The sequence below is a fragment of the Eptatretus burgeri genome, chromosome 13 (assembly GCF_056783735.1).
Source record: "Eptatretus burgeri isolate ZD-2024b chromosome 13, Ebu_testis_v1, whole genome shotgun sequence".
Lineage (NCBI taxonomy): Eukaryota > Metazoa > Chordata > Myxini > Myxiniformes > Myxinidae > Eptatretus > Eptatretus burgeri.
This window is the reverse complement of record NC_140973.1, coordinates 39,123,175-39,195,263: the sequence shown is the minus strand read 5'-3', so window position 1 is coordinate 39,195,263 and position 72,089 is coordinate 39,123,175. Positions and strand designations below refer to the sequence as shown.

Genomic DNA, 72,089 nt, shown 5'->3' with positions numbered 1-72,089 from the left:
CATAACAATAATAATAATAATAATAATAATAATAATAATAATAATAATAATAATAATGTTAAATTGAAGTCACTGTACATCATTATTTACGATGGATTTAAAATTTGAATTCTCCTTGAAGGTATAACCAGTCCTGAGAGCCACGACAGCCTTGATAAATTCTCCCATTGCAGCTTCGCCAGATTGAACATTCAAATATTGCATTCCCACCTCCCTCCACTCCCCGAACGCTCCCCATTCCTTAAGCCCTCTCCCCCATTCCCGGTGTGTCGTATTAGGCTCCTGGAGATGCTGAATCTGAAGATGGCACCATGTGGACGAATTGTCACATTGTAAGGAACGCACAAAATGTTCCATAAAGAGATCTGTCATGGCGTGAGACTTTCAAACGAGCCTCGAGGGACTCCTTTGAGCTCTCATACTCGTGTAAGATAATCCGCAACATATGCAGCAAGAGTTGCCGCACACACTTGGGAATATATGAAAGCAATAATTGTATCAACAACACATATGATGGTTGCGCCAATGACAAATTATACTTTACCTTAAGGATCTGCACCTCACTGGTGAGAGATGGACAGTCGGAAATTCAGGATTTTTCATACCAAGCCCGAATATGAACAAAATGTAAACTTTTTTTTACCAGCAGTACATACATCAGGCGTTCGTGCAATTTTCGGAACAGGATGCTTAAATTAGTGCAAGAAATATCAATGTTTGTTTGCATCTTTCAATATGGTCTATTGTGCATATGTAATGTGGACCCTCCACCTTCAGTGTACAATATAGACGTAAGTATATATATATATAATTACTGTCGTAAGAAAAAGCAAACAATTCTCACTAATTTAATATACTTGTATATTGAAAAGTACAACAAAGTTTGTGCTTCTTGGACTATTGTGAGCATCTATTTCCGAGAACTTTTTGAACGGCTCTCGTATACATGCATCCGAATATTGACGTGCCGACTCAATGATTCATAAAATACCTGTGTACAATAAATTATACACGAGTCGTATATGGATTACACGAATGGTGTACGAAAGGAGCGCACTCCGATTAATGTGTTTGTGACAAAGAAAGGTGGGTTAAGTTTGAGACTGCAGTGATACACAGAAGCGCAATTTCATGCACACGTACATGCACGGATCCTCGTGCACCGCTTGGGGCACGCACGTTTCTGCATCAGCACCAGGGCAACATTGAGCATTTGGACCCGCTGTGTAATATTTTTCTGTGCTTCCAGATTAACCAAATTGCATTCCCACTGTGTTTACAAGTGCACGTATTTGAGTAGTTCATACATGGTGCATTGAAACATGCAGCATGCACACACTGTAGTTTTTCATTGGTATTGGGCTCAAAGAGGAGCTTGCATGTACATCACATTCAGGATAAAGACTTAAGTCGACGTCAGTGTACTTTCACTTGAACTACAAGGACGTTCAGAGACAATGGACAAATGCCTAGGGTGAAAGAAATGGATTTGAGCCTGAGTGCCTGGCTCATGATGCAGGGAATTCAGATGGGATTGCCAAATGCCAAACAAGCCAACCCAGTGACGAAAAGTCAATGTTTATTTATTTATAAGGGGACGTTTTTTCGAGTCTAGTTGTGCGATGCCCTGGTGCTTATGGAACGTTTTGAGTACTCGCCCCGCCGATGGCGAGTGCTCGGGACGTCCTTACCTTTATCTTGGACAGGTCGATGACGGCGGCTTTGGGTGGAGGTGGTGCAGCTGCTGGCTCTGGCGCTTTGGCTGGTTCAGCCTTCTTTGGCTCAGCTTCCTTGGGTGCAGCCTTCTTAGCCACCGGCTTCACGTCTTTCTTGGGGGACATAGTGTGTCGCTTACGAGGCGAGAGAGATGAAAGTGAAAGAAGCGAGCTCTCGGTATACAGCAGTTGCACAGGGGTTTGTGGGGATCAGGATGCGTACTCTGGGGGCTCTCTCTCGCTCTCACAGGCTTGGCACCTATATTGATATATATACCGGTTGCTCCGTGGCCCAGCGCAGACCCCCGGGTGCTGCGTCTGCCGTTCCTTATATGGCAAAGATGAGAGACATGAGCGAGTGGGGGGTCCTAGTGGAAAGACCGTAAGCTTTCATTTTGGGATTGTGGCTTGGAGTGCTTCTCAGCATGTTATGTGAGATTGTTGGGCGCGATTGTCATGAATGATGAAAAACTTTCCAGTACTTTCATGTTGAGCTCCAATATTCAAGGTGGAGAGACTGGAGATGAGGTTGGGAGGTGGATGATGGAAGTTTTGAAAAGAATCGAAAAGTCAATCGCCAATTTGTAGTCTATAGCTGCTGGGATGGCCCCATGATAGAAGCCAATTCAGCAGGCTGTAGCATGTCGAGCTATTCGTATGTCCTGCAGGCACTTGAGCCTGGGATTTGAAGTCCCGGACGCGGCGAGGGAGATGTGAGATCTGTCGGTCCAGGCTCAACTGGAGCTAACTTTCATTTCCTAATCGCTGTCTCTCGGCATCCTCACCTTACTTGCACTGTTGGGGTGAGAGGATGTGAGGGTTGCTTCACCTCCATGTACATGTCCCACCCCCTACCCCACCTCCCTCTCTTTGCTTCCCTTGAGACCCAGAATTGCCGAAGCTTCTTCGATTTCAGATGACGTGGGCTATAATTACACAAACTATTGCTTCCTTAGTCATATTTTATAAAAGGCAAAGATAAAAATAATTCAATTCCACTAAAAGAAGTCCAAATTTAAAATGAAAATGATACATATTCCACAAAAACAATACACAAGTAGAACAGCACTTGGTATAGAGCATACCTCTACCAGGCTGCACAGTTTATGTTTTATCTCCCACTGGTAGGCCAGATCTGGATTCGGACCTGAACCAATCTCTAATTGACTTGTTGTCACCGAACCAACTCTTTCACCTAGTTTTGTCATAACTCGTCCACAATGTTTTGAAATATCATGCCATACATATATAGTTTTTGGCCCTATCTCATGGTGAAGAATCTGTGACCCTAAGCCCCCACCCCCTGGGACATGAACTGGGGGTCGAATCCAAAGAACAGGTTACATTTCATGCATTCCCCAATGTTGATTGCACATTCAACGTTTCATTTTAAAATGTTTAAAAATTACCCAGAAATTGCATTTTTTGCAATTGTAACTTTTGATCCTCCCTCAGAGTCCCAGGGGGATGGGTCCAAAAGTGAGACTGCTCTCGCACCTTCTTGACATGTGATCATAACGATCAAGTTTGATGAATTTCTGCACAACGGTCAAGGAAGAGAAAGCATGACGGAGAGGCAGATAGAGCCGACAACAATATCCCCCCCCCCACCCCCGTGTGTTTTTTAAAGCATGGGGATAAATATTGATACTTCAAAGAGAGTAGGCAGCTATAGAATGAAGAATAAATAAACATGAGGTGTTAACATCAAATCACATTTGAGCAGTCCAGTGAGGGTTAAAGGGAAAAAAAGCAACAACATTAAATGGTCTTGTGATTCTATTTTCGTCCATCTGGAAAGCGAATTAATGAAACGAGGTGCAAGGAGGAAAGATGTTCAAAGATGAGTAGTTCTGGAAAGTGCAGCCTTTCTGACTTTGTTTTACAGCATATTAAAATGAACAGAAGTTTTCATGAAAATGGGGATAGGCAAGACCATGCTGCTACCCATAGCGCTGTGCAGAGCCAAGTGCTGGGCCATGATAAAGACATGAAGTAAAAAATTAGACAGCTTTGATGGGTGATCAGTCAGGTATGTCCCAGGGGTAAAATGGTCAAGTAATCAAGTTATGAGACCAGACAGAAAGACAAAATGATGAACTTCAAGAGTAATGAGATGGGTTGGTCATGCCTGGACACCTGCACAACTGTAATGGACAAAGAAAATGGAATTCTGGAGAAATGATGGAAGATCATTGGGGGGACCAAGGAGAAGGTGGAGGGTCTACATTACAATAGAAGTAAGAACAAGATGAGCCAGAGGCAGAAACCTTGAAAATCTGATGCAAGATGTAGAGCAAGTGATGATAAGTTGTCAGTGGAGTGGACTACAGTGCTGTTCCAGCTGACACATTTGAATGAGACAGATTTTATGATTACTTGCACACATACTCGTGTTCTGGTCAGGCCATTTAATCATTCCACATGACATGGTGAAAATATTATATTCATGCAAAATGGTGATCAACAAGAGCGAGAATTGCTTTGCGATACATGTCCCCACCGATGTGATACTATCCAAGTCCAAAAAGGGTCGAACAATGAAAAATTGAAGAAACACCCTGAAACTCGAACTTGTTCTGTAACTTATCATAATAAAGCCATGTACCAAGTTTCAGTTGAATACGTTAAAGGGTATTGGGAAATGTCTTAAAACCCACAGGTGGGACGGACAGATGGACAGCAAACCGATAGTCCCTTCCGGTGAAACCGGTAGGGACGAATAAAAAGCAGGATACATTTACTCACGTATTTAGTTAGTGTAACGTGCAGTAAGCCAGTCACCTGGTGGGCAGGCAGAATAGCCGAGGCTCTCGACTTGAGGTGCGCACACTAATCTCCAAGCTGTATAGCCTGGGTTTGAATCTCAGCCCAGCTATAAATCATCATCCTGGTATTTCAGGTTCAGGGTGATGCATCAATGTGCGTGCCATCCCTCAAATGGACATTAAACTGGTGTCCCGTCTGCCAGCATCAGTTGGTGGGTGTTAAAAATCCCACGGTGTTCTTTGCAAAGAGTAGGCAACCTATCGCCGGCACCCTGAACAAATTACTGCCCAAACCTACAGAGGGCACTGCAGCAGCGGCACAGCTGCATCCCCAGAAAATGATGCTACACAGCCATCTGCTGCATATGCAAGAGGAGAAGAAAAACAAAAATAAATGTTTTGAAAAGATTAGAACTTAATTACAATTTCAGGAAAAGTTTTAAACATTCCTGAAATGAAGTGTTGGAACAAATATATTTTGGTAGATGTTGGACACGTTTTTCCACATTCTAATTTTCTAAATCGTGATAAGAATTAACTTTTAAATTTTTTGTTCTTTCAATCAAGAAGTTTGTCCTTGCTCGTGTTTATTCTTGTTTCTAGAATGGGGACACGCGAGAGTATACCCCGTGCTGGCCCCAATGCGCTCGCAGCTGTTCCTTACTCTCTGACCCCAACAGCCCCTGATCCCTGCCAGCCACACATATAGCCAGCTGATGGAATCACGATGCGAGAGCTGATGTTCCCAGATGTTTGTTTCACCAGAATTTCGAGTCATTCTCTTTCGTCATCATTCTTTTAATTGCAGAAGTCAATTTTCTTGGAGTTCATTGGATCTTCATAACCAAGAGATTGATGTTTTTTTTAATCACACTTCGTGTTTTGGAAATTAATGATGACCAGTTAGAGTTCAACAAAGATGACCTCACGCTATAAATGAACCAATTAACTCACGATGTTACAAACTTTCACTGGAACAGCACTCGGTAGAGTGCATACCTCCGTCAGATTGAACAGTTTACGTTTTGTATCCACTGATAGGTTGGATCTGCATCTGTACCTGAACCAAAATTTAATCAGCTTATTCCTATCACCTAACCAACTAATTCACCAAGTATTGTCATAATTCATCCACAACTTTTTGAAATATCGTGCAATACAGTTTATCGTGTGTGGCCCTTTCTCTCAATGGTGAATAATTATCACTTAAAAATTCTAGCATCTCAATCAGGATCTTCACCAAAATCGAATCAATTGGTCCTTGTCACACACCCAACCTGTCCACCAAATTTCGTCCGAATCCGTTCACACCTTTTTTTAAAATATCCTACTCTCAAACAGACATGGGTGAAAACATAACCTCCATCCACCGTAGGTGGTGGAGGTAATAATAAACCGAGTTATATAGGTGATGTGTGGAAAATGAAACTGAAAATGGAAAATGTAAAACTACTTGGAAGTTTAACTTAAAAAAAAAAACAAATTCTTGAAAATTTAGAAAACACACGAGGAGGCCATTTGGCCATCAGACACACTGTATGTCGTATCCTATTAATTTCTAGACAGGATACTGGGACACGGCCTATCTTTAACGTCTACAACCGAAGTGAAGGTGGGACATCCTGCTTTTGGTCTCCATCTGAAGGATTGTATACTCTTGAGACACACAGAATTGCATTTGGATGCTGCATTTGGAGGGCATGAGTTTGTGGTCTCAAAAGAACAAGCAAAATAATTCAAAGTCAGACAGACGGTTCAGAGACTAGCACGCTGCAAACTGAAAGTCTCGTCTCCTGCAGGACTACCAGGCACAACACGCTGCCTATAGCTTCTGACATCTGACTCCATCAGGTGCATTCAAGCTGATAAATTGACATGATTTCACTTCACCTTAACTTCTTAACTGTCCTTTCTTTAACTTTAATTTTAAAACAATGCCAAGTGGTAAATTTTGCTCATTTTATATCTCCAACTTATATTTGTATACAATATTATCATGCATGGATGTGTCTCCATGGTGATGTCACTTCATTTACCCCCTCATCAAAGTCGCATCATCGGTGTCTTTCCCTTATTAAAAAAAATATGTTGAGGTTGTTTATCCAGGAATTATGGCGAGATAACTATTTATCAAGATGTACGCGAAGAGTGCTGGTTGTCCGACAGAATTGTGCAGAGATTACCTTACTTACCTTTTCGCTGTGATTGTAGTCTGGGTTGGATTCCCAACTCGACCCTGAATTGTTGGATTGATGTTTCGAAGGCAGGGCGTTGAATCACATAGTGTGTCGTCTTTCAGTCAGCATGCTTCAGCTGAGGTCCAGTCTGTGAGAATTTATTGCTGGTAAACATTGAACATCCCATAGGAGTATTTTGACAAGGAACATGCGAATTACCACCAGCACCCTGGTGACGTTGTCATTCCAAATTTCTACTCTGACTCACTCTACAAAGTCCAAGCACCGATTCGGCCCTCTGCATGCAATCCCAAATCCCATCACAAGCGTAGACCAATGGTCCAGGTTAGAGCCTGAAACATGGTTGGGAGAGGTAACAACAACAACAACACCACACGAGAGCTGATGCAGCATTGGATCCATATTATATCTCCAGAAGGATATACATACAGCAACGATAACAAGTGCAAAGAAGGGCAGTTAGCTTAGTCTCTGGTAACTATGGTGATAGGACACCGGGATGTGGGGAGACAGGCCTGGATTAACAATGCTTCTTGAGGAGCACAGGCTGGGGGGGCCCTTCATCTTGGAGAGGCCCTGCAACTTTACCTTTATTTGTCTTTACCTTGATTCATCACGAGCGAGATAAATGTGTTATGCACGGGAGGGACTGAATAGCTGCTGGACAGCTAGTTCGTGAAGGACTTGGGCAACAAATGGCAAAACTACAAATGCCGAACCCATGACCGTGAATGTCACGGGTGGAACCTGCCACATCATTTCCTCATTCTGCTTTAAACTCAATCTCTCTATAGTTTCATTCCAATCACAAATTAATACTACACCATTAATATAACAAAATACAATGTTATAAACACCCTTGAGGTAAATGAAGAGAAATGCCATTCTGATGTTACATTCAGATCAAGAGCAGCTTCGTACGGATCGAAACTCAAAATCATAATTGTATTGGGGTATTTATGAAATCTCCTCCCCATCGTAGGACACAAGCTGGGGCCCCAAAATGTTCCACAGAAGGTTTGGTGGGGATCGCCCCAAAACTGAAGGAGCAGTTCAGTGTTAGACAGAGACAGACAGACAGACAGACAGACACTCCTGCTTTATAATATAAATGTATCAGCTCACTGCCGTGCTCGAAGTACATCATAGCAACTCTAGAGATATTTCCTGGAAATACCTTTGCGTTGTTTCAGAATTATATGAAAAAGTACTAATTTAAAATTTAATTCTGCACATCTGCAGGTGACGTTGTAGTTTTGTACGAAGGGGTGGGGTGGTGGGATGAGGTGGCATACAGATCTGCCAATCAATAAATTTGGGTTTATTTAAGATTAGGAATTTTTTTTGGTCATTACCAGGGGTGGGCTGTGTGCCTGGTGTTGGCTTAATGGCTAGAGTGGGGGGCTTGGGATCCTAGAGTCCTGAGTTCATATCCTGCCTGGCTGTTGAATTAATACCAGGTGGGGTTGACTCTGCCTGTCATCCTTCTGAGGTCGGCAAAATGAGTGCCAGCTTGCTGGTATCCTGTGTCGGAGTGGCGACCCGTCCAGGATTGTGCGCAATAGCCAAGGAGACTGCTTCGGCAGCACCAATGCTTTGCATAGAGTATGGTCCCAATGGATGGATGGATGGATGGAGGCCCTGTACAGATTCAGTGCCCAGAGTCCTAGGCTGTCTTAATTTGAATCTCAGCCAAACTGAGACTTGCCCTGTGTGGAGACAATTCTGAGTGACCTCAGATGGAGAAGCCTGGAGGACAGAAGGAAGACCAACAGGCTTAATATGCTGAACAAGATCAACAATGGCTTTGTGGAGATCAATAAGTCCAAGTACTGTGTATACACAACACAGTGACACAATAACTCGAGGATCTCAGCGCTTTTTCCAGGATGAGATCGATCACTCGGCACTCCTTATTTCCCTGGAGCCAGGTACCATTGAAACACGACAAAATCACATCAAATTCCCATACATTCACATAACTACCATATACACATGAACCTACAGCTACAGGTCATAACGAGAGCCTGGTTAATTGTTGGTAAGAAGATAATGAAGATGAAGACAGTGCTGGCCACGTATGCTCGACAGGTTTACGTCACTTGCCACCACCTCCCCAAACCCTTACTCCACCCTTTTTATTCCAAACTGTAGATCCACCTCCATGATGTCATCGTGGAAAGATAATTATAGCAAACAGCCACAAACTCAGGAATGACAATAACATTATCATATGACAATATGGAAACAATTTTTTATTCAAAACATCATGGAGTTCATTTTTTTTAAATAATAATAATAATAATCATAATAATGTCTAATCCAGAGAGGTGACATGTGAAGTTGCGAAAGTGTCATGGATTTTGGACTTTTGGATCACAACATGCCAATGGTTTCAAATAGGTTTGACGAGAGTCTGTTCAGGCAAGTTATATCCGTTTAAGACTAAGACTACAGAATCTGTGCCATTCTATGTACCAAAGGTGAAGCTTGTTATTTCAGCCTTAACTGTTAATGTAGGACTCCAACTTGACCCTAAAATTTGAATCTCCACACTTACAACATGGATTGAACTTTGTAACATTTTTCCTTCCTTGGTTAAACAACAACCCACACCTCCAAAGTGGATTTAGCTTTGCATTTGAAAAGTGATCCAATTAGGGGGGGTGTTCAGTTACAAAGCAGCTAGCTATCGCTTGCTCAGCCAGCCATTCCTTATCAACGGTTTCAAATCGAGTGTTTAAGCCACTTAGCGAGTGCTCTCTAAGAAACTACATTTAAGGCAACTGAACATACCCCTGGTGATCAAATTGTTTTATATGTTTGTTGTTACAAACTTATTGATCACCCTATTATATATATTGTTTTGTATAACTCACGGTGTGCAGGTGTCCAGAAAAAAATATGATCACACAATTGGTTTTTGTTTCGGCCAACACTCAGTTGCCCGTTATATGTTTTTTCCACGCCATGATGGATGTGTATTGCACATACTTTGAGGTGCACCGTGGGTTGGAGGAATGACACGGTGTGTAGTTAAGGCTGCGGTGTAAGGGCCCCGTGTGGCTATTAAAATCTCACAGAAAGGCCGCGGGGAGTTTCTATGTCTGGACCCAGAATAACTCAACACAGCACCCTACCTTAGAAGATCGCGTTCGCTCGTTGGACATTTCATACCTTTCCTGGTTTCAGGAATGAAACTTCCAGAGGAGGTCCACGATTCAGCTTCTGTCCTGTGAGCTACGGGGCTAAGTTTAACAGTTCTGTTTAACACAAAGCACATGAAAGGTGATCTGATGCACAGTTTACAAATACAGTACTCATAAAATCTTGTGTTTTTCTTCTTACCCCTAACCTTACGTATCTTATGATACTCATTTTGCCAACCTCAGAAGGATGACAAGCTGGGTCAACTCACCTGATGTTAGTTAAGAGCACACATGGGCTCTAACACAGGAACCGAAGATCTTAAGCCAGCCACCTTAATTGTTAGGTCAACACCAAGCCTAAATGGTGTGCTTATCTCCAGAAATCAATCTTTCTCAGGGTTACAGTCCCTGTGTAAGACATTCTTTCATGTGCAGTGCAATTTTGTGGGGTAGCATCATTGGCTGGGCTGCCCTCTGTAGGTTAGTGCTGGAACTTGGAAGTTGGCCAGGGTTAGGGTTAGTTCGCCTACTCTTCGCAGAGCACGCCGTGGGATCTTTAACGTCCACCAACTGATGCCAGCAGGTGTGGCAACCGGTTTTCTGTCCATCCTAGGGACGGTGACACACACAGTGATAAATCACCCTGCCTGTGAAACACCAGGATGACAGTTTATAGCTGAACCGAGATTCAAATCCAGACAAGACAGCTCGAGGCCATCATGCCAGCCTTGTGCAGGACTGAGGTCCATTCAATCTGATCTTAGATTTTGTTTTGCAATAATGTTTCTTGGGAGTTTGCCAAAAATTCCATCTTCGGAAAATCCTTAACGACCCACCAAATATTTGCTACAGACAGCCCATTAACCTATTGGAAGGTTCCCAAGCATATGCAACAGCGGGGAGGGGGGCAAGGGGCAGACTGCCCCCCCACCCCCCAACAGCATCTTCGCCGAAAAATTATGAGAATTTTTTTTGTATGTACATAGTCGAGGCTTGAGGAAGAGCAAGTACACTGAACAAATCAGAAAGCAACAGGACAAAAGGAACAGCAGAGAGGGGTGGGGGGGGGCACCAACAGCAGAGCTGAAGGCCAAGACAGAGGGAGACCTGGACAAATATTGAGCATGAGGTGGCAGGAGAGGACGCACGGAGTGGACAAGATGGATACAGAAGGAAACTTTCAGGAAGGAAGACTGGAAAATTGGAAGGAGGGAATGGGGTGGCGTTAATGAGGTTATAAAACATTATGGTTTCCGATTGGGGTCAATCTGAGATCGTGGTGAAAAGCTATATTGAAGATCTGAAAGGAAGAATGAGATTGAAGAGAATGTGGAAGTTGGTCCCACAGGTAGGAAAAAAAGAGGAACGAAAAAGTGCATGGGGAGCAGTGATCCTGGATTTTGATATTTTCACTGGAAGGGTATTGATGGTGGACCGTGTGTGCCTTGCAGAAACATTGCGGGATGGGGGGAGGGGTAGAGGGGGGAGGGGGCAATGCATGGAAAGAGCAGAGGGTGCGAGAACAAAAAGGAGGAGGTATAAGACAGAGAAACCACCAACCTGTCTGCAATGACGAAGTGATATACCCATAGACTCAGCTTTATCATGGGAGATTCCAATACTCTTAAAGGCTTTGGTTTCCACATCATCAAGCTGAGCAAGATGCAAGGCAGGCAAGCCAGGCCAGAGGAGACAGCAATGCTCCATCAAGCTGTGGACGAAGGGCTTGTAGATGGATAAGAGTTCAAGTGTGTCAAGGAAGGACTTTGTATGACGGAGGATACCTGGTTGGTGACTGGCTTTGGAGGCCACCTTTAAAATGTGGTTTGCCAAAGGAAGATCATGGCTGATCGTGAGAACCGGAAGATTTAATGACTGAACATCCTTAAGAGGATTGTTAACAGAGTAGCTGGGGTGGGGGTGGGGGAGGTGGTTGCCAGACGGTCCTTTCAGAGAGAGATAGTGAGTGTGAGATTTGTCCAGATTTATGGATATATTTCAAGTGAATAAGGAAGAAATGTTCTTAAACGTTGAAGTTTTAATGAATGTTCTCAAAGATAAGTTTTACGATCATTTTTGTCGCGGTCTTTCTGTCATTTTGTTGTGTGTGTTTACTGTGTGTTCCTAGTTCAGTCTTGTGTTAAAAGTTGTGCTAATTGTGGAGTTTTTGTCATCTTTTCATATCTGGTTTCCTTGAGGCCTACCCTTCTTCCTGTTTGTATGTGCGATCGTGTTTATTGTATTTTCTCCTTAGAAGATGGGGTAGAGTGTGCTCTACTCCCTCTTTCTCTTCTCTTCCTGTAACTTTCACCGACCTACCATTTTAGCAGATCCAAATTCGCCATTCATCTTCATGGTTTTTTTCTTCAAACTTTCCTTTACCTCTCTCTCTCTTCTTCTTTCGGCTGCTCCCGTGAGGGGTCGCCACAGCGGATCATCCGTATGATCCGCATAGTGATTTGGCACATGTTTTACGCCGGATGCCCTTCCTGACGCAACCCTGGTCGCCTCTTACGACACAGGGATACAAACTTTCCTTTACCTATCTTACCTAATCTTTATCAAAATAAAAAACAGTCTCTTAAAATGTTTCAATTTCCTTTTTCACACGTTTGGTTCCCTATCTTGTATTATAATGCACTTCTATTTTTCTTCTTCAAAAGACTGTTTTCAATTCGACCTTTCCTCCATCCCATGTCTAAAAAAGTCCCACTGTTACGTTTCTTTTCTCCATTCTCCTTTATTGCATCCCTCAAGTTATGTCTTTAATCGCACCTCTTACTTAAAAAAAAATTTAATCACAGTTTGCAATGCATGTTCGTGTTCCATCAATCATCCTTTTCTTTTTTCCAACTTCAGTGCCAATTCACCCCACCTCCTTAAATCTACCTCCTCCTAACTCCTAACCTGTAATACCGTCGCCTTACCACTCATATATTGCCCTTCATCCTACCTCCGCTCTTGGTGCCTCTTCACTGTCTTCTGCTTCAATATCTGCTCATCCTCTGTTGTCCCAAACTGTGTGGTGTTCTGACATCTGTGGACTCCATTCTAACCTAACAGATATCTCACTCTCTCAATCAGTACACTCATCATTTCAAACATGCTCTGTCTTTCCTCTGACATAGGTCCTCTTCCCAACCCCTCAAATATTGTACCTCCCCCTGCCTGCTCCCTTCTTCACCAAACTACTACCAAGTCTCATCCTTCCCCTTTCCCCACCTCTCCCATCGCCCTCCTGACCCTAGGCCGTACCTGCTTTCATCGTCTCCCTTCCCTCTCAAAGCAACCTTCACACTTTTCCCCCTCCAAGCTTCCTTCGCACCTTTATCAAAAGCTCCCGCCTCACCATTCTCCCCCAACTCTCCCCTCTCAATTTTTATTTTTTTTGTATACACTGTCGAGTCTCGTATGAGAGCTAACACACAGAATGTACAACAAGGGGAGTAGGAGACGAGGGGCGGGAGAGGGAAGGACAAAAACAGTGTGGAACAGAGACATGAGGAGATCTGTGGAAGGGAGAGGAATGGGGTGGGGTACACAGGGTAAACAAGATGGACACGACAGGGACTTTCAGGTCCTTACACGATGGGGATTTTCAGGAAGGAAAGCAGGGAATTTGAAGGAGGTGGGTTTGGGGTGGATTAGCGGGGGTTGAAAAGATCATGGTTTTGGATGGGGGAAGATAAGAGATGGTGGTGAACAGCTGTTTTGAATACCTGGAGGGAAGAGTCGGATTGAAGAGAGTGTGGAAGTTTGTTTCAAAGGTGGAGATAAAGAGGAATGAAAAAATGAAGATGAACAGTGATTCTTTATTTTGGTAGTTTTACCAGAAGGGGGTTGTTGATGGACCTTGGGAGCTCTGCGGAAATATGGGGGGGGGGGAAGTGCATATCTCAGACAGAGCGGGGGTGGAGGGCGAGGCCAGAGAGGAGACGGTAGAAGACAGAAAGACCGGAATACTGCACTGGAAATGGTGGAGGCTTGTAATACTCTCCCACACCTGGAGGTGGCGCTACACAATGCACATTTACATGGAGAATTTGCCTTCACTCCCGACCCGCCCCACCCCCCTCAAGACCACCACAAAGATAAAAACATCCTCACACATTAATTGTAGTTATGTTAATCCTCTGTAGCAAGTCTGGATGTAATTGGCCCAGAACTGTAGGAGTAGTGCGACAAACAAAGAAGTAAAAGACGTCATGCAGAGCACGATACTTGCAAAATCCACCCCCCTCTCCAAAGGTTGCCATGGATTCATCAAATTGCCCATTTCATTAAGATTAAAATTGACAATCTTAATCAAAGCTCAAGTCAATCAGATGAAAATTGATTATTTTTCAGATTGAAATTGATGATTTAGAAGTTTTGACCTTGAGTTGACCTTTGACCTCAAAAATACAGTAGTTGCTTTCCCAATTCAGTGATGGACTCTGCAAATCCTGTTTAACTATGAAGTTAATAGGAAGTAACTTTACGATTTTTCAGTTGAATATTGATGATTTTAGACGTTTGCCCTTGAGTTGATATTTGACCTTTTGATGTCAAAAATAGTTGTTTTTCCAATTCAGTAATACACTATGCAATTGATGTTTAATTTTCCAAGTCATTCGGATGAAAATTGACGATTTTTCAGATAAAAATTTATTATTTTATAAGTTTGACTTTGAGTTGACCTTTGTAGTGACCTTTGACCTTTTGATCTCGAATAGTTGTTTCCCAATTCGGTGATGCAAATCCTGTTCAAATTTCAAGTCAATCCTATGAAAAATGACGATTTTCGAAATTTGACCTCAAGATGACCTTTCAGCTCAAAACCAATCGGCTTCTCAGTTGAGGTTACCTATACAACTTGGTAAGGTTTCATAATGATTGGTTTAAAATTGTTACATGTCGGCAAATGACAAAAACAGACAGAATAACAAAATCGACTGACCAATATACATGAAAAATCTTCGATTTTGCAAGTAACAAGAAAAAGACGTCGTGCAGAACACGATACTTGCAAAATTCATAAAACAAATTTGACCACAAAAATAATTGGTGGTTGAATTCAATGACCAAATATGCAAATCCTCTTCAAATTTCAAGTCAATTGGATTAAAATTGACAATTTTAGAATTCTAGCCTATGTTGACCTTTTGGCCTATGATGACCTCAAAAATAATTGGTGGTTGAATTCAGTGACCTTATATGCAAATCCTCTTCAAATTTCAAGTCAATGGGATGACTCGTCAAAATTGAGGATTCTAGAAATCTCACCTAAGTTGTTGACCTTTTGACCTCAAAAACAATAGGCTTCTTGCTGATGACAAACTCTCCCATGTGGTGAAGTTTCGTGAAGATCGGTTCAAAATTGTGACCTGTAGGTGATCGACAAACAGACAAACAAACAAACAGCCAAACATAGACAAAATAACAAAATTGACTGACCAATATATTTGAAAAAAAATCTTCGATTTTGCAAGTAACAAACCCACAAACAATAGTCCATAAATGATAGTAAGGATATAGAAAATTTAGATAGACAGCAAAATTAATGTACTCATTCAATAACATTATTTATACTCATTCAATAACGGTTATATTTTGCCTGAGCCTAGGTAATTCATGGTTGAGAACAATAAGTGTAACATCTGGCCAAATGAGCGTGCAATATATTGTTAAGGATTCAGCGGTGGCGGGATTCGCACCCGACTCTTGACCCCAGTGTTAAGGATTCGGACGAGTGATGTCAATCACACTCTACTCTTGACAGCCAAATGTTGAAGATTCGGCGTCACTGAACAGCACCGCCGTCTCCGGGGTTATAACGCCGGCTGGTTCGGCACAATTCTCGGGTTACGCGCCTCAGATCACGATGCCAAAATACACCTGTGCCTTGCCAGCTGGGGGAAGAGATCCTGTTACAGACTGGTTTTGTCAGAGACCGAGCGGAGTCTACCAGTCCGTAACCATTTTGGTTTTATATACAAATAGAGCGGATCGTTTCTCGGCGCGGCACAAAAAATTTCAAGGCGGCAAATCTCGTATAACTCAGCCAGATTTATTGGGGACACATCGGGGAACACAACACAAGCAAAGCATTCACGACAGTTATAATTAATCTATAACCCGTTCTTAACTAGGGAGCTACGGGTTTTGAAGGGAACCCTAGTTAGATAAACCATAGACAACATGCAGACAAGACACAGAGGACTTGGTGATGCCTCATGGACAAGGAAAAGTGTCAAAGGCATGAATGCGGCTCGTGACAAGCCGATGTCAATGGATTTGAGCAACAAGCTCGAACGCGCCGCGTGGCAAAATGGCGGCGGCATCCTCCTTTTGTCGCACCGCCCACGTACGCAGCCTCAGCGCGTTCAGCCCCCCTAAGGTCGACGGCACAAGACAAAAGATCTATGGTATGCTTCAGCTGGCTTTTCACAAGGTCCAGTATACAAGTCCGGGCCTGGCCTGTTCACCAGGTTAGGCCAAATCGGGGTGTTGGGCTCTGCAGGCGGATCAATGGGGCCACAAGATGTGTCGAGACATGTCGGGCCATGCCGTGAGCAGGGACAGTCAGATGCTCCGCCACCGAACCCTTGACGAACCCGTCGAGGACCTCCCCATAAAAGTCGATCGTCGACTACTCTCATGCAGTTCCTCCTGCCTCTTTCACGAAGCAGATCGCAGACTCGACTCTAGTAGTCCCTTCCTTGCCTTTCTTTCGGCTCGCCCTTCACGAAAAGCCGATCGCCCGACTCGACGCTCAGGCAGATCCTCTCCCAGCCGATGAGAGACAGACCTCATGCAGTCCCCTCCCTGCCTTTCTTTCGGCTTGCTCTTCACGAAAGCCGATCGCAAAAACAGACACAGCCATCCACTGTACAGCCGATCGCACCACCTCGGTGCTCTCGTCGCAGATCCACCCCTGCCTTTCCGGCGCTCCCTCTCTAGAAGCCACATCCTCTCAGAGCGCTGGGCGGGGACTCGTCCGGAGAGGGGAAGGAAGAAGAAGAACCTCTTGGTACACCACCACTGCACGAACAAATGAACAGCCTCCTACACCTCCCGACACACATGTAACATCCAATTACCGAACAACTTGGCTAAACATGCATTTAATGGGGGATCTAGGCTAATCCTATATTTAATAACACACTAAGGGCCATTTCCACAATAATATGCTTCCCTGCTGACATATATGACTTAGCAGTATTTGCCATTCTACACCCCACCCCCCACCCCCCCCCCCAATGCCAAGATCTGGGTATGCCACTGGGAAGGTGGTGGCTTCATGGTGAAGATATTGATTTTCTGGAGCTTGTGGGTTCAAATCCAGCTGAAGTGTGCAGGATGAAAGATTTTAATTATATCACAAGTCTGAAGACGACGATGGTTTACGAGTGGTATTTGACGATGTAGATTGTTTCAGAAGTCAAGGATGAGACAATGTGATAATGTTTGACCAAGTTATAAAAATGATCAACATGATGTGGTACGAGTGACCGGTTATTAGCTGCAAAATGTCGAAAAACCGGTTTCGTTCAACAACTTAAAAAAATTGACCTTTGCATAACCTTTAAAGGTCACAAAACAATGTTGTGGATATTAAAATAAGGAAACAGGATACGTGCTATAGCTTATTGGAGTTAGTTCGTCGAAGAAGGTCGAAAACCCGGTTCGATTCCCACAACTTTGAAAATTTGACCTTTGTGAACTTTACAGGTCAAAGGTCAAGGATTATGACCTTTGGTGCAAAACTTCCTCTGGAACATTGCAGGAACAATATAATGTCATATAGGCTCTATGGCATTTCTTACACCTCGGATTATCCATACTTTGATGAAATCAGCGTAAAAACAAAGTTGAAGGGGGCGCCACGGGCAAGGTGTTCGAGATAGAGCAAAATGGTTTCAAGACTTTAGGTGGGGAATGACCTCAAGATTATGCATAAAAAATATTGTCATTCGAGCTCTCAAAGTTTGGGCGGTCGTATGATTTTTATGTCAAAATTCGCAATTTTCTAAGTCCGTAACCTTGTGACCTTGACCTTGGGACGAAAATGAAAAATATCGAGCTCCGTGGGGCTATGCATGTGCCATTGGGCTAACCAAATACCGAAACCCCAGCCAGATTCGACAAACCCCTCGGAGAAGATAATTTTTTATGTCAAAATTCGCAATTTTCTAAGTCCATAACCTTGTGACCTTGACCTTGGGATGAAAATGAAAAAAAAAGAAAAATCGAGCTCCGTGGGGCTATGCAGGTGCCATTGGGCTAACCAAATACCGAAACCCCAGCCAGATTCGACAAACCCCTCGGAGAAGATGGATTTTTATGTCAAAATTCGCAATTTTCTAAGTCCATAACCTTGTGACCTTGACCTTGGGATGAAAATGAAAAAATCAAGCTCTGTGCGGCTGTGCAGGTGTCATTGGGCTAACCAAATACCGAAACCCCTGTCAGATTCGACAAACCCCCTAGGAGAAGATGCAAATTGAAATCGGCTACCCCTTAAAAACATAATTCGCAATTTTCTAAATTTGTGACCTTGTGACCTTGACCTGGGGATGAAAATGAAAAAATCAAGCTCTGTGCGGCTGTGCAGGTGTCATTGGGCTAACCAAATACCGAAACCCCTGTCAGATTCGACAAACCCCTCGGAGAAGATAATTTTTTATGTCAAAACTCGCAATTTTTTAAGTCCGTGACCTTGTGACCTTGACCTTGGGACGAAGATGAAAAATTGAGCTCTGTGGGACTATGCAGGTGCCATTGGGCTAACCAAATACCAAAACCCCTGCCAGATTCGACAAACCCCCTAGGAGAAGATGCAAATTGAAATCGGCTACCCCTTAAAAACATAATTCCCAATTTTCTAAATTTGTGACCTTGTGACCTTGACCTTGGGAGGAAAATGAAAAATCGAGCTCCCTGGGGCTATGCAGGTGCCATTGGGCTAACCAAATACTGAAACCCCTGTCAGATTCAACAAACCCCCAAGGAGAAGATTGATATTTGAAATTGATTGAACGCATATCTTTGAAATTTTTGAAAAATCATAAAAAATTAATTTTTTCGAAAATCAAAAATCAGGCCATGAGCGACTGTGGGCAGTACATTCAGCCATATTGTCAAAAATTTCCAGCCGGATCCTATGAAAACTGCCGGAGAAGATAGACTTTCAATGAACCCTGATCGAAAACAATAAAAAAACGAAGTTCGTTATATCTCAGAGACTATGAGTCAGATATATATATATATATATATATATATATATATATATATATATATATATATATATATATATATATATGAAACTGGTATGGTAGGTTCATGGTATGTCCTAGTTATGTATGAGAAAGAACCGTTGCTATGGACCCCTCCGTTGCCAAGCAACGGCCGAAAAACCTCTAAATGTGTTGGTATTTTAATGAAAAAACAATCTGCAGCATTAACCCTTGAAGCTAGAATCATGAATTTTCTTGTGCTTAATCCTCGGGTCATTCCCCATCGAACGGGCCCATCGCGTCAGGTTCTATTGGGTAGTCGACTACCTATGTCCGCCTGTTTGTATGCAGGATATCTCAAAAAGTTGTGGATGGATCAAGATGAAATTTGGTGGGCAGGTTGGGTGTGTGACAAGGATAAACTGATTCGATATGGGTGAAGATTCGGATCCAGATCTGGCTACCGGAATTTTTTAATTTATGAAGTGATTCTTCACCTTTGAGAGATAGGGCAAAAAACGATTTCATACTGTATCACATGCTATTTCAAAAATGTATTGGGCCCGATATGTTCTCGTTGATCTGGCATTACATGGCGGAGGTAGGCGCTCTACCGAGTGCCCTTCTCGTTTCTACTCTGCTGTTGGTGTTTCACTCTTTCTATTCTGCTCGAGCTCTTCCACGAGCCTCAATCATGTATACAAAGAAAAAATACCCCCCCCCGAGCGGGAGTGCCGGTCATCTCTGCCAGAGGTCGACAGAAGCAAAATCAAATTAGGGGCATCTATAATTGATTCCATGGCTCGTGGATCTGGTCGTAGAATGCAGATCGCCAGAACAGTCGGTCACTTCAAATAAATGATGAAAGAGACACTTTTCTGAATAAGTGATCCTGACAACGGCAGGCGCGCTTTAATGCTAATTTATGTGATACCTGTGGATCCACGAAATGGTCGGTAATATGGGAATTCTGGAACGTGATTATGATCGACCGTGTTGTAAACTCTCTCTAAAACGATCAGGCACACGGGTTGCCAGCAGCCGACTTTTGGTTGGGCAATTCCGCGATTATGACATAAACTACGGCAATACAAGTTCAAAAAGTAACTCTGTGCCAGACTGGAATAGGGGCAGTTAATAAAGTACGCACGCTCACAGTGCACATAAAGTACGCTGGGACCACCCACCCACCCCCAGATGCATCTCATATCACATCACAATACTTGAAGATTACAACGAACTGTAGATTTATCTCAAATGCATCAGTAATATGGAACAATTATTGACGTCCACGGATTCAACATCATGTCGAAAATGTTCCTGTGAACGGGGATATTTTTCCCCCTCGCGATGACGACAGGCTCACCTTCATCTTCTGAAACGCTTTCATGTAGTCAGACACCACTTTCATAAAGTATGTATGCAGCCGTCGTACCACCCACCCACCCCTGTACGCAGCCCGTACACGGGCTTTAAACCACCCACCCTCCTCATTTTTGTATGTACTTTATGAACGGCCCATACGGGGCAAAAATATGCAAAAATTTGCGCAGGACCCGGAGCATCTTCAGAGATTGGCGCCGGCCTCCGGATGACCTCTTCAAATTAGCACCGGACATGTAAGAATCAGAGCGAAGTTCGAAGGGCTATAAAATCGGAACGAGAGCAAATTTCAAAAAAATGGCTCGTATTGTTCTCGATAATCGTTCATAGTATCTGAATCACGAATAACATTTGATCTCTCGATAAATGAGGGAGGAGATACGATTTGAAATCGACAATTTCCACAACTTTGACAGCCTCGTGACCTTGACCTCGACCTTGGACGACCTTGAAAGTTATATCGTTGTGCATGTCTCATCGACCTCTATCCATTCCACTATTGGTTATTTATCTCCACTCGGTTTGATTGTGAACGGACGGACGGACGGACTTCGAGACTGGCTTTATTAGGTCATCTCTACTGAGATGATAGAGATGACCTAAAAAGGGAAAGTAAATGGTCAAAATTGAGAATAGTTTGTCGTTTGGGACGTTTCAGGATTGGTTCTGCAGTTTTTCACTTTCGAGACCTTCACTTGAAACGGAATTCAAACTGATCTTTTCCTGAGGAGAGTCAAGTGCACATTTACAGTGGGAAACTTGCGTTTATTATGTGGAAAAGCAGTAGCTCCTTCATCTTGTTGATTATTATTGTCGTGTTTGTTTTGGTGACAGCACCAAAGCTATTTGTAGCAGCTCTGTATAACCCACCTGCTGCACTAATTGGATCATGCAGTTGACATGCCTTTAAAAATGGCCATGTTTGTAAGTGGACATGACAACTTGTGACCCCATAAAATATCGGTTATATTGTAATAATAACCAATCATTTTACCTCAAAACTCATCTTGAGTTGCCCAAACTCTAGTGCTATCCCTTTACATGTCCTTGGCTTGTATGCCTCTTGCAATCCACAAGCCGACGGCCTGATGGAATAAATTCCATGTTTGTGATGAGTGCATACCCATGTGAAGCAATGTAGTGCAGAGTTGGCTTGTCGTTCTTCAAGGCTTGTGTTGGGGATAGTTGTTTGGGGCTTGGGGCGGATGGGGAGAGGTTGGGGATATCGCTGAAACTCATTATATCCACCACCGTAAGAGCCAAATAAACATGTCTCCAGAGTTGGAATTTAGTTATAAATAGAAACGATCTGCAGTCAACATCCAGCACCACCATGTGCGCCTGGCACTCATGTGCACCTTATAAGCTCCTGTCATGTGCACAAAGTTGATGGAATTTCAGCTTTGGTGTCTCTAATGTAGGAGGACTGTCCCAACAACTCAACAAGTACCTTTAAGATTTGCTTATTTGGCGTTCCCATCCGAGCACTTGGATCATGATGTAACACGAGTCCAAGTAAAGTACACATCTCATATACTGTGTTGAAGTTTGGGCAAAGCTGCATGGGAACTTCTAGTCAGTGGTTGCACAATACCATTTTGTAATACATGTCTATGCAGTGATGTATATAGTATAACTACATCCAGTAAACTTCAAACTTCTAAAGTTCAGTTAGAACCCTTTGAACATTTTCAAGGTACCTTAACTTGTTTGAACATGATGTTGACATCCTCTTATGTTCAACTGAATTATATTATTAATTATGTCCGTCGCTTTGCTGACGGATTTAGTGAAAAGACAAGTTGTACTTCGCAAACATTTTCTCTAGTCACCCTATAATTTACTTGGAGGTCATTTACCATAAGCTTGGAAGTCAGCTCACATCACCTTCATCAGCCGAGTTCTATTTCTTTTCATCCTTAACGGCCACGTTTATACCCACATTCTTGCGAAGTTTGCCGGGGGGATATTTGGCTCAAGCCTTTCATGAACCAGCTGGCTAAGCCTGACACTTGACTAAGGTTAGGGCAGGAATTTGTAATTTGGCCGGGGTGCCGGCGATAGCTCGCCTACTCTTAACGAAGGACATCATGGGATCTTTAACGTCCACCAAATAATGCTTGGAGACAGGACACCCATTTAATGGTGGCACACACTCTGCCAGTGAAAGCCTGGGATGACAATTTATAGCTGAGCCGAGATTCAAACCCAGGCTCAACAGCTTAGACGTGAGTGCATACCTTTTGGCCATCCTGCCATCCACCATCTTTATCAGCCAATCTTGCTGCTTATATATGGCACTACAAAAACAAAACAAAAAATCACTTCCACTTCACTGTAAAGGTCAGTGATGGATTCTTTGGTTCAAACCTCTGCTTAAAATGAGTAAAATGATACATTTTGAAAATGTTGAATTTTTGTCACGCAGATTTCAACATCACCGTAATGCATATTATCAAGTTGTTTAAATTTTCTTATGTAAAAAGAAGATGATTTGTAATACCGGATACCAACGGGTGATGCTACATGATACACGTTTACAGAGAAAGAATTTGGGTCTTCCTCCCCTCCACCCCACCTTAAACTCCTCCCCCAGATATGCCACCCCCGACAGAAACCATACTAGACATAACCTTTGGCAACATGGAAAATTGCATTTGGTTTGGTATTTTTTTTTAGTTTTTGAAGTACATATAAACAAATATACAAATCCACTTTTATAGCATAGATTTATTACTTTGTTACAATTAAGATACAAAACGTTATCTGTAATAATGACGTTATCTGTAATCTGTCTCCATTAAGTTCCAAGCAGACTCCTTTTAGGTTATCTGGCTAATTGTCTTCCAGATTCTGGACTGCCTTACAAAAAAAGTCATGATTACAAATATAAAATCCAGCTGCTGAGGCCACACTAACAGGACGACTTTTCGAACTCATCAAACAATAGAAAACATCTGCAATTTCATTGGATCAGTTTCATGATGTGCCTTTCAAGGATACGACCTTTTTGTTCTGGATTCATCAGCTTGAAATAGGCAAAGGATTGCGATTGAAAGAAAAATTCTGTGGAAACCATAGTGTGAATGCAAGACAGAGCATTCAGCAATGCAGACCCTTACTGGGGTGGATAACAACATCCTCAGGAATGGGCACAGATAACTTGGGCATGGTCCCTATTCAAGGTATTAAAATCAACTCATGTTTCAGCGGTAAACAGCACTCGGTAGACCACATACCTCTGCCAGACTGAACATTTTAAGTTTTGAATCCCACTGCTCGGCCGGATCTGCAACCAGACTTTAAGTAAATACAATCAGCTTGTCCTTGTCACCTACTCAACACATCCACCAAGTTTTGTCATAATCCGTCCACAACTTTTTGAGATATCGCGCGATATATTGTTTATGGCTTTGTACAAACGAATGGGCCCAATCTCTCCATGGTAAAGAATCATTTTAAAATTCTCAGATCTGGATCCAGATCCACATCTTCACCAAAATTGAATCAATTCGTCCTTGTCACACACCCAACCTGTCCAACAAGATTCGTCCAATTTAGTCCATACGTTTTTGAGATATCCTGCTCACAGACAGACAAATTCAAACAAACAACCAGACAGGGGTGAAAACATAACTTCCATCCTCCTGCGGTCAGGTCAGGTCAGGTATTGGAGCATGCACCGGAGCAGCGCATTGCTGTGTCCACTTTCCACCGATACTCCAAGGGCCTCCGTCTCGCCATCCCCCAAGCAGAAGCCTGGCCCATCCCCATCTCCTTGAGATCATATTCAACATGCTGCAACCACCAGGCACGTGGTCTGCCCATTGGCCTCTTCCACTCATGAGGCCCCCTCAGGATCAGCATCAAAAAAACGAGCTACATATCCATACAGCTGCAGCTGACACTCGCGGACTATACAGGAAACAAATCTCATCTGAGTTTCTCTCAGCAACGGATCGTTGGACACAAAGTCCGACCAGCGATCGCCAAGGATTCTCCAAAGAGACCACGCACCAAAGGAATTAAGTCTCCCTCTCAGATTCCTGGTCAGAGTCCAAGTCTCCCATCCAGAGAGCAAGACTGGAAGCACCAAGGACCTGAAAACTTGGACATTTGTCCTCCTGCAAGGGTACAGACAGCGCCACACCCCATGATCCAGTGAATCCGTGACTCCCCAGGCCCGACCCATACGGCTGTTGACCTCTGGCTCACAGCCAGCAGAGACATGAATATCACTGTCAAGGTACGTGAATCTCTCCGTGACCTCAACATTCTCACCACAAACAGGTAGACAGGACAGCAGCATTCAAGATGTCAATGAAAGCCTGAATCTTAGTTTTGACCCAGGAAACCCGAAATCCCAGCGGCTCCGACTCCTCATTCAGTACATCGAGGGCCCCCAAAAAGATGTCCAGAGTCTCTGCAAAGATGACTGCATCATCTGTGAAATCAAGGTCAGAGATATTGACATTCCCAAACGATGCACCCAGCTTGATCTCTCTGACATTCTCCCCAGAATCCAGTCCACACAAGTGCTGAAAAGTGTGGGGGCCAGTACACACCCTTGACGAACTCCAGTAATAACTGGAAATAAGTCAGAGATGGCACCACTACATCTCACAGCACTCCCGATACCAGAGTATAGTTCAGATATCAGATCGATCAGTTTTGGTGGCACCCCACGAAGACCAAAAATACTCCAGAGGGCATCCCGATTCAATGAATGAAACACTTTACGGAGATCAATGTAGGCTGCAAGCAGCCCCTGCCGAAAGTCTCATCTGCGTTTGGTGAGGACCTGAAGAGTAAGGATACGGTTAATCGTTGACCTCTTTTGTGTAAAGCCTGACTGCCTTGGATGCTGGTGTTCAAGCAGATGGTGGCGAACCCTAATAAGAATTATCCGAGCAAAGACCTTGCCCGGCACTGAGAGCAGCGTCACCCCTCGGTAGTTGTTGTAGTCTTCGCGATCACCCTTCCCTTTCCAGAGGGACAACAAGGCCCCTCTTCCAGCCAGTTGGGATGATGCCTGTGTTCCAGGCAGAGCACAGAACTGCATGCAACGACATGAGTGCAGCATTTCCACCAGCTTTGAGAAGTTCAGCATGGATGTCAGAAATCCCACGAGGTTTACCCCATTTCAACGGGTTCACCTCAGTCTGTGTTTCCACAAATGAAGGTGGATCACAGTTGATTGGAGGTTCAGCAATAGGGATACTAACTCCCCTGACATCCAACATGACAGCTAGTGGATTAGCCTGCTACAGCCGCTCAAAGTCACCGGCCCAGCGGGCCTTCTCTTCGGACTCCTCTGTCAAGAGCCTACCACCCTCTGCTCTAACTGCAGTACACCGAGGGAAGGGCTTGGAGGAACGCAATGCACGAATTCCCCTGTAATCAGGACGAGAATCACTTGACCGCAGGTAATGCGCTACCCCTCACACATAGGCCTCCTTGTCCACCCTCAGTGCACGTACAGTTTTATGCCTCAGCTCCCTTAACAGCTCAGCTCTGCCATTCAGCCTGGCCCTGCGACTCTGGTCAATGGTATCCAGTGCCCCTTTAGACAAAATTCGTCTTCGCCTTATGGTGAGTTCCAAGACATCCACTGGCAACATCAAGGACAGTGGTCTTGAAGGCACTCCACAACTCTTCAGGATCCCACAAAGCACCCAGACCCACAAATCTCCACTCATCCTGTTTGCAAACTCCTCAGTTACCCTCTCATCCTGGAGCTTGCCAGCATCCAGCCTTGGCTGGGATGGTACCATTCTCCTAGATTTAAGCTGCAACTTCAGAGTTGCTACAACAAGCCTGTGGTTAGTATTGAGGAACGATCACTCCGGTAGACCCTGTAGTTGTGCATTCTCCTCCAGCAACCATCAATGAGCACATGGTCAATCTCCTTTGCCACACCATCAGCGTTGGAATACTAAGTCCAGCGATGAAACTGTGGTTGCTGAAACCATGAACCAGCCACCCTATGTCCATGACTTCTTGCAAAGTCAAGGAACTTCGTGCTATTCTAGTTCACAGTTCCAGACCCATGGGGACCGACTCATGTCTCATGATAATCAGTTCCATCCCTCTCAGTTCCAATCGATGCAATGAAATCCCTCAAGACTAGAAGAGCATCTCACCTTGGTCACTGATCAACCACAGACTCGAGCGTGGCATAGAATGTGTCCTTCACGGTGTGGTCACTCGCCTTAGTTGGAGCATATCCAGAGACAAGGGAAACGATACCCAATGAGTGATGAATCCTTCATCTCATAATATGCTTATTGACCAGTGTTACCTCAATTATCATTGGAGTCAGCTTATTGGACACAGCTTCAGCAACTCCTTGGGCATGGTAACCATCAGAGCGACCAGACCAATAGTAGGTGTAACCACCTGCCATGATCTCTCCGCAATCCAGTCTCCGAACCTCAGAGAGTGTTGCAATACCGATGTCCAAACGCTTGAGCTCAGATGACAAAGAGACAGGTGATCATCCTCTCTTAGGGATAGGACTTTCCAGGCACCCACCCGAAGGGACCACCACAGGTTAACCCAAGGAGACCGCCGTCTAGTGGATGACACCTCAGCACTTCCCCGACACACATTCCCACAATCTGATCGGGTAATTGTGTTTTCCCTCCTATCATCAAAGATCGGGGGTCCCGAAGACTTTTCCCCAATCACGTCATCTGGTGAGCTGCCCTGTGGAGGGCAGCTGCACAGGAGGTACTCCCATGGAGTGAGTTTTCAGATTTTTTTTGCTTTTGGTATGTTTTGCGGAATGAATCGTTTTACAGTGGCCGGAGTGCAAATCCTGCAACCAACCTCCTAATAAAAAGTAACCCAACTGCAAGAGGACGTCCGCAGACACTGTCCTTCGGTGGTGAAGATAAAAATTAGAAAATTCTCTTATCCTGAAACAGATCGTCACCACAATTCATCCTTTGCAGACACCCAACCTGTCCATTCATTTTCATTCAAATCCATTCACAACTTTTTGAGATATTTGGCCCTGTCATTTTTGGCCTTGTCTCTCAATGGTGAAGAATCCCTTAAAAAAATATCAGATCCGGATATTCAACAAAATCTATTCAGTTTGTCATCGTCATCCACCCAATCTATCCACAAAATTGCGGCCGAATCCATCCATAACTTTTTGAGATATTCTGCTCAAAGACAGACAAGCAGACGGGTGAAAACAACCTCCATCCACCTTCGGTGGAGGAGGTATTACACATTAAAATTGGGTTAAATTAGACAATTTTGTTGAATTATGCTTAAGGCCACCCACAGGCCATGCAGTGAACCTCAGACCACGGCTCAACTCGCTAGCTCTAAATGTGTCAAAGGCTCTCGAGGAACTTTAGTCGAGCTTGTGTTCTGAGGTGTATTGCAAGGCCTGAGAGAAATGTTGTCAATGTTAAATGAAACACAATATGCTGTGGCTGGAGATGCTACACAGAATGCCGTTGGCTACTGTGTAAAGATTACATTAGACCTGAGAACGAACAAGCCACATTAAAGCATATCAGTATGTGGACTCAAACACAGACACACAGACCAATTACAATGGCTTCTCCCATCCCTGTGGGATGACATGATATGGTGGTGCACTGTCCACTTGAAGCGCAGGAGGCAAAGACTGTGATTGAACCACCTCCAGAAGGTAATTTCAAATATGGCAGAGAAGAGGAATAAAAGAGTTGAGGTGTGAAGCAAGTCTTGATTTTGAGAGTTAAATCAGGAGGGGTTACTGTAAGAACGTGTGGTTTCGGAAAGAGCTAAAGAGGGTCTGAGGGCTATGAGAGCAGAGGGAGCTAGACCAGAGGAGAGAAAGGAAAGACAGAGGTCACCCATCTGTCTATAATGTGAGAGCAACAGGCCTTGTGCTTCGCCTCATCATAATAGTGTCGTGCCCAGCTCAATTGAGACCGACGCTAGACTTATGGGCCGAACTGACATTTTTTTACTCCTTCAGATAACATTCCAAGTTATGGCAGACTACGCGCACGTGGTTGTGAGGAGACACCCAAGAACTTTAAAGCCTTTTTTAAAACCAACGGGCTTATTCCCTGAACCAAACAACCAGGGGAAGATTGACCCAACGGAAGGAATATGATGGCGGGTTAGGAGGGAAGGAAGGGAATGTAATTAATAAGAAATTAATTATACATGGTGAGGTAAAAATGAATCTCTGGTGTTGGCGCAGTGGTTTGGGCAGCGGCTTGGGATCCAAAAGGTCCTGAGTTCAAGCCCCGTTGAGCCACTGAATTAATACACCAGGGGGTTGACTCAGCCTGTCATCCTTCCGAGGTCGGTGAAATGAGTACCAGTGTACTGGGCCGGTGTATACCCCGGTTAAAATAGGTGTACCATAGCCCTGTGTCGTAAGAGGCGACCAGGGTTGCGTCAGGAAGGGCATCCGGCGTAAAACATGTGCCAAATCACTATGCGGATCATACGGATGATCCGCTGTGGCGACCCCGAATGGGAGCAGCCAAAAGAAGAAGAAGAAGAAGAAGGTAAAAATGAATCTAAAGAAAATAAGGTGCCTCACACCAGATTTAATCACAGATGGGGAAAGGGAACAAAAACTGGGTGACTTACCTCTGGGTGGTGGGGACGTTGAAGGAGACACGGACAGGTGCGACGAGCAGGCGATGATGAGGAAAGCAGACGATGAGACAAACAGGCGATGATGGCACATGGCAGGATCCAACAATGAAGAATGGGGCAAGGCAAAAACGACGAAAGGACATGAAGGCTGGCAGTACGATCTCCTTCGCTAGCTCCTTCAGCAAGCTCTCCTGAGAGTCTTCGTCGTGCAAAATTCTCTCTCTCGCTCTCCTCAGAACTCTATCTTTGCTGTCACTTCTCCTCAGACAAACCGCACCCACCCTATTTTTAGCTCCTCCCCTATTTCTCTCTGGACTCGCTCTGCCCCTGGAAGCATTCATAGCTCCATGTGTCTGTGTCTGTGTCTCTTCCCTGGTAGAGCCCCAAGCCACCAGATTCCACCTGGTGGGACATTACAAAGGGGTTATACGTGCAATTTCCTGAACCATAATCCCTAATTAATTATTACCATGCACCACCCCCTGTATGGTGCACATTCAAACAAAACAATCCTTAAGCTGATGTGTCCCTACTTATTACATTGAGATTGACCAACTACTCGTAGATGGACCATGTTACTCTATATATTTCTATCTGTTCTATGGGAATGTCTAACCACCCCCACATAACAATAGTATACTATCAAAATAATAATTCCTATCACCAAAGCAGTTTCTAATCCAGTTGGCAACTCTACCAGCTACTCAATCCTATTGGCAGAGTAACAAACTGGTTTAGCTATAGGAATTATTTTATCCTGAAGACTTAAAAATGCTTCCTTACTTGTCCAGTCCACATGCACATGCTGCTTCCTTATGCTTCAGTCACATTTGGCTCGGCGCCGTAGGGTCTAAAAAAATCTACGGCCACGAGCAATTATAGGGCGGCCGCAGTATTTCCACGGTCATACAATGTAGCAGTCACATATGTTTTTATTTTTTGGGTAGCCGCACGGGGTATTTAGAAATTGTGGAGACCGAAAACGTGGGGGTGCCGTACGATCTTCGATTTGATGTCGCACGGTGACCTTAGGGCGTCCCTGCGGCAGCCATAGAATTTTCAAGGCAGACGCAAGGTAGCCTCAAGGTGCCCGCAAGGTGACCGCAGGTGGGCCCTAAGGCGAACGTAATTTTTTTTTTGGGGGGGGGGGTTGGCAAAATTCATTTTTCATTGATAAGAGCCTATGGCAGCCGCACGAATAACGCAAGCCCACTGTACGCCCTACGTACGGTCGATGTGGAACACATATACGGCTTGTCGAATTGCTACGGCCAACCTAGAAATGAAAAAAGTTATAACTCCGCGCTTTAATTCCATGGAGACCCCTATGGCCTGTAAAAGATAGCCATACAGCGTAGGGCCACCCTGAGGCCACCTCAGAAACTCTGCGGCCACCGCACGTTTCTGTCAATTCGGGGGGGGGGGGGTACGGCCACCGTATCCTAGCTGTAGAGCAAATGTGACTCAGGCTTTACTTGACGTTTAAGATTTATAAGGATAAGTGTTAAGCATTCAGCTCGCTCTTCCAAGAGCATCGACTATTTGTACACAAAAAAATGTTTCCCTCCCCCAAAATTTAGCACCGTTGATGCACCATCTTTCACACCACCTAATTTAACACATGAAATGACTTATTCGTGCCTGTTGTTTATGTCCTTTATGATGTCCAGAAAAACAGTAAGTTTCCTGTTTGAAATGATTTTCAATTTTCTTTGACTACCAGGGAAACAGAAAACTAAAACAGTTACCTTACCCCTGTGTGCACACCCAATCAGGACGAGATTCCGTACAATTTACCAAATTCAAAGTGAAAGTACTGCTAAACTGCAGGTTTGTGTTCCAAGTCATGTTCCCAATCATGTTCTGCAGTGCTCAAAATATAACATTCAATTGAAATTAAGTTGCTCCTCGATCATAGACTGACGTCTGTCGATAGACAAGAGTGAACCAATTGTTCAACCCTGCTTTGCGCTTCACGTGCAGGTTAGTGAATGTCACCAAGTACTGTTTCAACCACACTATCTGATACAGGTGACAGATCTCCCCAGATAATCTCTTGATCAGTTTCCTCAATAACTTTACATCTGTGGCCATTGGGTCAAGGAATGTTTGCAAATCGTTCTGAGCAGCTGGTTTGAATGTCAGTCTGATAATTTGCCATCAAAATATGTTTTTCAAAGGAATCTCTCATGGGCTTCCGCCTTAGTAAACATCAGGAAGATATTGTACGGTGCGGTGTTGACCTCAGAACAATCTTGGCCTTACAAATTACAAACAAATCTCATTAGCTAGAATCTGATTTGCATTCAAAGATAAAGAACTCCATAGCTGTTCTAAAGTTACCTTGAAGTCATCTTGGCCCATCATCAGTTTTACCACCATACTCGTTTCCTTTGCAGAGAAAGCACGAAAGCAGTAAAGGCCTATTAAGGCATCACTTGTTTCTTCTCCACGATGATTTTGTATGGCTGTCAAGTTAACTGTGCATTTGTTGTTTCCCCTTCCTGTGGGAAGCAGCAATGATGCTTTTATTTTCTGGGCTTTAGACACCCCTGTGAAAAACACATTTCTCGGTGTCTGGGCTATTAATCACAGTGTGTGATGTTGAGGTGTCAGAAGATGAATGAGAATTGGATTGTTGAACAGTTGATGCATATTGGCAGTGTAGGAACAGTCGCGTATCTGCCTTTTCGTGGTTGCATTCAAGTTTTGATGCAGACTGAACAACCATAGCACTGCTGACATCTTTAAGTGATTGATATTTACCATCATCTATCTATAATTCCAGCAATGTGTGTGTGTGTGTGTGTGTGTGTGTGTGTGTGTGTGTGTGTGTGTGTGTGTGTGTGTGTGTGTGTGTGTGTGTGTGTCTGCGACCGCAGTTTCTCGACAACCACTGGTCCAATCTGATTGAAACTTGCCAGGAATATTGCTGGGGGCACGCGGACGTGCCTTTTCAAGGTTTGATATTAATCGGACGAGTGGTTCCCAAGTTACGGCCATTTATTTGCCAACCAATGACAGGACACGGTGCTATGACATCACGAATGACGTCACAATTGTTCTTTTATTTTGCACGTACGGCCACGCACCTATGGGCACGCACGTACGGGCACGCACCTACGGGCCCGCACTAGGACACGGTACTATGACATCACGAATGACGTCACAATTGTTCCTTTTTTTTTTCAAGCACGGGCAGGCAAGCACATGCAAGCAAGCACGTACAGGCATGCACCTCCGGGCACGCACTAGTGAGAAATAAATACATGAACTTGATGCAGACACCTTGCTGGACGTTTACTCCATGTTTGGAACAAAACGTTGTGCCACCTTGTTCTCACTGCAAGACAGGAACTTCTTCCACTACTGTGGTACTTTTTGGTCATCCTTGTAGATTTTAGTTAGCTCACTACTTCCCGACACTCTCCGACCTCTCTTAGCATTATTTAAGCTAATATTTGGTTAGGTGTCGCAAACAATGTGTAGAACATCACTCTTTTGTATTTGAAGTCAAGGCTCATGGAAGAACTAGAACACTGAATGGATTAGGATTCAACAGAACAAAATAAACAGCAGAAAGTGGGGAGGGGACACAAACAGCTGGGTTGAAGGATAACATAGAGAGAGACTTGGACAAATATTGGAAGTGGGAGGAATGGTGATGAACAGCTGTCTTAAAGACCTGGAATGAAGAATGGCATTGAAGAGAATGTGGAAGTCGGTGCTACAGGTAAAAAAAAAACAAGTGAAATCCATCAATACAGCGTGTGTGGTGAAGCAAATGAGTACACTAATGTTATTGAAAGAACCCACTTATCACTTTACCACCAATATCTGCCATAATTGTAAGTAAATTTCAACTACTAATGCATGACGAAACACTTGTTTATGGCTAATATTAAAGAGAATGCTGGCATAAGAAGAACTTAGCTTTCAGCGTTCGGCGCGAAATACCATGGTGGGCGGAAATGATGTCTTTTGTTCGTTCGTACATGAGAGGGGAGCGTTTCTTGGTTTTTTTTTCCGTCAAGCAATAAATTCAATGGTTTTCACATATATAACACATTGGTTTCACAAATTTCCATTGAAATACTCAGGTATTTCCATCAATTGTCGCCATTTCCATCTAGATTACGCACTGCCATCTACCGGACAGCCGTCATTGCCTCACTTGAGGTACGTGGGGGGGGGGGGGACACTGGGGACATTTCAAACTCGGTGCAATTGTATACAGTGCACGCACTGTAAAAAGAGGAATGAACGAGTGGAGGTGAATAGTGATTCTGCATTTTGGGAGTTTCATGACAAGAGGGTCGATGTTTGACGGAATGTGTCCTGCAGAAACCTGGGGTGGGGAAAGCATGGAAAAAACAAAGGGGTGCCAGACCAGAAAAGAGGTGGGAGAAGACAGAGACTATGTCTGCCCTGTCTGAAATTGTAAAGTGATAGGCTCATCGACTCAGCTTCAATACGGGAGCTTTAATCAATCTTGAAGGCCTTTGTTTCCACGGCATCAAGCTGAGCAAGACGTGAGGCAGGGGCTTGGCTAAGAGGTCCATCGAAAAAGTAATGGGACTGAGCCTGTGTGCTCCACTTACACAACTTGAATGAACGGGTTGCATCACAGTCTTTCATAACATATATATATATATATATATATATATATATATATATATATCTTCTTCTTCTTCTTCTTCTTTCAGCTGCTCCCGTTAGGGGTCGCCACAGCGGATCATCCATTATGATCCGCATAGTGATTTGGCACATGTTTTACGCCGGATGCCCTTCCTGACGCAACCCTGGTCGCGTCTTATGACACAGGGATATGGTACACCTCTTTTAACCGGGGTATACACCGGCCCAGTATACTGGTACTCATTTCGCCGACCTCGGAAGGATGACAGGCTGAGTCAACCCCCTGGTGTATTAATTCAGTGGCTCAACGGGGCTTGAACTCAGGACCTCTTGGATCCCAAGCCGCTGCCCTAACCACTGCGCCAACACCAGGCTCCATTTATATTATATATATATATATATATATATATATATATATATATATATATATATATATATATATATATATATATATATATATATATATATATATATATATATATATATGTGATGGTTGACTGCGCTCAATATGTAATTTTTTACACGTCATGCTTTACACGTTGTCTCGTCTGAGTTGTCACACTATGAGTCATGAGCAGTGAGCCAATCTGAAGTTTCTTGCCAAGCTTGGCAAAACACCTTCTGAATCCTTCACAATGCTGAAGCAAGTCTACGGGGAAGAAACGACGTCATGTACACGTGCATTTGAATGGCACAAGATGTTCAGAGGGACGGGAGGAGGTTGAAGATGATCTATGGTATGGAAGACCTTCAACGAGCAGAACGGCGGACGCCATCGAGCGTGTGAAGCAGATGGTGCACGCAGATCATCGACTCATGGTGCGGATGATTGCTGAGGAACTTTCCATCAACAAGGACACTGTCTGGAGCATTATCACTGAAAATCTCGAAATGCACAATGTATGCGCAAAGATGGTCCCCAAGCTGTTGCCCGAGGATCAGAAACAGCAAAGAGTCACTGTCTGTCAAGACATTATCGAGCGCCTCGAGGACGATCCAGACCTGCTCGGGAGAGTCATTACTGGTGATGAATCGTGGATATTTGAATACGATCCTGAGACCAAACGGCAGAGTCGTCAGTGGAAAAGTCCGGCATCACCAAGACCAAAGACAGCAAGGATGTCAAAGTTGAAGGTCAAGGTGATGCTCATCGCATTTTTTGACATCAAGCGCATCGTCTACTTCGAGCTTCTACCACAGGGTCAAACAGTGAATCAAGACATGTACAAGGAGATCCTCCGGCGCCTCATGAGATCAGTCCGGGACAAGAGGAGGGATCTGTGGGAGTACAACGCCTGGGTGCTCCACCATGACAACGCCCCTGCTCACAGTGCCCTGAGCATCCGACAGTTTCTGGCAGAGAGGAACATGCCAACCGTGGAGCAACCCCAGTATTCACCAGACTTGGCCCCTTGTGATTTCTTCCTATTCCCCAAGCTCAAGGGGTGATCAAGGGGACCTGATTTCCTGATGTGGAGGCCATCAAAAGGGCCGTGACGACGGAGCTCCGGAGGATTCCAGAAGAAGCCTTCCGGGAGTGCATCGAAGCGTGGAAGAAGAGGATGGACAAGTGTGTGAGACTGGAGGGAAACTATATTGAAGGGGACAAGCTGTGATTTCAATATATTTTTTGGAATAAAATTTCTGTGAAGTCAGTCCCGTTACTTTTTAGATGGACCTCTTATATTAGCAAGTTGCTTATAGCAAGTTGATCAACTTTGTACACCTTTGGCCATATAAGCAAGTTGCTTCAACAGATGATCAGCCAACACACCTAATGTGGCAGTAACACTTCACTGGGGAAGCTCCTGCAGCATTGCCATCCAACAAACTATCCAAACTGCGACTTGAGACACCATCCAAGACAAGGTGATGGTGACCTGCCTTTCTGGTCTTGTTAAGAAAATCGTTGAAACTTTCCAGTGACAAGGGCAATGGAGCCAGATTGTAGGTTAATATTTATGGAATACTGTACAGTTTTCTACCTTCTGACAGTGCCAATTATGATGTCTTGAGAATAGTTTTCTGTCTGCTTTGAGAGTAACCTCTTTCCCCTTTAGTCTCGATCTTGATGTTTTCTTCATAGGTGCTGCATGCTTTAATATTTTTCTTCTTTTGTTGCAAACAACTCATGACCCCCTTGCAAGTGATCTCTACTGTTGCCCAAAGCAGCTGCATCTCCCTTAGTTCAAGGTTCAATATGGTCTGCTGTTTGAAGCCACAACTCTAAACAAATGAACAAGAAGTTCATTTGTTGCTTCAAAAGTATAATATTTCATTTGTTGCATCAATAATAATACTGTACGAGTTCCCTTGCAAAGAACTTCAATGCAGGAGACCATTAAGCCCAAAGTTTGCACAATGGTTGCTTCTCCATCAACAGTTTAGGTAGTTAACCGCCGAAGTGTAACGTTAAATCAAACTACAAACAAGACGTCATTTGGTGAGAAAACTGAACTGTATTAATTGCTCAACACGAGACGAGAAGACAACGCAATATCAATGGCTGTTCTCGACTGCACATGCCACTGAGGTATGGCCAGGACACGTCACTTCCCAAATAACATCATATATCAGTGTAGTGTACTGTACTGGCGCACGCTTTATATTTACGTTGCAGGTCTGTATCAACTCTGCCTTGCTGCTGGTTTTGTTATTGTTCTTGTTCTTGTTGAGGTTTGATTTTTGAAATGTGCACCCATTGGTCAGACACCTTCCTGACCCCACCCACATTTGTTGCTTGACTCCACTGACCATGACCATCCATTGGGACCATATTCTGTGCAGAGCGATGGTGCTGCCTAAGCAGTTTCCTGGGCTATTGGGCACAATCCTGGACAGGTCACCACTCCAACGCAGGATACCAGCAAGCTGGTACTCACTATGCCGACCTCGGAAGGAAGACAGGCTCAGTCAACCCCACCTAGTATTAATTCAACAGCCAAGTGAGATTTGAACTCAGGATTCCAGGATCCTAAGCCCACCACTCGAGCCATTAAGACAACACCAAGCGTAACACCGGCAAAATAATGTGGCCACCATCTTGTTTTTTTGTGGGCCAAAGATATCAGGCCTGTAGGCCTCTGCTGATTATACACTGCCCAGGAATGCTGCATCAGATTTCTATTGGCTTTGTTTGGGTCCTCCTCCTCCTCCTTCGTATGCAGCACAAGGCTGCAGGTAGCATTAATGGCTGAGGATGTAGTGTTACGAATCTGGAAGCCTTTTGCACACAGACAGCCAGAGTCCCCGTAGTTCAGTTATTTCGATAAGTATGTGTTTTCGTTAGAACCTTATGTCGAATGGGAATTTCGTGTGTGCGCTAAGAGTTATTTTTAGTTAGGTTTTTAATACATCTACAAAAACAACAACAGCGACACCGACCCGCACTCAACCCAGCCGCCATTGCCCATGTGTTTTTGGCTAAGGGCATGAGCGGAGCCTCCGTCGCTTCGGATCGAGGCTCCGCTCCAAGGAGGAGCATAGAGTGTTTCCTCCAGCCAATGAGCGAAGGGCGAGCATCACATGCGCGCCCCAGCCAATCAGGAGGGGCTGACCACCTCAGGAGCAGGCCCGACCAATGAAGGGCAGCCACGAGTCATGCGGTGGGTTCAAATCCTGCCACCGGACAAGCTCGAGCAGACCGCACGAAGCGGGCAGGTGCAAATACAGGCCACGGCCACCATTTATTTGTGTGTGTGTGTGTGTGTGTGTGTGTGTGTGTGTGTGTGTGTGTGTGTGTGTGTGTGTGTGTGTGTGTGTGTGTGTGTGTGTGTGTGTGTGTGTGTGCGTGTGTGTGTGTGTGTGTGTGTGTGTGTGTGTGGCGCCAGTCTGTATAAGTAGAAATTGTTAAGTGTTGTTCATTGTACATGGTTTGCATTTCTTTTATACGTGATAACTCTGCTCTTTTTGTGCTCCCCCTCCCTGATTATTGTTATAAATAAACCCCTGTTAAATGTACCAGCTCGTTTTCTGTGCTTTCCTTCATTGGCCTAGCAAGGTGCGTATTGAGAAATAGTAAGGCCGTTCGGGCCGGTAAGTTGTCATTTGGTCCGGCGTGGCTTTGGTAACTTCCGCTCGGTTACGCCGGATCCGAGTCATTGATAGCGACTCGATTCAGACAAAGTCGGCCGACGGTGTGGTTTCCCTGGTAGTTAGACGGCGTGGGTACTTAGGTAAATTGGAATTAGACAAGTGGACCCTACCTCACGCCATCAAAATATTGGCGACCACGGTCCTCTAAGTGACCCGTGACCTTGCGGAGTTGTCCGAGAATCACGACCTAAATTCCGGGTGTTCGGTGGGAAACGACTCCACTGTTCCACCTAGTTGTCGTTTATCGCCACCGAACCCCGGCCCACAACAGTAGCTGTGCCACTGTACATTGGTACTATTTACCAGTACATTGGTACTCATTTCGCTGACCACAGAAGGATGACAGGCCGAGTCAACCCCACCTGGTGTTAATTCAATGGTAAAAGGGGGCTCAAACTCAGGACCCTAAGTTCCCAAGCCAGCCACCCGAACCACTAAGCCAACACCAGGCTTTTTTCTTTTTTGGTCGAGAGTTACTCCCAATGAGGGACCGCCAAAAAATCGAATGAATGTCGAATAAAAATGATAAGTAAGGTTTAACCAAGCTCATCCACATCACGAAAAAAAACAATGGCATTATGTTATTTTTGAACGACCAGACTGGGGTTAAACAATCATGACCGTGTGATGAATCACCTTGTTCTGAGACAACCATGGCGGAGGGTGGCATGGATGAGAGGTGCTAAGTTAATCTTTTAATAGCACATTAAATGCATGTTTCCCATCATGCTGTTCATCTTTCAAGAGTGCTTTAAATGCACATTTCTGATTCATCACACCGTGTTGTATCGTAATGGCAGCAGACACACAGGCTCTTCAGCTCAACCGTCTTTCTTTTTTATTTTTTGAATACCTTGTCGAGAGCTAACATGCAATGCACATCAAGGGGGGGGGCATGAGACAAGAGGGGCAGGAGTGGTAAGGACAAAAGAGTGGGGAACAGAGACATTAGGAGATGTGGAAGGGAGAGGGATGGGGTGGGGAATATGGGGTACACAAGATGGACATTGCAGAGACTTTCAGGAAGGAAAGCAGTGAATTTGAAGGAGGTGGGTTTGGGGTGGATTAACGGGGGGAGAAAAGATCGAGGATTTGGATGGGGAATGATAAGAGGTGGTGGTGAAGAGCTGTTTTGAAGATCTGGAGGGAAGAATGGGATTGAATAGAGTGAGGGAGTTTATTCCAAAGGCGGGAAATAAGAGGAATGAAAGCATGAAGGTGAGCAGTGATTCGTGATTTTGGTAGTTTTACCAGAAGGGGGTTGTTGGCGGACCTTGAGCGCCCTGTGGAAATGTGGTGGGGACAAATCGCAGAGAGAGCGGGGGGGGGGGTGGGGGGGCGTGGCTGGAGAGGAGACGGTAGAAGACAGAAAGACCACCGACCTGCCTGCGGTGAGAGAGTGAGAGGCCCAAAGATTCAGCCTCACCGCGGTAGATACCAATGATCCAAAATGCCTTGGTTTCCACAGCCTGAAGCCGAGAAAGGTGAGAGGCGGGAGCACCAGCCCAGAGGGGAGAGCAGTACTCCATCAGGCTGTGGACAAAAGCTTTGTATGTGGTCAGGAGCTCAGGTGGACCGAGGAAGGACTTTGCACGACGGAGGATTCTGCCAGAGGATTGTTGAGAAAGTGGATTGCGGGGGGGGGGGGGGTTCTAAATGGTCCTTTCAGAGACATAGTGAGAGTGTGAGATTTGTCCGGATTGAAAGACATGTTTCACGAGTTGGACCAGTTTGTGATTTTACCCAGATCTGCAGAGAGTGAAGAAGCTGCTACTTTCACAGCGAATCACTCGTTTTCTCTCCCTGCCTCTCGCTCGTCACTACCGGTTCAGTCTCCTCATTTCCAGTCCATCATGCATTCCTTAATATTCACATAATGATGCCAATATCACAGAGTGACCGCCACGCCCGTCACACCCGTGGACAGGTCGAATGTGTGAAAAGGACTAATTGATTCAATTTTAGTGGAGATTCAAATCTGGATACGAGGATTTATTAAAGTGATTTTTCACTGTTGAGAGGTGGGGCCAAAAACTATGTATAGCATGATATCTCGAAAAGTTGTGGATGACTTGTGCAAAACCAGGTGGATGAGGTGGTTCGGTAACAAGAACAAGCAGATTCGATTTTGGTTCGGGTCCGGATTCAGATCCGGCCCATCAGTGGGATACAAAATGTAAACTGTCCTGCCTGGCGGAGGTATGCTCTCTACCGAGTGCCGTTCTGTTTCGCCAAGTGTCACTCTACAAGTGATTTTTCATTCTCAACAAGGAAATTCATCACGGGTGGAGGCCATTCAGCCCATCATGCCTGCGTGAACAGCACACCAACCCATCCACACGAGATCCAAGGAAGAAAATGCAAAAAAAAAAAGTTTTTAATTAATGAAATAATTTTTTATCGTTTTTTTGTTAATTTTTTTTTCTTTTCTTCCCCTTGGGGAGGGGGCATGGGCTTGGTTAAAAACATCATCAACCCCCCCCCCCCCGACAAGACTTTCTTTCTCATCTTGGCAATATCTCATCCACCTTTTGAGCTGGGAAACTGATAGTTAGACACGACAGTGACCGAGTGATTTGGCGACAAAAGGGGATTTTAACTTTATCGATTAATCAACTAATTACTTAATTTTCAAAAAGTTACAGCTTTCGGATGGAACAATGGTCGTTTAGGTATGCTATGAGCCAATTGATTAAGAAAGTAATTATTTTACGATTAATTATTTACTTTAATTATCGAATTAATCAATTATTATTGTACACAGTACCCTCTCAATTCCGAGATTCATGTGGTGCACGGCAAGTATCATTTGTACACATTTACCTCAGAAGTACACGGCTCCCTCCCAATTCAGAGTCCATGTGGTGCACAGCAAGTATCATTTGAACACATTTACCACAGAAGTACACGGCTCCCTCTCAATTCAGTCTCCACGTGCTGCAAGGCGGCATCGCCAGGCGCCGAAGGCTCCCTAGTCCAAGAGCATTAGGGTTTAACCTGGACATTTTTGGTAACAAGCTGATTTTTTCAGGAAAGGTCCAGGAATGTGTGTGAAATAACATACTAAAAGTTCTCATGAATCCTCCTTGAGCGTTTTCCGCAATCCAAAATGGCGTCCAAAATGGCCGCCATTTCCTGTTTTTCTCATAACTTTGCAAGTAGGTTTACCTATAACACATTTTAAATGTCTACACATATGTTTTGAAGTATAAGGAACTCAATACAATATATCTATACCAATAAAACTACTTGAACTAGTCCCAAAATCCAAAATGGCGCCAAAGATGGTAGCAATTTCCTGTTTTTCTCATGACCCTGTGACTAAGTTACCTCAATATGCACTTTAAATCTCTAAATATATTATGTCTTGAGAAATAAGGAACTCATTCAGATACTTTGAAGTACAAAGGAAACAATAAAACCGCTGAAGTCCTTTCTGAAATTCAAATGGTGCTCAAAATGTCCGCCACTTATCAACACACTGCTGTTTTAGCCTGTTTCAAGAGGCAAAGACATTCAAAACAAGATCATGCTAGAGATTCAAACCTCAAAAGTTTCAGATGAATCTTTACCTTACGCATGCACGCACCTAGTTGCATCAGTCATTGTCTTCATCGTCGGATGCTGTATCTTCAATGTTGATGTCCTCTGAAGTTGGGGTAATATCATCGTCGGCATCTATAAGAGTTGGTGCTGTATTGTTGCAATTGAGACCACTGCATTTACTGCACATTGAGGTACAAAAGAGCCCAAGTTTCTTGCAGCTACATGTCATGCTTCTGCAACCATCTGGTTTACACCCACATTCCACCATGTTCAGCAAAGTGTCGGGTGCAACAGCAATGTCTGTTTCTACCGGGGTAAGAGTCCCGTCCTGAAATCGCCAGCCCCATTCTATTGGAGATAAGGAGTTACCCATCCATTCCTGGACGGTAAGATAGGCGCGATATGAATGTTGCTTTGCTGCAGCACTAGTTGGAGGTAGACTTTCTAGCTGAAAGGATGAACTCAGGGAACTGCGACCGATTGCCCGTTTGTATGCGATGTGACGGTAGTGATCAAGAGATTCAAAACTGCTGGCTCCATAAAGCTTAAGAATGAAGCCTTCCCCAGCTTTTTCCACCTCGTCATGGGTGCTTCCACTGTTTGTGAAGGTATCCAGCAAGTCGTAGTCCCGCTTCTTGTGCACCATGTTGAAAGCTTTACGCTTGCCCTGACGATAGATCGCAGAGACCGTGTCACATCCCGTCACAGCATGAAGAAACATCAAGTGATTTCTTGTGTCCCCTATGGCATGCTGAATCTCATGAATGTTGAAGACCGTGACAGGATTACTGCGGCATAGCAATGTACACATCTGTGGAAGAGGTTGCCCGAGCAACTAGCATTACCAGTAAGTCTGTGTCCGTACCAACGACAGCAACTGGCACATGTTCTGACTCTGCCAGTGCTAGTGCTGTGGAGACAATCAGGGTGTCGGCGTCTGCTTCTGCCTGGACTTTTGGAAGAACTCAAGAGGTCTTATTGGTACTTGCGTGCTTCAGCATCTCTTAAGATGTATTCTAATGAGTTCCTCATACTTCAAAACATATATGTAGACATTTAAAGTGTGTTTTGGGGAAACCTGCTTGCAAAGTTATGAGAAAAACAGAAGAGGCGGCCATTTTGGACGCCATCTTGGATTGCGGAAAACGCTCAAGGAGGATTTATGAGGACTTTTAGTATGTTATTCTAGACATATTCCTGGACCTATCCTGAAAAAATCAGCTTGTTACCAAAAATGTCCAGGTTAGGGCCTATTTTGACCTAATGCTCTTGGACTACCCAGGCAACGTCACTCGCTGGATGAGTTGTTGTTGTTGTTGTTTGTTTGTTTGTTTGTTTATTTGGTATGACACCTGGGGCTCGTGGTATGACACTTGGGGCTCGAACCGCCGAACTCCTGCAGACTCATCCATCCTCATTTCTCTAGTCATAGTACATGTTGAACAGTTATACTCGACTGTATAATTTAACCCCCGCCGTGCGGGATTTGGTGTACAAAGGTTAAGTAGAAACCCTGTATTCGGCGTCGCTTTTGTCACTGAATTGAATCAATTTCCTGCTTGAATCAGAAACGTTCACGTTCCAAGGTGAGGCAGCAAATCAACGTCACGTCGTGTTATGGCGAAAACCGCCATTTAAAAATTTGCATATTCATGACGAAAACGATTAATGCTGATTTTGACACCTCTCATTGGACGATCGTGTGGAGTCGGGAACGAATGGGATTAGAAACGCGTCACCATTCGACTCGAACTAACCTCGTGCACGTTTGAAGACAACTTTGATGTTTTTATGCCTCCGCACCAAGGGTGCCGGAGGCATTATGTTCCCGGGTTGTCAGTCAGTCAGTCCGTCCGTCCGTCAGTCAGTCAGTCAGTATTGTTTACACGATAACTCAAGAAGCAAATTGTAGAATTTCATCAAACTTGGTAAAAAGGTAAAGTAAGACAGGGCAATTAAGTGATTAGATTTTGGGCCAGATGTAATAAAGGTCAAGGGTCAAAGGTCAAGGTCAAACTCTGAAATGTTACTGTTTACGCCCTCACTCAAGAAATATTGGACAGAATTTCATCAAACTTGGTACAAAGGTAAAGTAAAACAGGTGAATTAAGCGATTAGATTTGGGGCCAGATGTGGGAAAGGTCAAGGGTCAAAGGTCAAGGTCAAACTCTGAAATTTCACTGTTTACGCCCTAACTCAAATATTGGACAGAATTTCATTAAACTTTGTACAAATGTAAAGTAAGACCGGTCAATTAAGTGATTGAATTTTGGGCCAGATGTAATAAAGGTCAAAGGTCAAGGTCAAACTCTGAAATTTTACTGTTTACGCCCTAACTCAAGAAATATTGGACAGAATTTCATCAAACTTGGTGCAAAGGTAAAGTAAGAAAGGTGAATTAAGTGATTAGATTTTGTGCCAGATGTGATAAAGGTCAAAGGTCAAGGTCAAACTCTGAAATTTTACTGTTTACACCCTAACTCAAGAAATATTGGACAGAATTTCATCAAACTTGGTACAAAGGTAAAGTAAAACAGCTGAATTAAGTGATTATATTTTGGGCCAGATGTGGGAAAGGTCAAAGTCAAAGGTCAAGGTCAAACTGAAATTTTACTGTTTATGCCCTAACTCAAGAAATATTAGATAGAATTTCATCAAACTTGGTACAAAGGTAAAGTAAAACAGCTGAATTAAGTGATTATATTTTGGGCCAGATGTGGGAAAGGTCAAGGTCAGAGGTCAAGGTCAAACTCTGAAATTTCACTGTTTACGCCCAAACTCAAGAAATAAAAGACAGAATTTCATTAAACTTTGTACAAATGTAAAGTAAGAACAGGTCAATTAAATGATTCGATTTTGAGCAAGATGTGGTAAAGGTCAGGGTCAAAGGTCAAGGTCAAACTCTGAAATTTCACCGTTTACGCCCTAACTCAAGAAATATTGGACAGAATTTCATCAAACTTGGTACAAAGGTAAAGTAAGACAGGTGAATTAAGTGATTAGATTTTGAGCCAGATGTGGTAAAGGTCAAGGTTAAACTCTGAAATTTTACTGTTTATGCCTGAACTCAAGAAATATTGGACAGAATTTCATCAAACTTGGTACAAAGGTAAAGTTAGACAGGGCAATTAAGTGATTAGATTTTGGGCCAGATGTGGGAAAGGTCAAGGGTCAAATATGTCAAAACTCAAGTGTTTGTGCGGGAGAGTGGAGGCATACCCATCGACTGCGCGCAGTCAAATTACTCCAGTTATTAAAATGTGAAACTTTTAGGCGAGACGATTGACGAGTTTTACATTTAGTGTTCAAAGACGATGATGTAATGTTTAAATACAAGTTTAAGCTAAAATATAAAGTTGTCGGCTCACAAGGGGGATTCACAGAAGTAACGAATTTGAGTAATGATCCCACGGCCTATAAACAATTCCCACTCTCACTATCCCACATCGCAGTGTCATGACGACGGACACGACGAGGACATGCACATCCCGCCGACGAACGACCCATTCAGGATTGTAACTCCGAGTCAATGAAACTGCCTTGGCAGCTTTGTGAGTCGAACGCAACGAGGAGGAAAAGCAGACCAACCAAAAATGTTCCTTTACATATCTCATCGGATTTATATATATATATATATATATATATATATATATATATATATATTTTTTTTTTTTTTACAATGTGCGGTTCGTTCTTAATCGTACTATCTGCGCTGGTACAGTGAATGATAGTCCCAGCGGTATAGTGAGTGGCAGATATTTCGTCGAGGATTTAGCGTCTGGAGCTTTACCTCAGTAGTTAATACAACGTGGATTCAGCTTCCATATAGCGACTTTTAGGATCATAAACATTAATAACTGAAACAAGTACGACGTTCACTTCGGTATTGAAGATGAAGACGATGACGATGAAAACCAAAGAGAGGAAGAAGAAGAGGAAGAAGAAGAGGCTTAAGTACAGTTCGTGTCTGAACCTCTGAAGAAGAGGCTTGGAGCATTGGAGCTCCGCATGGCTATGAACAATGACAATAATGCAGAAGGTGTGTACACCAATTCGTCATTAAATTCTCATTTGTTTGAGGCGTCGTCGTGTTTCAAGCTTATTGAACGCTTGGCTAATACATAATTCCACGGGGGTATTTGATGATACGTTTCCTGCTCTGTACTCGGTCGTACATATGGATTCTGAATGGTGAATACTGTACAACGCACTGAACTTCCGGGGTTTTAACACAATATAACATTTAAATGAACGACCTATTTCGAAGTGTTCGTTGTGTCATTGCAAGTGTCACTCAATTGGAGGTGTATGTAGGTCGACGTAGGATGTGCTTTGGCCTCGGGTGTGTCCAGCACTTGAGCCTCGACCCCATGACCCAGCTAACCCACATTGCCCACTTTCCTACTTGATGACACCACTCTCACTGCCCAGGTGTATTTATACCGGCTACGCAGCGACCAGATGGGACGTGGCGCAAGGCACGCCGGGTAAAGGACGGCTATGTTCCTCAGGAGGAGATTCCCGTGTAAGTGGCGGACGCGATCAAAGACAAACTGAGTGTTAGGAAGGTTGATAAATTGGGGTTTAATAGCATGTCTAAGTGTAAAATGGAGAGTGTGGAGGTTTAACTGTTGTTCTAGATGAAGATGAGGCTTTTATGGGACATATTTGCCTGCTCATGGTCCCATCTGAACTTCTTGGCTCATGATGCAGAGAATCCAGGTTCAAATCCCGTACGTCATGTTGTGTATTTGTCTACGAGTTACGCAAGGAATCGCACAAGGGACTTAAATGCAGGATGAGGTCATTAGGCCCATCAAGCCTGCGCAATCCTGCCGACGCTGCTTTCTAGGTGCCTCTCTTATTGCAGCTTAAATGCATCCACCGTCTTGTAATCCAGGTAAAACTCCATTGATGTCTGTTCATGTGACTTGGGCACAAGCTACTCAATGTAACAAGCTCGAATGAGCTAAGATCCTCGCCCTCTTAATGATGACGTTATAAAAACGAATATGACGTCATTGTGATGTATCAGGTTTGCGATAAATTATCTGTGCTAATGCCCGGCTTGATTCCCGCAAACAAAATTCAAACAGCTTGCCTAGTTTCGGAGATAATGGTATAGGCGATTTCCATTAGCGGCGATATTATGTCAAGTTTTTTTCTAGGAAGAATTTCCAAAAATCAGAGATGGTTACTGCCTGCGCATGGGCATTCTGCATATACATGGCAAGTTTCATGAAGATCCAATGAAAACTCTGGGTTGTGAAACAAAAAATAGAAATGACGTCATTAAAATTGATATGACGCCATAGTGATGTATCATATGTGCGGTAATTCATCTCTGCTAATGCCCTGTTCGATTCCTGCAAACGTAATTCAAAAAGTTTGCCTAGTTTCGGAGATAATTTTTTTGGCGATTTCCATTAGCGGCGATAGTATGACGTTAAATTTTTTTCTCGGAAGAATTTCCAAAATCGGAGATGGTTACTGCCTGCGCGTGGGCTTTCTGCATATACATGGCAAGTTTCACGAAGATCTAATGAAAATCTGGGTTGTGAAACAAAAAATGTCAAAAAATAGGAATGACGTCATAAAAATTGATGTGACGTCATCGTGATGTATCATATGTGTGGTAATTCCTCTCTGCTAATGCCCTGTTCGATTCCCGCAAACAGAATTCAAAAAGCTTGCTGAGTTTCGGAGATAATTTTTTAGGCCATTTCCATTAGCGGAGATATTTTGACGTCATAACTTTTTTTCTCAGAGGAATTTTCTAAATCGGAGATGGTTGGTTGCTGTCTGCGCAGGGTGTTTTTACATATATACGCCAAGTTTCAGGAAGTTTCGATGAAAACTGTAGGCTGTGAAACAAAAAAGTCCACAAGAACAACAACGTAAGACTTAGACATCCTCCACGAGGATCTAAAAATACTCATGTCTCAAAGAGTAAGTAGCTGGAGATCATGGAGTAGTGAATATGGTATTTAGGAGGTTGTGTAACATTAGGCTTGTGGTTGAGAGGCACACTGGATTGAAATAAATAATTGAGCAAAATCGAAGTTTTATGCCTCTGCTGACGAAGTCGCCAGAGGCATTATGCTTTTGGGTTGTCTGTCTGTCCATGCTAATTTTCTCTATTTTTACTGCAACCGCTTATCCAATTGACACGAAATTTTCACCAAAGGTGTGACTACTCATGTAGAATGTTTTAATGATAATTATGATGTCATAGGTCATGTGGTGTGGCAGCCATGTTGGGGAAAAACTAAAAACTTTGGACCCAGTTATCTCCAAAACCGCTCCACTGAAAAAAGTGAAACTTGGCACATGTCAAGTACTTTCCATGAGAAACAAGTGTGATTAAAAAAAATTATGTCACAGGTGGCTTCGTGATGATGTCATAATTGCATACGTAGAATGCTTTATCGAATCAGTATGAAAATTTTACGGGTCATCTCAGGCTAAATTGTATGAGGGAAAAAAAATTGATGACGTCATAGGTCACATGGTTTGGCAACCACATTTTTTTTTAACCATAAAAGCCTTCAAAAATCTTCTCCAAAACGGTTGAATAGATCGAGGCGAAACCTCACACACGTTCCCCAAGTCTTGGGGATACCAGGGTGTTTATGAACTATTGATGTCACATGTGGCAGCCAGAATTATCTAATTTTTTGAATCATGGTTCAGGATTTAAATAAAACTTGGAACAATTATGTATAATGATAAAATCATGTGGGTGGAGGCATTTATGTCGACATTGTGACGTTGAATGCCATTCTATTTTTTTTATGGTTTTGCATAAGGTAATTTTATAGAATCATATGGGTTTGCAAAGGTTTACATCAAAAGAAATTTGTTGGGAATTGAAAAAAAAAAGCAGTAAAGCTTTTATTACCTCTCAGTTTCATTCCTTCTGTATTGAATGTCACTCTTGATGCTTTTTTCACAGTTACGAGAACAAGTATGTAAAGTTCTTTAAAAGTAAACCACAACTACCGCCTGGCCTTTCTGCTGAAGATGCTGATGAACGACGTGTCAGTTCGAAGATACCAGACGCTGGTGCAAATGATGCTGTTGATAGTCTTACTTCAAAATCAGCAAGACGCAACCAGCGTCGAAAGGAGAAACGAAAGCAAGAAGAGCAGCAGCAGCAGCAGCAGCAGCAACAACAACAACAACAAAAGCAACAGCAACTACAACAAAAGGAGCAGCAACTACAACAACAACAGCAGCAACAACAACAAAAGCAGCAGCAACAACAAAATCAGCAGCAACAACAAAAGCAACAACAAAAGCGACAACAAAAACAGCAACAAAAACATCAAAAGCAGCAACAACAGCAGCAGCAGCAACCACAGAGAGAAGAGAAGGAACCAGATACTGGTGGATTGGCTGAGCATTGTGACCCTGAGAGGTTGAGCAAGATTTTCCAAGCAGTGGATATAGATGGTTTAGAGGTAAGGATTGTTGGTTATTATTTTGTATGATGATGAGAGTTTATGATTTAGCTTTTCAAAATTATTGACCCGTTTTATCTGAAACGACTGATTTGTAGGAATGCTTCATTTTGTTCATGCATGTTTTGGATTGCAATTTCATGCACACATACGACACAACCTGCCATTTTATTCCATTATTAGAGGAATATTTCTACTTTTTGGTCCAAATAATGGTCAAAGCAAAATATGACCATTTATTCAGGTGGAAATGAAGAACGGAAAAGTGTAATATGACACCTTAGATCTCTCTACAATACCTTGAAAATGTTGAAAAAGCCTTCACATTTGCTAATTCTCCCCTAAAGTGGAATTATTCCACCTCAAAGGGGAATGCAAAACGATATTTGAAGTCATTCCGACCTTCAAGGGGATTCTAAAATGACAAGTTATTTTCCCCATATTTAAAGAGACGAGCAGAGTACCCGCCCTCTGGGCGATCTTGTTCCAAGCGTGTCCAACATGTTCTTCTTTCACACGTCCCTTCATTTGGGTGGTGTATAGACAACAGAATGCTGCCTCAATTGCTCCCGAAAATAAAAATAACACTGGACCATAGGCTGACACCAGAGGCCTGTGTATGTACTGTCACCTTCACAAGGCCCATCATTTCTATCAGCTCTCACCTTTCAATATAGTGTTGCGGATTCGCGCCCGCCGGCGTGCGGACGGCCACGTAACTCGAATCGCGGCACGTCGCCCACCGGACGGACAATCCAGTCGTGACCCTCTCGGACTAACGCCGGGAACTAGTCACGGGTGGACCTTTCGGTCTCACCACGATCGTGCCAATCGGCCCCCGCGTGGGATAGGGTTGCTCGCCAAATTCGACCTACCTAAGTACCCACACGGAGGGTAGACCGGGCGATCGCACCTCGCCGCAGGTCGACTTCGGACACGGGCCACTTTAAGCGACCCGTTCCGTACTATCGGGATAACCGAGCGGTGTTATTCGTCGGCCTCGACGGTTCAATTAATTATCGGGCGTTTTAGCCCACGACCAACCCTTTACGTGAAGCAAGATGGAGATTCAATGAAAGAAAAGACGAAGCGAAGCGGGAAAACAGTTCAACATAACTCACATTTATTTCGCGATGAACGGGAAGCACACATATACAATTACACCAAAAGCACATGTAAAAGGAGAAGAAACACAATATTACACAAAAAGCAAATATAAAAGAGAAACACAATGCAGAGCTATCCGACTACCGAGCACACGGCAACACTTATACAATTTTACTTCACAGACGGCGCCGACAACACAGATACCCAAAGCAAAAGAAAGAGAACCACCCTCCAGGATGAGGGGGGTAGGCGGGCCTGGGGCCGAGACCGTGTCGGGCCTACCCGTCTGATGATGAGACGCAAAGCGGCGGTGGCGCCTCAACTCCGCGGGCCTCGCGGACAGTGTCTGGTAGGGGGTGGGAAAGGGGCCCCCTTGTCGCACTATCTCAGCGCGGGGGGAAACAGGAGGGGGTTGTTGATGCTCGGGGGGGGGAGGAGGATATCACCCTGTCTCGGGTCCCGCGACGAGCGTCTCCACCTCGACCTCGGTCGCGCCGCCGGCCTCCGCAGCTCCCCGACTCCGACGCGAGCACCCCCTCGATCGCCTTCGCTGCCGCCACCTCTCCACAGCTCTGTCCTCTTCACTCTGACTAGTACCACTTCTTCCCAGCTCCACCAACAACTCCCAACCGCGAACTCGAACTGCCTTGTCTGACGAACGCAGCCGTTTATATCCCCCGTGGCCTCGCTCCCCCACCTTTGACCCTTTACCTCCGACCCTTCACCTCCAACTGGCTCCCCATTGGACCGAGGAAAAGTGGGCGTGAATGCTTTTTGATCCATGAATTTGCATATAGCGACCTCACTCCAACGCCCTGGAGGCGGGGCCAAATCGCCCCACGCTCTCCGATAGGACGGAACAGAAGTGGGCGTGAGTCGTTTTTGATCCGTTTTTCTCTGAAAGTCTGTGATGTTTTTGAACACGCTGCTCGGTGCGCGCCCTGCACGAGTCCAGTATCGGTGCCCACAAGTGGCGCAAGAATGGTGGTGATGCGATGGTGGCGAGTTGTGACGGTAAAGGTCATGGCTGTTGTTGTGAAGCGGCGTTGTGGTTGGTGGTTGTTGTTGTGAAGCGGTGTTGTGGTTGGTGGTTGTAGTAATGGCGGCTGGTCCAAAATAAAGATAGTAAAGAAAAACGGCTATCTAAAAGGGTCGCAGCCCGCATGAATGACATTTATTCCATCTAAACAACGGGTTTGGGCCTAACTACACATATACTTACAGAGATATCTCACCTAAGGGACCTGAATGGTGGTTTGTGAATTTCGTCAACCACAACAATATGATGATCCTTTTAACAGTTGCTTTGGTCGTTTTATACTGAACGGAAAACTTGTCGGGAGGGCATGGCGATTGTGAATATTATACTTCTGAAGATGTGTTAGGCTTACCAAAATGGTGGGCATGTGATTTTTTTTTTCAGGTTACAATTGTGGGTGGCGTCAGGCTAGCTGGCCAGACACAGCAGCAGCTGAGATAGACATATATAGAGCAGACACATACAAACACTCGCTCCATTATCTATAGATTTTGGTAGTGGTGCATTTTCATAAACCTTTGTGGGCTGGCAGGATGTCCGAGAGGTATGCACACTCGACTCTAAGTTAGCTAGCCTGGGGTTGAATCTCGACCCAGCGATAAACTGTCATCCTGGTGTTTCACAGGCAGTGTGATTCATCAATGCGCGTGCCATCTCTCGGATGGAAGTTAAACTGGGCGTCCTGTCTGCCGGCATTAGTTGATGGATGTAAAATATCGCACGGGGTCCTTCGCGAAGAGTAGGTGAGCTATCACTGGCACACTCAACAAATTCCAAATTCCTGCCATCATCTGCAGGGGCCACTGCATCAGTGATACAGCCTTTCTCTCAGCCAATTATGCTACCCACAACCTTATGCTGCATACGAAAGAAAAAATATATAGACTGATGCACTACAAAATTATCAATCTGCATGTGTGGCAAAATTAGTCAAAACAAATAGGAAATAAAATACCTTAAATGGTGATTGATCCCTCGTGGAGAGAAGAGAAGCTGATATTTTGGGCCTTACCCTTCATCAGAGCAAGATATTCACCCAGACTTACCCAAATATTTTGGGCCTTCCCCTCTCTTACTCTGTGCATCAGCATTTTATCAGAGAGTATGCTAGTACTCGCCATGTAGGGATGACGCGGAAAAAAATGACCGCCCCATCTGCTACATACAAAACAAAAGTTGGAGTATCTTCTCTGAAAAGTCACTTCGGCTACATATGAGAACCTACTTGGTTTATCTCGCTGATTGTCGAGGCAGGGGTCACTTTTCAGTTCTCCAGACCATGGAAAAAGCCAAAAAAAAAAAGCAAACATAAAAATACCGACATAAAAAAAAGCAATGTCGGCATGATAAACTACAGTCTAAAAAAGGTTTTAAACAAGATAGGGATGATATTGGTTTAGACTTTTGAAAGTAGCTAGCAACAGTATTGCCATCACATAACAATCCCTACATCATTACCTCCTTTAGACTTCTCCAGTAATTGCTTCAAGCTTCTACAAACACTCGACTGGTTACAACAGTACTTGGTTACTCTTGTAGTGTAGCCACATACTGAGACTCTACAAATTATCAGCTCGACTAGCATGTTAATACCAGTACATAAACATCAACTTCTTACAAACTGCATGCACATCTCTAATAACAGCATTCGATATATAATTATCTGCATTTGTGATTGGTTAGTCTAACTTCATAAAAAAAAGTATGAAAGACGAGTGAAGTTGCAAAACCTCCCTGAAATTATAGAGGAGCTTGTTATACTTATTCTGAAATGAAATATAGGAGCTTCTAATACTTATAGCTAGACAATAGTCTGGAGACAGTGATGAAGGGATTGTTATATGATGGCAATACTGTTAGCTACTCTCTAAACCAACATCATTCCTATCTTGTTTAAAACCTTTTTTAGACTGTAGATTGTCATCCCTACATTGCATTTTTAATTTAGCATAATTTTTTAATTTCCTTCCTTAATTCACCATGTACATTGATGCATCATCCTACATGCGAAACACGAGGATAAGAGTTTATTGCTCAGTGAAGGTATGAATCCAGTCTAGGCTAATGGAAGAGCTAAAAATGAAGGAGGGCAACAGAGCGGAAGAAATGAATATAAATGCATAGACACACTAGAGCAGTGGTTCTGAACCTTTTTTTTCAGTCAGCATACCCCTTGGTGTCACTGTGAGGCATCATGTACCACCTCTCAATTGTGATTCAGTCATTTTTAGCTCACCTGGACTTTAGTCAGGTGAGCTTATGCAATTGAGCTGTGTCCTTAAGTGAGAGAGTCAGTGAGTCAGTCCGTAAACATTTCGGTCATTATCGCTTGAACCAGACACATCATTTTGATGAAGCTTTGCCACAAGCTTCATATCTGATGCCGAACGAAAGTGAATTGATCACATCAAAATCTGCGATCATTAATGGGGTCTATGTGGGGTTTTTTGACCCTCCTCCCAAAATAGGGATTTGCTCTCTTCTCCGAAACTACACACACAATTTTGATGAAACTTCACCACAACTTCATCACCCATGATGCATGAAAGTTTATCGACTGCATCTAAATCTGCACTCATTAAGGGGGTCTACGGGGCAGGGTTTGACCCCACAAAAATAGGTATTTGCTCTCTTCTCCAAAACTAAACACATGATTTTGATGAAACGTGACTACAACCTTCATCACCCGTGACGTACCAAAGTTTGTTCACAGCATTAAAAAAAAAAATCAGGGTCGAAGTGGGTCTGTGGGGGTTTGAATGACTGTTGCTTCTGATACAGGTGAGCTTCAGGATGTGTGGTCCTATTTTTAATTCTTCTATGTGTACAAACAGCTTCTCTTTCGCTGCCTCAGATGGAAATGTATCTCATGAGGAAATGTATGCCCTGATGAGGCATCATGTAGCCCCTTGGGGGTCCATAGACTCCCAGTTCAGAACTGCTGCACTGGAGTATGTGACGAGGAGTGGCAGGGAGGAAAAAGGGTGTGTGAGTAGAGGGGGGATTTGTGTGGTGTAGTTTCAGGGTGGATGTGGGAGAAACCATGAGCAGTCTTTAAGGTACTCAGTGAAGGTTCATTACCCCGCGCACGCGAAGCGAATAGCAGGGTTAAGCAATTGGTTCATGTCCGTCCGTGCATCTGTCTGTATATCTGTCATCAGTTTATGATCGAAGAACAACTCATTTAAATGGAATGTTATGTTTTGAACACTAATCGGAACATGAATATGAAGACGAGGCTTTAGTTTTACCATACCTTGGCTCAGAATTTGTCCCGATCGCTCATTTGCAGAGAGGAGTGAGGTAATATTTTTACTCTGCCTGCCTGCCTGGCAGTCAAACAAAATTGAAAATCATTCAAAACAGGAAACTTGCTGTTTTTAAGGATATCATAATGCACATCATAAATACAGCAAGTTCAAATAACTAATGTAGTGTTAGGGTGATGTAATGGATTGCAGAAAATAGCGCAAAAACCGGAAATAATTGATACGACTTTTACAATCTTTATTTCATTTAAATTTAATTATAAACTGGAAGACTAGAACACAGATCACCTTCTTAATACTTCCCCTTCTTAATTGAATGTCCAGTTTAGAAAGTACCATACTCAAATTTAAATAAAGCTTCAATGGGGTGGTGTAAAAGAGTGCTGTTCGGGACTGCTTATGGACAACAGTACTTCAATGGCACTAAACTTTCAGAATTTTTTTAAACGATCGTTAAGACCATTATTTTATTAAAATTGTAGTAACACTTCATGGGGTATCATGTTCTATGAACTCTCTCATTCCATTAGTCTGAGGTCTCAACTTCATACCATGTTGCATTCTTTCGCTGATTCAAATGCTCATACCCTTTCCTTGCTTTACGACAATTGCATTTTTTAATACACAAGTTTTGTACTGTTAAGACATTGATACCTCTGCCACCGAAGGTGAAGGAGGTTATGTTTTCACCCCACTCTGTCTGTTTGTTTGTGTACAGGATATCTGAAAAAGTTGTGGATGGATCCAAATGAAATTTTGTGGACATGATCGGTGTGTGACAAAGACGAACTGTTTAGATTTTGGTGAAGATCCGGATCCGGATCCGACGACTAGAATTTTTAAAGTGATTCTTCATCATTGAGAGATAGGGCTAAACCGATATATAGCACGATATCTCAAAAAGTTGTGGACAGACTTAGATGAAACTTTGTGGACACGTTGTGTGTGTGGCAAGGACGAAGTAATTAGATTTTGGTGAAGATCCGAATCAGGATCTGGATACGAGAATTATTTAATTTACAAAGTGATCCTTCGCCATTGAGAGATATGGCCAAAAACGATGTCGTACTGTATAGCATGCTATTTCAAAAATGTATTGGGCCCGCTATGTTCTCGTTGATCTGGCATTACATGGTGGAGGCATGACATTACACTCTACCGAGTGCCCTTCTAGTTTCTGTTGATTATATTTTGAAGACATTCACTCTTTGGTTTTATTATTTAAAATACACATTTGCCAAGTGGGTTCTCCAGGATCACACGTACTTTTTTTTTTTTTTGCGATCAGCAATCGCTACACCATAATTATCCTAAAATATTATATACAAAGACGATTCTACAACGATGAATTTGAAGGTGTCAGGATTGGGTCGTTGGTGGGTGAAGAAGCACAGTTCAATTAATATTTGCCTCCTGTACTTGGGTTTGCTTGAGGGCTGTTGTTGCATTTGTAAAAGATTGTTTCGATCATATTGGCACTGAGGTTCATTCAACTAAAGTGTTTGAATGTTTGAATGAACCTGGCCCTGAATGCTTGAATGGTGGTACCAAACTTAAGGAAAATTCTATCATTCGTTTTTTTTGGAAGCCCATCATCTGAAAATTATAGAAATGCATGATAGCAGTGTGAATCACACAGCTTTCATATAAAAAACAATCATTTTCTACCACGACCGTACTTGCGACTGGCCGAAAGTGTAGTGATCTTCAAGAATAATGCTTTATCAAATTTAAAGCATAATTACTTTTGTAAAACTAGAACGGCACTTGGTAGAGCACACACCTGATCTCCCAGGCTGAACAGTTTACATTTTGTAGCCCAATGATAGGCCGGACTTGTAGCCGGACCTTAACCAAAATATAATTGGCTTGTTCTTGTCACCCACCCAACTTCTCCACCAAGTATATGTGTGTGTGTATATATACAGGGTGCTGCAAAAGTAGGTAAACAGTAAGGTATACGTTTTGTTTTCATTACTGTATACCTACTTTTGCAGCCCCATATATATATATATATATATATATATGTATATATATATATATATATATATATATATATATATATAGATATATATATATATATATATATATATATATATATATATGTATATATATATATATATATATATATATATATATATATAGATATAGTTTTTAGCCCTATCTCTCATTAGTGAAGGATCGCTTTAAAAATTCTCGTATCCAGATCTTCACCGAAATATAATCAATTCGTCCTTGTCGCACACTCAATCTGTCTACCAAGTTCCATCCAAATCCGTCTCCAACTTTTTGAGATATCCTGCTCACAGAGATAAATAGGGGTGAAAACATACCGATGCTCACCTTTGGTGACGGAGGTAATGAATGAATCCACAGAATTTACATAACAATGCCATCATTTATTGTCCATTATAGCTGATACTTTTTTTTACCCATTTGTTGAGTAAAATAACTTGTGTTTTCTGAGAAAAATTTTAAGCAGCTTTTGGGCTTGATTCTAGAAGTTTTTGAGATAATATTCTTGCATAATTTTTTGTGTGTTGGTACTCAAATAAAAGTTAGTGTTATATAGCTGTTGACAACATGCTCATTTCATTAAGTGTAGAATGTAAACAAAGATTTTTGGGCCCATCGCTCAATATGCCGGTACTTCTAATGTTATGGTAATTTGGTAAAATCATCATGGTCATAATTCATAATTAATCATAAAAAGCCATAATTTGGTAAAATTTGTGAATGCATCAAACCGCTTCCAACATGACAAGTCGAGAACAGCACATCAATCAAATTAAAAGACAGAAAATAAGCAAAATGGTAAACAGTTGCTGAGACATTAATAAAACAAGAGTAACAGTACTTCATTTTGCTATGTATTTCTGTATCCATTTTGTGTAAAGATGTAGAGAGGTTTTTTTGTTGTTGTTGGATGCAAAATTATAATAACGACACGGATATACACCACATGCAGAAAATACTAAAAATTTCAATTGAAAACAAGACTTTTTTTTACATTCTGCATACAAGCAACGGCATACTTATACTTGTATTGTACAATACACATACTACATACACGTCATTTGCCATGCCCGTCTCTGCCCACCTTTGGTGGGCAATTTAAAATGGTGATATTTCCACAAAGTTATCCTTTCTTCTGGAACACACTGTACACCTGAAAATTATTTTTTGGGACATACCATATTGTAACCATATTTTGCTTTCTTGGATCACTCTGTAAATTTTTTGTGATGCCAAATGCCAAGTGAACAATTTTGAAGTTTTACACACACACACACACACACACACACACACACACACACACACACACACACACACACACACACACACACACACACACACACACACACACACACACACACACACACACACACACACGCACGCACACACACCCTCCATAAGTATTGGAGCAGGAAGGTCAAATGTGTTATTATTGCTATATACTCAAGAAATTTGGATTTGAGATCAAAAGATGAATATGAGGCAAGAGTACAGAAGGTCAGCTTTTATTTATTGATATTTATATGCATACATGTTTTACCATTGCAGAGCAATCACAATTTTTATGTTCAGTACCCTATTTTAGGTAAGCACAAGTATTGGAACAAATGACTGGCAGGTGTTTCTTGTTGCATTGATTGTTCACACATACAAAAGCTGTGAATGTCGACTCTTGGTTTTAGCTTTTGATTTTGCCTTGGGGGGGGGGAGGGGGTATCTGCCTTTGGAGTCTGTAGCAATAAACCAACATGCAGACCAGAGAAGTGTCTATGAAAGAAAAGCAAGCAATTTGGAAGCTGAAAGAACAGAAGAATTCAATTAGAACCGGCACAGCAAATACATCAATTTGGAATATCTTGAAGAAGAAAGAAACCACTGGTGTACTTAGCAATAGACGGCCAGTTCGGCCAAGGAAAACAACTACAGTTGATGACAGAAAAATCATCAGAGCTGTGAAGAAAAACCCTAAAACAACCGTCAGTGACATTACCAATAACCTCCAGAGTGCAGGAGTGACAGTCTCACAATGTACTGTTCGCAGAAGACTTATGACAGCAGAATTACAAATGCTACACCGCAAGATGCAAACCTCTCATCCACACCAAAAATAGAAAGGTCAGATTACAATTTTCTGAGAAGTACAGAGGTAAGCTAGTAGAGTTCTGGAACAAAGTTTTAAGAACAGATGAGACCAAGATAAACTTTTACCAAAGTGATGTAAAGGTGAAAGTGTGGAGAAAGGAAGGAACTGCATATGATCCAAAGCATATACTACCTCATCTGTGAAGCATGGTGGAGGTATTGTCATGGCTTGGGCTTGCATGGCTGCTTCTAGAACTGGCTCACTCATCTTTAATGATGATGTAACTAATGATGGCAGCAGCAGAATTAATTTGGAAGTGTACGGAAACATTTTGTCTGCCGATGTACAAGAAAATTCCCCCAAACTCATTAGGCGGCGCTTCACCATGCAGCAAGACAATGACCCAAAACTCACTGCCAATGCAACCAAGGAGTTCATGGGGGGGAAAGGTGGAAGGTTTTAGACTGGCCAAGTCAGTCTCCTGATTTAAATCCAATGGAGCATGCATTTCACTTACTGAAGAGGAGAGTGACATTATAAATCCCCCAAAACAAACAACAATTGAAAATGAAAATGGCTACAGCAAAGGCTTGGTAAAGCATCTCAAAGGAAGATACCAAGAGATTGGTGATGTCAATGGGTCACAGGCTTGATGCAGTTAATGCATGCAAAGGATATGCAACCAAATACTATTATACTACTTTAATTCACTCCAAGTTAATCTGTTCCAGTGCTTATGCTTACCTAAAATGGGGGACTGAACATAAAAATTGTGATTGCTCTACAATGGTAAAACATATACGCATTTCAATATCAATAAATAAAAGCTGACCTTCTGGACTCTTGCCTTATGTTCATTTTTTGATCTCAAATCCAAATTCTTGAGTATATAGCAATAATAACATATTTGACTCACTATTCCGATACTTATGGATGGCACTGTATACACACACACACACACACACACACACACACACACACACACACACACACACACACACACACACACACACACACACACACACACACACACACACACACACACACACACACATCCTTTATATTAACATAGTGCTTTTCATGTCATTCTAAATGTTCTCACATCGTTTATAATGCATCCTTCAGCAGATCAGTAACATAAAAATTAGTACTCATAGTCAGTCATCAATATCATCATCACGAGATAGATCAAGGTTACTATCTTCCTCTTGTTGTGGCTGGATTTCACATGTCCTCATTTTTCACATTTGCAATCATTTCATGCCATTAGCCATGCAAGTACAATTTTGCAACTTACATGATCTGGGGCAGTTGCAAGACAACAGTTGTAGGACAGCTTCTGGTGCGGAAGCACGATTCATGCAGTCAATGACGAGAGTTTCTTTGGTCCCATCCATTTCCTGCACCAACCATGATCAACAGGGTCAAAAACATTAATTTTTCCAATCAACGATCACTGCAAAATGCCAGTTCGGTCGTTTGCTCGGTCATTGTGTATGATTAGAAAGTCTTTGCAAGGTGGCATTTGATGAGACTCTATTTCTCTCTTTTTACTGCAGAACAAATTGTAGCACAACATTTTGACATCAGAACTGCTATCTTTGCATCCATATAATGCACACGTGAAGGTTTCCAATTCTTGCTACAACATTGGAGTAGGTTCCCACTCTTCTCCAAGTTTCATGAATGTTTCATGTCTCACTAAGTCCTTCCGCAGCAACATCAATGCAGCAATTTTAACTCTGCCAATTAAACTGCGAGCACCATCACAACCTGTGAGATTGTGAGCTCCAAGAATTGCTTTGCACACATCAGTGGGCTATGATATTGTGTGATTACTTTTCCAATGTCATTGATGCAAGTACGGGTATTTTTTGGGGGTTTCTGAGACAGTGAAGCTTGGATAATGGAACTGAAGGTTACACAAAGGAGGAATACGTCTTCTGCGGCAATGATAATTGCCTTGATGCCACTTTGTGATGCATGTGCTGCATGAAATAATAAGTGGTTGTCAGCCTCCTCATGATTTGGTGGCATTTTCATTGTGATTTGGTAGCATTTTTGTTCGCATGTTCCAATCAGCTGTTTGTCCTGCAGAAAGGCTGTTGATCTGGGTTGCATCCATTCGATGAAGACAAATTCTATCAAACTGGTCTTGTTACTGGTGCTGGCCAAAAATCTCCATTGACAAACAATTTGGCTGGAAGTGATTGATTTGAACTGCACACTCGCCTGAGCACCTCTGTTGCTCATTTACTTAGTTTTGATACTCTTTGCATGGTACACATCAAATACTATGTCGATCCTTCTGCTTGGAATACCATCCATCAACACTAATGCAAGAATAGATTTAGCAATTTGACCAAAAGTTGGATTTCACCTTTGATTTACTGAACCAATGCCATGCCAGATCAATTACACAGCTGATTGTTGAGGTATCTCCTCTGCAAAAGGAATATTCCTTTGCAATTCCCTTGCTAAGGTGGATTTGTTAGACTTCCACAGTTTCCCCTCAGGTGGAGCCAATGACCAGGGTAGAGGGCCGAACGGGTGACACGGTACCTCTTTCATGGTGAGCTCTTTCCTTGTTTGTGCATTCAGTACCATCTGGCCAAAGAGTTTTTTGTCAGCTTTGAGAATAATTTCCTTCACATTCCTGTTTCGGTGTTTTGTTTTCTTAGTCAGATCAGGGAACATCTTCAGTTTGTGCTTGCTAATAGGATGGACTGTTGGCTGTTCTTTCTCTAAACGGTCTTCCATTAACTGCTTGAAGGAAATGACCCCACATGCTCATGTCCTGAGTGGATTGGTGCTGATATCCGGTGTTGCAATAATGGCAGTTGACAAGCTGACTATTTATTGATTCCCATCAAATGAGTTGATGTGATTGTCCAAAGTTTCCACCACTGCAGTGACCGCTGCTTGTTCCTTCATGATACCGGGTTTCTGGAGTTCAGCATGGTGCAGATCAGATGTTTCCAAGCCAATCGTATCACGAAACTGATGGAGGTAAGCTGTACAGTACTCAGCAGTTAGGTAGAAGCGAGCAACTGCTTCTGGTTACCTCTGCCACCGAAGGGGGACAGAGGTTAAGTTTTCACCACTGTTTGTCTATCTGTTTCAAAAGTTAAGGGTGAATTCGGATGAACCTTGGTGGACAGGTTGGGTGTGTGACAAGGCCAAATTGATTCAATTTTGGTGAAGATCCGGATCCGGCCTATCAGTGAGATACAAAACATAAACGGTTCAGCCTAGTGGAGGCATGCGCTCCACCAAGTGCCGTTCTAGTTTCAGACCATATTTTCTCACACCACCAGTTTTTGTCTTTGTTGACAGTCTCCTATGTGGCCTGGTCTCCTGGCTTTCTTCCAAAAGGATTATCTGAACTGAGCTGAACTGCAAATTGGCCTTCAATAAAGGATTCATAAACCTCTGGGTACTCCTTGGAGATATTTGACATGCTTGCATAATGCACTGGAAGATAACAAGTATAGTTTACTTTATCAGATACAAAGCACCAGCCCAGGATCAATGCTTTTATGGCAGACATGTGCACGTCCCAGTGTCCTTCATGTGATGCTTGCAGTAGGCCGAGTAACAACCCTCCAACCAATCAACATAGGACATCCAATAAGATGACAAGACACCATTATTATTCCTCAGTTGGTCAAGGTACTCATTGAATAATGTGGCAGTGGATTGAAGCATTGAGTGATGAAGTATCCTCAAAAGTTGCTTTCCTGATACAAATTTAGTTCCAATGTTTGCTCCAATTGTTTTTCTTGTGTGGATGAACTTCATCCATCCAGTCATCAGATCCTTTCCAAGCAATTCTCATAAATGCACTTGTGTATTTGAACGGCTCTGTTGTACTGCTGTCCCTCCATCACAGCATCCATAGATCCTTCTGCAAGAATGCCCGATTCAATACACAGATGTCTGAGGCCAATGTCTTGAAATTGCTTACCTAAAATAGCAAGCAGTTTGCAAATGGTATGGCATGCACCTTTCCTGATGATGATACCTTGATGGAGATTTTTATGTTTCCAAAGCACTTCTAATACATTGGCATACAATGCTTGGTCGAAGACAAAAACAACACCTTTTATGTGCAAATCATTCATGATGTTGTTACTTTTGTTAAGAATCTTGTAGACAGTTACCATTTCGTTTGCAGGCTTGTTGATTATGGGTGGGTAACCAACTGTATCGTTACTGATTATAACACCTTTATGAACTGTAATGCGGAATCTCATCCAACTGCTGACACCTTAGGTGTCATCCATTTGATGCAGAAGGAGCCAAAGCAGATTGTTTGTGAAAGCTGCCTGATCGACTTCAGGATGATCTTGTTGATTGGTCATGAGAAGTCCAGGTCCAACTCTCTCACCACTGTTGCACATCGGCAGATTCAGTTCTTCAGTTGGAACCCTTCTCTTCTTGGGCTTCCCAGGGAATTTCACCACCTATTTTTGGGGGGTTCATACATTGTGGGCTGAAAGATGAATCCATTAACCCAATAAATTGTTCCTCTGCTGGTTAGGGTTTCCTGCAGGATTTCCATATTATCCCAAAAAGTTAATACCTGATGCAAGTCACCAGCTTCACAACCTTTCTCACAGAAGATACAGACTAATTGAACATCAACTGCTTGCCGCTTTCTCAGACGTTGTTCATCAGGTTCTGGGTTAGCCTCCCTCTTCTTTCTGGCTTTGGATAATTTTGTATTATTGTATTTAAGGTTGCAGGATTTGTGCCAAGAAGCAGAATGAGTAGCGAAACCATCAGCAGTTTCTTCCTGTCCAAAGAAAAGTTCTGTTGGTAGCATGCCAATGTCTCTGAACTGCTTGACATTGTCGAGAAATGTCTGATAAGGTCTCACTGCCGTGTCACTGCTTGCACCAGGGCTTTGTAATGGGCACCTAAGAGGTTCTTCGGTAATCTTCTGGCAAATAATGCAGCGGTTAGAGTCCACTTCCATTTTCTGATAGCCTGCAAAAAAAATAAAAAATTAGAAAACAGTTTCACTTTCAATTTCTCACAACCATGTGGAAACCCTGTTCTATAATTTACTTCTCATAGTTATTCTAAATATTGACTTCTTATTACTCATTAAGACCTATACAACATGAATAACATCCGAGTTGTAATAAAATACAAATTAACATGACAAAATACAAATTAACAATAAAAGTAGCATCAGAGATGGAAATAATGAGTACTCCCAATATCAAAATATTGAATGTGTACTTAGCAATGAAAGGGTTAATATTGTGGATTGGCTCCAACTCAAAATTTGATAGCCATTACCCAAAGGGTATGCACAGAAAATTTGGTGCTTGTATCCAGTCTGTAACAATTATGTCACTAAGCCACTTGACTATACCTCCATTCACTTGTTCCTCTTTTTATCCACCTGTGGAATCTCCAGGTCTTCAAGGCAGTTGTTCATCATTTCAGATGGTGAACCCCCATCAAAAACCATTATCTTTGCCACCCCCATTAACCTCCACCCACCCTCCCCCAAGTTAAGGCTCTTGGAAGAGCTAGAAACGAGAGAGAGAGAGAGAGAGAGAGAGAGAGAGAGAGAGAGAGAGAGAGAGAGAGAGAGAGAGAGAGAGAGAGAGAGAGAGAGAGACACAGACAGACACAGACAGACAGACAGACAGACAGACAGACAGACAGACAGACAGACAGACAGACAGACAGACAGATAGACAGACAGACAGACAGACAGACAGACAGACAGACAGACAGACACAGAGACAGAGACACCAACGGCAGTGTTGAAGCAGAAAATAGAAAGACACTTGGACAAATAAGGGATGTGGGGAGAAATGAGGGGTAAGGGAGGACTCATGGGTGGGAAAAGATGGATACAGATGCAAACTCTCAGAAAGCTAAAACTGTAAATTTGGAAGGTGGTTGGTTTTGGGGTGAGGTTGGAGGGGTAGGGAGTAAACCTGCATATAAAATATCATTGTTTTGAATGGAGGATGGTGATCTGAGATTGTGGGGAACTGCTGTCTTGAAGACCTGGAGGGAAGAATGGAATTGAAGAGAATGTGGAAGTTGATCCCACAGGTGCTCTGGCACATGCTCCCTTACCCGACCAGACCTGATTCCACAGGTGGGGATGCAAAGAACGAATGAGTGGAGGTGTAAGCAGTGATCCTTGATTTTGGGAGTTTCACCAGAAGGGGGTTGATTGTGGACTGTGTATGCCTTGCAGAAACCTGGGGGGGGGGAGGGGGGATTTTACCAATGATGTAGAAGTTGCCTCATCAGAAAATGTCAAGAAACTCAGTAGATTTGTAGCTTTAACAACTGCAAAAACAGAATTAATAACAACATTAACAAAACTTGATGAATTCTGCCTTCATATACCATTTACACTTTGTTTTTTTATCATGTATACACAAAGAGTTTGTTAAAGTTCTAAGTTGCACAAGGACTTTATGGACACCCTAAATTGAAATTCTAATCGTATTCCTGAAAGGCGGAATTTGAGTAAACAACTGTTGTCTGGGGTAGGTAGGGATGGTTTGTTGAACTTAATAGGTTTTCATTTTATCCTGTTTTTTATTTATTCCAGTTTTACAAAGCTGGATAATCCTGCTGTATTGTGTTTCCAGACTGCGGGTGGTGTATCAGAAGGTGATGCAGAAATTTCTCGCCGTATTCGTGGCCTGCGCAAAAAATTGCGCCAGATCGAGGATCTGGAAGGCCGTTTAGCAAAGGGGAAGTTGTCCCAACCAAGTGACGAACAGCTCGAAAAGCTAGCGCGGAAACAAGTGCTGCAACAAGAGCTAGCTTCGCTCGAGTGATCCCCCCCCCTTCATCTTCATCTCTTTAGTCCTTTAATTAATTTTCCTCACCTCAATGCTTCCTGTCCTTTCCATCTACATTTGTTTTGTTTACCTCAAAGCTCTCTTGTTCCTTATCGATAGCCATCTCTCGACTTCCTGTTTTTCATCCTTGTCTCTGCCTTCGCTTTATTTATTTTTCCCCATTGACCTCACATTAATAATTGTGCCAACCATGTAAACGACCAAAACTTTCTTTTTATCCTTCGAGATCGTATGCTGTGTTTAATAGTGTAAAATAAAAGGAAACATTTTGGTTTTATGATGTTTGGAATTCATGATGTTCTTGTTGCAACATTATTTTGACTCTCCCTGCATGCTGCTGCAGGTTTGACATCATGCTTTTTCGGCAATGTGCTTAGCATGTATGCACACTTTTTATTGACCCTATCATTGTATGGATGAGCTTGGTGGTGAAGTGGTTAAAGCTTCGTTGCATGACTGTCACTCGTGGGTTCGATTGCCATGTTTGCTCAATGGAAATTTCTTCGCCCTACAACTGAGTGGGAACCTGTCTGGAATTGGATCTTAGCCATGGAAACATTCCCAGCTTGTCATGGTTGCTCCGGTGCTCTGTCAAGAGTATGGGCCTTCATCACCACCACCACTTCATTGTACTGTATGTACCATATATGCAGTGTCAAAACCTTACACGATGCATGCGCCTACACACAGACATGCACAAAAACACTTGGCTGATTAAATCTACTTACCTCGTCACAAAGCAGTGGACATTTTTTCTGGTGTATATATACCGTAAACATGTGGCACCTTCTTAGACATGATAGTCTGGTAGAATGAGATCTGCCAAATTGTACATATGTTATTCCATGGTGGATTTTGTAAAGAGCAAATATTTGAGCTCATGTCATAACTACAATAAATGAGGATGTGTTTTGTCGTCGGCAATTGGAAAATGATGAAAGTTCCATTCCTTTCTTTTTTTTCCTATAAAATCCGATTCCCACTGCTCCACTCTGCACATAATACATGGGTTACTCCTTTCTGTGTTAATATTTTTGTATCTCTTTCCTAAGCCTGGTGTTGGGTTAACGGTTAAGGTGGCTTTCTTAAGATCGTAGGGACTTCAGTTTGAGCCCCTATCGTGCCGTTACATAACAGCAGGTGGGTTGACTCAGCCTGTCATTCTTCCGAGGTCGGCAAAATGAGTACCAGCTTACTGGGAATGGGGCATTGCATCAGCGGCACAGCTCCATTCCCAGCAATGATGCAACCAGCAGCCACAGGCTTCATATGAAAAAATGATATCTCTTTCCTCCTGTCTTATCTCTCTTTCGTAGACTGCTTCTCTCCAGCATTCTTTTTAGTTAATGTAAATAAACTTGTAGTCCAAGGTGACAGTAGCACAAGACCCTTTGGGTGGAATTTCATGAAAATGGTGTGTATGTCTTCAGTGCTTTGTTTTCTATGTCTGTCCTTCCAGCCCTTGCTTGCCTTCACAGTTTCTTGGGACTTGCAAGGCATCCTGACCGTTGGAGGGGAAAAAAAACAATCCTGCAGTCAAGCAGCACATTGCAAATAGTTGCTCCTCTCTGTCGTGTACTTGTGCTTGTAGTTGGGCCCTTGTTAGTCACAACCCTGTTGATTGTTTCTAGATGCCATTGTGCATCAACTGACAGTATTGACTGCCTCTTTTTTTATTTAATTTTTTTGCGATCCTCAGCTTGTTCATCTTGCTCGAAATGTGTGAAAAGTTGGCTACCGTATGAATGAACGTGTCATTCATATGTTTATGTACATTAAATGCTGAGCAAGCTAAATATGACAAGTTGTATTATAATTTTGGGCTTCCCTTGTATGTACTTGGGTGTGATACATTAAAGTATTTTTTTTAATTCTCATTGGAGTTTGCCTTTATGTTCTTCTGCATACATGTTTGAATGAAAGCCCCTGAGGTTGTCATGAGATTGGATTGTTGATGACTATTCATTCATCTATCCCATTCCAAAAAGCTTTGAAACTTTTATTAGCTTCCTTTTATTGTCAAAATTGCTTTTACGAAAAGTTCTGGGTGACGTTGAACGACCCACTAAAAGCATCCCTGATATCAAAGGAATCTCAAGGCCTGAAGTTACTATTGATGGTGGGGCCCTTTTTTTATTTTATAATGATGCACACAAAGGACATTCAGAAAATTGTATGTGCTGACTTGCGGATACAAATTGTTCAAGACTTGCCACCTCTTTCAAAAGACAAATATATATATATATATATATATATATATATATATATATATATATATATATATATATATATATATATATATTTGTTCAGGATTCAGCGACGGAGGGATTCTCAACCCACTCCAGCCGTCTCCGGGATATATAACGCCAGCTGGCTCAGCACAGGCCGCGGGTCACGCACCTTCAATCGCGATACCAACGTAATCCTTGTACCTTGCCAGTTAGGGGAATAGAACCCCTGGCTACAGATTGGTTGTGTCAGATGCCGAGCGTTTTCTGCCTGTCTGTAACCATTTTGGTTTTATATGCCAATCGAACGGATCGTTCCTCGACGCGACACAAATTAATCCATAGCGGCAACTTCATACGAATTAACCAGATTTATCGGGGATCACAACACAAGCAAAATTCACGACAATGTTTTTATTAACAATCCTCAACCCGTTCTTAACTAGGGGACCACGGACTACAGGTTTCGAGGGGGTCGCTACCGAAATATGCCTTGTACAACACGTGCAGACAAAGACAGACAGCATGCATGCAAGACAAGACAGAGTACTTGGTGAGGTTTCATGGACGATAGGACGGTGTCAAAAAGCACGAATGTTGCTCGTAACAAGCGGATGTCCACGGATTCGAACTCCCAGCTCGAACCACGCCGCGTGGCAAAATGGCGCTTGTCCTTTTGTCACAGACCTTACGCACACGGTCTCCGCGTGCTCTGGCCCCGCGCAATGTCAACGGCACAAATCCGCCAGATCAACGACGGGCCTCAGTCAATCTCTCTCCAGGGTTCAGCATACAAATCCAGGCCTGGCCTGTTCACCAGACAAGGCCCAAATCGAAGTGCCGAGCTCCGCAGGCGGATTGACAACGTGTCCAGCCGTGAGGTGAGTAAGGACCGTCAGAGGCTCCGGCGTCTCCTCTCCTGCCTTCCCACCTCGAAGCCCGAATTCCGCTTCATCCTCTCAGTTCCTCTCTCTGTCGAATCACCTTTTCTTTCTCGGCCGATGGCAGACTCGACCCTCAGGTTCAGCGTTCTCTCCCGGCCGATTCACCACTGCCTTTCCTTTTCTTTCTCGCCTCGAAGCCGGCTGCCGTCCCTCTTACGGCAGAATCCTCGACGTGCAGGCAGCCTCTCAAAAGCCCACTGCCGTTTCTCCAAACTCAACGCCTTCGTTCGCTCGTTTTGAATCACGAGCACGCTTCACGAGCGACTATTTCCACACACTGGACCCTTTTTACGAAGCCTTCGTTTCTTCTCTTGTTTGCTCACTTCGACAAACGAGCACTCTTTTTACGAAGCCTCCGTTCGCTCGCTTTTGTCATTTTGTCAAAACCGAAAATCCGACGGCGCTCACTTACACTTCCTCGCTCATCGGCAGTCTGTCGACGGCTGACAGCTTCTGCAGGCAGGAAAATATTCATGCATACGGATTAGGATCGCCTACATACGTGCACCAAACCACGCCTCCCTAGCTTCATTTGTTTACGCACGAAAAATTAAGGTTGGATACTTTTTGAACACACCTCGTATATACATATATATACATATATATATATATATATATATATATATATATATATATATATATATATATATATATATATATATTGTTGCGGATTCGCGCCCGCCGGCGTGCGAGCGGCCACGTAACTCGAATCGCGGCACGTCGCCCACCGGACGGACAATCCCATCGTGACCCTCTCGGACTAACGCCGGGAACTAGTCACGGGTGGGCCTTTCGGCCTCACCACGATCGTGCCAATCGGCCCCCCGCGTGGGATAGGGTTGCTCGCCAAATTCGACCTACCTAAGTACCCACACGGAGGGTAGACCGGGCGATCGCACCTCGCCGCAGGTCGACTTCGGACACGGGCCACTTTAAGCGACCCGTTCCGTACTATCGGGATAACCGAGCGGTGTTATCGTCAACCTCGACGGTTCGATTAATTATTGGGCGTATTTAGCCCACGACCAACCCTTTACGTGAAGAAAGATGGAGATTCAATAAAAGAAAAGACGAAGCGAAACGGGAAAAACAGTTCAACATAAAGCACATTTATTCCGCGGCAAACGGAAAGCACACATATACAATTATACACCAAAAGCAAATGTAAAAGTAGAAGAAACACAACAATTCTGCACAAAAAGCAAATTTAACAATGCAGATCTACTACCGACTACCGAGCACACGGCAACACTTATACAGTTTTACTTCACAGACGGCGCCGACAACACATATACTCAAAGCAAAAGAAAAAGGAAGGGGCCACCCTCAACGATGAGGGGGGCAGACGGGCCTGGGACCGAGACCGCGTCGAGCCTACCCGTCTGGTGATGAGCCGCAAAATGGCGGCGGCGCGCCGATTCCGCGGGCCTCGCTGGCACTGCCTGGTATGGGGTGGGAACGGGGCCCCCCTTCTCACGCTATCTCAGCGCGGGGGGGAAACAGGAGGGGGTTGTTGATGCTCGGGGGAATGAGGATATCTCGCTGGCTTGGGTCCCGCGACGAGCGACTTCACCGCGACCTCGGTCGTGTTACCGGCCTCCCCTCTCCACAGCTCCCCGACTCTGACACGAGCGCCGACCTCCACAAAGATCCTTGGCCTCTCCAGCCTCTCCGGACCCCGACAGACACTCTCGACTGCCTTCGCCACCGCCACAACTCTCCAACTCTCCCACTCTCCACTCTTCTCAACTCCGTCCAACTGCTCAACTCTTTCCAACTCTCCCGATTCAGAAACTCCCTCAACAACTGCCTTTTCGGCGAGCGAACGCGGCCCTTTATAGCCCCCGGGGCTTCGCTCCTTCACCTTCGACCCTTCACCTCTGGCTGGCTCCCCATTGGACAGAGGAAAAGTGAGCGTGAATGATTCTTGATCCGATTTCTCGGAAAGGCTGGTGTTTTTGCACCCGCTGCTCGGTGCGCGCCCTGTACGAGTCCAGGATCGGTGCCCACAAGCGGCGCGGGAATGGCGGTGATGCGATGGTTGCGAGAGCGAGATCTGACGGTAAGGGTCGTGGCTGTTGGCGTTGTTGTTGTTGTGAAGCGGCGTTGCGGTTGGTGGTTGTTGTGTGATGGCTGTTGAGACGTGGTTGGTGGTGGTTGTGGTGGTAGTAATGGCGGCTGGTCCAAAATAAAGATAGTAAAAGAAAAACGGCTATCTAAAAGGGTCGCAGCCCGAATGAATGACATTTATTCCCTCTAAACAACGGGTTTGGGCCTAACTACACATATACTTACAGAGATATCTCACCTACGGGACCTGAATGGTGGTTTGCGAATTTCGTCAACCACAACACTACCCCCTCCCCTTTTTACAGACTCGTCCCGAGTCATCAAATTTTCTAGTTTTCCCCTAGTACATTTTACCTACGGATCCCTGAGTGCGACATTCATGGTATTCGTGTCCCCAAAATAAATAACCTGAGGGCTGAGTAACTACCTAAACAAACCCACTCACACGGACGACTTAAATAAAATTGCCGGCGCTAGGACAGACATGCCGGGGGCGCACTCATAGTTACAGTACATCTTAACCTTAACTTACAAATTTTACACTAAACCATGGCCCAGGATCAATGGACTCTGCAAAAAGAAAGCAGTTAGCAGGGAGCCAGGCTGCTCGCATGCAGTCTCTGGCTCAAACAACGCAGGTGACAGGGAACGTGGCCGGCTGCTCACACGCAGTCCAAGGCCTTCCCTTTTGAACTGAACGCAGTGAACCACAATGGTGCATGGGCTGCACAAACGCAGTCTCCGTGCCAGCTCAAGTGGCACACGCAATGAACACAACGAATGGATGGATGAATGGATGGACGCAAAGACGGTGCACGGGCCACCATTGCAGGCCCGTGTTGTAGCTGCCAACAGGGCAGTTCTCGCAGCTTGCAAACTGTTGCTTTCTGATCCTGGCGCACATGGCAATGAACAGGGGGGGGCAAAGCAAAAATTCAACGGGGCTGGTGAACAGGGGCAGTGGGCATGGCATGGCAAAGGTGATCAGGCAAACACAGCCCGCAGAAGAAGGCCGCTGCAGGCAAACACAGCCGGCAGACGATCCGGCCGGCACAGGCCTTGCAGCACAGCAGCTGCAGACGATCCAGCCGGCACAGGCCTTGCAGCAAAACAACAGCTGCCGATGAAGCTGGCCAGCACAGGCCTTGAAGCAAAACACGGCCAGCCGATGAAGTGGGCCGGCCTTTGCCTTGCAGTGGAGGTTGGTGGAGGGAGTGCGGTGGTGCTGGCCACTCAGAAGGCGGGCTCGGACCTGCCTACTGTCTCCCTCCCACCTATCGCCTTTGCCTGTCACTGTCTATACCCACCCCCTTAATTTGTCAAACCCAAATTTAGCCCCAACTTATTTAATTTTTTTATTTTTACTTCCCCACTATAAATCGTCCCCGAACCCCCTGTACTGTCCTTGTTCGGCTAACCTATCCTGTCACCTAGCCTACTCCCAACCCCTACGTTCCCTTCCCGGAGGGGAATAAGGGAGAGCTAGCGTCCTGTGTCGAGGCCCAACTCAAGCCTCAGAATGGCCTCCCCAGACTTCAGCGATCTATAACCAAAGTGGGTCCAGCGGCCCACAACGAGAGCGAGGGGATGGATGGTGCGGAGGGGTAAATCTCCTAATCTACCCTAACCATTAACTCTTAAACTACCCCGGGGCTTTCAACAAGCGCCTCTCACTTAAACTATTGGT

At 43.6% G+C, this 72,089-nt stretch overlaps 2 protein-coding genes across 2 annotated transcripts in view; one reads left to right on the top strand and one right to left on the bottom strand.

The window, feature by feature from the left end:
• Positions 1-1,987, bottom strand: part of LOC147014266 (myosin light chain 3, skeletal muscle isoform-like) — a 52,746-nt gene extending 50,759 nt beyond the window's left edge. Inside the window, exon 1 of the mRNA XM_085852077.1 lies at positions 1,692-1,987. Within this exon, the coding sequence (XP_085708203.1) occupies positions 1,692-1,841 (150 nt within the window). The 5' untranslated portion in view covers positions 1,842-1,987. The remainder of the gene's footprint in view (positions 1-1,691) is intronic.
• Positions 1,988-45,216: 43,229 nt separating this feature from the next.
• PYM1 (PYM1 exon junction complex associated factor) lies at positions 45,217-67,037 on the top strand. Its single transcript, XM_085852076.1, has 4 exons — positions 45,217-45,371; positions 45,764-45,857; positions 48,288-48,795; positions 64,945-67,037. The coding sequence occupies exons 1-4, from the start codon at positions 45,341-45,343 to the stop codon at positions 65,134-65,136; spliced, it is 825 nt and encodes a 274-aa protein (XP_085708202.1). The 5' UTR covers positions 45,217-45,340; the 3' UTR covers positions 65,137-67,037.
• Positions 67,038-72,089: the final 5,052 nt, after the last annotated feature.

Excerpts from the sequence above, each read along its gene's own strand:
- PYM1 (XM_085852076.1), top strand. The coding sequence starts at position 45,341 with ATGGCTATGAACAATGACAATAATGCAGAAG. Across the intron at positions 45,858-48,287 it reads CCTCAGGAGGAGATTCCCGT|TTACGAGAACAAGTATGTAA; the intron begins GTAAGTGGCGGA and ends CTTTTTTCACAG. Across the intron at positions 48,796-64,944 it reads TGGATATAGATGGTTTAGAG|ACTGCGGGTGGTGTATCAGA; the intron begins GTAAGGATTGTT and ends TTGTGTTTCCAG.